The sequence below is a fragment of the Caloenas nicobarica genome, chromosome 12 (assembly GCF_036013445.1).
Source record: "Caloenas nicobarica isolate bCalNic1 chromosome 12, bCalNic1.hap1, whole genome shotgun sequence".
NCBI lineage: Eukaryota > Metazoa > Chordata > Aves > Columbiformes > Columbidae > Caloenas > Caloenas nicobarica.
In genome coordinates, this window is record NC_088256.1 from 7501517 (window position 1) to 7568971 (window position 67455).

The 67455-nt window shown below is 39.7% G+C and overlaps 1 protein-coding gene and 1 long non-coding RNA gene across 4 annotated transcripts; one reads left to right on the forward strand and one right to left on the reverse strand.

Moving 5' to 3' along the window:
* Window positions 1-5135: 5135 nt before the first annotated feature.
* RPS6KA6 (ribosomal protein S6 kinase A6) lies at window positions 5136-45612 on the reverse strand. 3 transcript variants are annotated; one of them, XM_065643617.1, is made up of 22 exons: window positions 45448-45612; window positions 36096-36155; window positions 32349-32465; window positions 29314-29395; window positions 28367-28447; window positions 27762-27841; window positions 24781-24887; window positions 24469-24506; window positions 22848-22990; window positions 22044-22114; window positions 20612-20700; window positions 20464-20528; window positions 18336-18438; window positions 16884-17008; window positions 16467-16592; window positions 15802-15891; window positions 14934-15092; window positions 14337-14498; window positions 13866-13942; window positions 12687-12804; window positions 11601-11741; window positions 5136-10707 (listed from the first exon to the last, which is right to left on the reverse strand). In XM_065643617.1, the coding sequence occupies exons 1-22, from the start codon at window positions 45526-45528 to the stop codon at window positions 10582-10584; spliced, it is 2241 nt and encodes a 746-aa protein (XP_065499689.1). In that variant the 5' UTR covers window positions 45529-45612; the 3' UTR covers window positions 5136-10581. The 3 variants fall into 3 exon arrangements, with proteins under 3 accessions (XP_065499689.1, XP_065499690.1, XP_065499691.1); XM_065643618.1 differs by lacking the exon at window positions 36096-36155; XM_065643619.1 differs by lacking the exon at window positions 5136-10707 and having other exon boundaries at window positions 11614-11741; window positions 12685-12804.
* Window positions 45613-47753: 2141 nt separating this feature from the next.
* On the forward strand, window positions 47754-59086 carry LOC135993626 (uncharacterized). Its single transcript, XR_010606899.1, has 3 exons — window positions 47754-48594; window positions 55548-55768; window positions 58787-59086. It is a non-coding gene; the product is annotated as an uncharacterized LOC135993626 (long non-coding RNA).
* The last annotated feature ends 8369 nt before the right edge of the window (window positions 59087-67455 follow it).

The following is a 67455-nucleotide window of genomic DNA, read 5'->3' on the forward strand; positions in this document are numbered from 1 at the left end:
AGAATTCTGAAATATTAATTTGGCCTGTAGCATTTCAAATGTTTATTCTCAATAATTAATTTGAAACCAAGTTTACATTGGCCTTCTTCAGTAGTTTGCTGGGAACTTTCAGTTACGTTACTAATTTCCTCAAATTTGCCCTTCTGGTGGCATATTCTATCACTAACAACCATTGCCATTGCATTTAAATCAATTCTTTCAGCTGTTTTTGAGTTTGATCATTTTCCACGAGGAACACAAAATTAGCAAGAGTGCTAAAGGACCCATTCCTGGTTTGGTGCGGGGGAATTCGTTACCTGAAGCTGATTATTAACACCAGGTACATTTTCTGCTCCCCCACCTGCGTCCGAGCTGCACGATGGAAACGCTTATTTTCAGACTGGCACAAGTGATGACATATTTAGTGTCAGAAGTAAACGCATGCGCCCCACACTGAGGCAGCCTCTGATAGAAATAAGTATAAATTGATTAAAAAAAAATCCCATACACCCAGGAGAAGTCTCAACTAACGGGTTGTTACAGTTCCCCCCCCAGCCCTTACAGGACACGGCGACACGGGGCAGCGCTGCCTCTTCATCGCCCTGCAGCAAACCAGATAATATGGTTTTTTTGGTGGTTTTGTTTTGGTTTTTTAACTTGGCAAGGCAAGCTCTGAAATAATTTTTATTCCTAAAGCGTTGTCTCAGTAGCGTGATTTAACAAGAACTTTCCTGTTGTCGAATTTGTCCTGGATGCTGAACCCTGGAGTATCATAGCGTATTAAATTAGAATAAATTCCCTAATTGAAACAGCAAACATGTACAAAGTTGTATTTACAAACACACAGGTGTTTACGTTGCTTTTGCTAGAGTTCAATAGCTTTGAAAGATCGCTAAAAATACACACCTGCTCTATTTTGATCTCAAAATATCTATCTCAGAGATCTGTATTCTGTGGCTGTCGGAGAGCAGGAGCGCGGCCTTCCAAGCCCTTATTTCTGAGGCACGAACACCAAAGCGATCGCACGACGGGAACAGCAAATTAAAAATGACATTAAAATACAACGGAAGTCCAGTACCGTGCTCCTTGCCGCGCACCCTTCGGCCGTGACGGCTCTCTGGAGGCTTCGCACCGGACACAAACGCCGCGGAGCCCCCGGGGCCGCCCCGGCCGCGGCCTGGGCCGCGCGCCGCTGCCGCCATCTGCTGGAGGGCCCGGGGCGCCCGCTGTGGGATCCTGCTGTAGGAGGGTTTGGGCTTGAAAAGACCCTGAAGAACGTTAAAATCATAGAATCATAGAACCATTTCAGTTGGAAGAGACCCTCAGGATCATCTAGTCCAGCCATAACCTAACTCTAGCAATAAACCACGTCCCTAAGAACCTCGTCTAAACGCCTTTTAAACCCCTCCAGGGATGGTGACTCCACCACTGACCTGGGCAGCCTGTTCCAATGCCCGACAACCCTTTCCGTGAAGAATTTTTTCCTAATATCCAATCTAAACCTCTCCTGGCACAACTTGAGGCTGTTTCCTCTTGTCCTGTCACTTGCTACTTGGGAGAAGAGACCAACCCCCTCCATGCTCCAACCTCCTTTCAGGCAGTTGCAGACAGCGATCAGGTCTCCCCTCAGCCTCCTGCTCTCCAGGCTGAACAGCCCCAGCTCCTTCAGCTGCTCCTCATCAGACTTGTGCTCCAGGCCCCTCACCAGCTTCGTCACCTCCTCCACACTCTTTCTAGTACCTCAATGTCCTTCTTAGAATGAAGGGCCCAAAACTGAACACAGGATTTGAGGCGCAGCCTCACCAGTGCCCAGTACAGTGGCACAATCACTTCCCTAGTCCAGCTGGTCACACTATTCCTGATACAAGCCAGGAGGCTGGTGGCCTTTTTGGCCACCTAGGCACACTGCTGGCTCATATTAGGCTGTAAATTATTTTAAAGTAATCTTTTTTTGGTCCAATTTGGTTGTTCTTTTCTGCCTACCTTCAACAAAATTGAGGAAATCAGCACCAGCTTGGAAACTTTTTTAACATATTGCCTCCTATATAGCTTCAGTCACTGCTTTCTTCCCAGCTCAAGGCTCTCCCACTGCAGGAGGCATCACCAGGACCATGATCACCACCACTTGCACCCCAGAGCCCTGGGACTCTGTCTCTGGGCCCCCCCCAGCACAGAAGCCCTGGGCAGGGGCAAGGGAACAACCCGCTGCCACAAAGAGCTTGGTCCTCATTTAGCTCCTTTTTCTTTCTTATTTCAGTTATCAATTTATTAATGAAAACATTTAAAGAAAAATAATCCCCCCCTCCAACCCCAAAAAACCCCAAACGCAACCCAACTGAAGCACTCAAGCCTTGCCCCGGTCGCTGGGTTTTGCCCGCGGGCGGCTCCCTCCTCTGCACGCGCTGCCTGTGCCAGCCCACTCCTGGCGGCCTCAGCACCAGCCGGGCCTGGAAGTGCTTTATTGTGCTCTATGGTGCGAGCAAACATGGTCTGGGAGATGGACTTACTTCAGGCAGCTGTGGAAAAATCCTCACTGTGTATTTGGGCTGCGAGGGTAACTGAAAAACATGGTATCTGTAACAGATTTTGAACACAAACAGCAACATAAATTACCAAATAACTTAAGAGTCCAGATATTGCAATTAAGTTCAACACTATTGTGGAATCATGGAGTAATTTGGGTTGGAATGGACCTTCACAGCCCATCCAGTCCGACCCCTGCCATGAGCAGGGACATCTGCACCAGCTCAGGTTGCTCAGAGCCCCGTCCAGCCTGGCCTGGGATGTCTCCAGGGATGGGGCATCCACCACCCCTCTGGGCAACCTGGGCCAGGCTCTCACCACCCTCATAATCACTAATTTCTTCCTCATGTCCAGCCTGAATCTCCCCTCTTTTAGTTTATACTGAAGTGTCAAGGACAACAGAAAGAGCTTTTTCAAATACAAGGCAGATAAAACCAACGCCAGAGGCAATGTAGGCCCACTGATGAATGGGATGGGTGCCCTGGTGACAGAAGATACAGAGAAGGCAGAATTACTGAATGCCTTCTTTGTCTCTGTCTACTCTGCCGGAGGCTGTCCTGAGGAGCCCCGTACCCCTGAGGCCCCAGAGGAAGGCAGGACAATGGAGGAGTTTGCCCTTGGTTGATTGGGTTAGGGAACAATTAAGCAATCTGGACATCCATAAATCCATGGGTCCAGATGGGATGCACCCATGGGTGCTGAGGGAGCTGGCTGAAGTCATTGCTAGGCCACTCTCCATCATCTTTGCCAAGTCTTGGGAAATGGGAGAGGTGCCTGAAGGCCTGGAGGAAAGCAAATGTCACTCCAGTCTTCAAATAGGGCAAGAAGGAGGACCTGGGTAACTATAGACCGGCCAGCTTCAGCTCCATCCCTGGGAAAGTGATGGAACACCTTATCCTTGGTGCCATCTCAAGGCATATCAAGGATAAGAGGGGCAGTCAACATGGCTTCACCAAGGGGAAGTCGTGCTTGACCAACCTCATAGCCTTTTATGAGGACATAACGAGGTGGACAGATGGTGGCAGAGCAGTGGATGCGGCCTACCTTGACTTCAGTAAAGCATTTGACACTGTCTCCCATAGCATCCTCACAGCTAAACTGAGGAACTGTGGTCTGGACGATCGGGTAGTGAGGTGGACTGCGAACTGGCTGAAAGAAAGAAGCCAGAGACTTGTGGTGAATGGGGCAGAGTCTAGTTGGAGGCCTGTATCTAGTGGAGTGCCTCAAGGGTCAGTAATGGGGCCAGTATTGTTCAATATATTCATCAATGACTTGGATGAAGGAATTGAGTGTACCATCAGCAAGTTTGCTGATGACACCAGGCTGGGAGGAGTGGCTGACACGCCAGAAGGCTGTGCCGCCATCCAGCAAGACGTGGACAGGCTGGAGAGTTGGGCGGGGAAAAATTTAATGAAATATAATAAGGGAAAGTGTGGAGTCTTGCATCTGGGCAGAAACAACCCCAGGTTCCAGTATAGGTTGGGGAATGACCTATTAGAGAGCAGTGTAGGGGAAAGGGACCTGGGGGTCCTGGTGGACAGCAGGATGACCATGAGCCAGCACTGTGCCCTTGTGGCCAAGAAGGCCAATGGGACCTGGGGTGTATTAGAAGGGGGGTGGTTAGTAGGTCCAGAGAGGTTCTCCTTCCCCTCTACTCTGCCCTGGTGAGACCTCATCTGGAATATTGTGTCCAGTTCTGGGCCCCTCAGTTCAAGAAGGACAGGGAACTGCTGGAGAGAGTCCAGCGCAGGGCCACAAAGATGATTAAGGGAGTGGAGCATCTCCCTTATGAGGAAAGGCTGAGGGAGCTGGGTCTCTTTAGCTTGGAGAAGAGGAGACTGAGGGGTGACCTCATCAATGTTTATGAATATATAAAGGGCGAGTGTCACGAGGATGGAGCCAGGCTCTTCTCGGTGACAACCAGTGACAGAACAAGGGGTAATGGGTTCAAACTGGAACAAAAGAGGTTCCACTTAAATTTGAGAAGAAACTCCTTCTCAGGGTAACAGAACACTGGAACAGGCTGCCCAGGGAGGTTCGGAAGTCTCCTCCTCTGCAGACATTCAAAACTCACATGGATGCCTTCCTGTGTAACCTCATCTGGGTGTTCCTGCTCCGGCAGGGGGATTGGACTAGATGATCTTGAGGTCCCTTCCAATCCCTAACATTCTGTGATTCTGTGATCTCCCATTCTTGTCCAGGAACGGGGATCATTACCTGCACACTGAACTGTGTCACTTACCAGTCAGGAGATCAGCCCCACTTGGCTTCACAGTTACAGTTCACATAGAAGACAAAGAGTTCAATAATCTGCAGCAATTTATCAGCTTAAATCCAAAAATGAAGCAGTGTCAGGACACAGAGCTCTGCTACAGCTCCTGAGACCTCACGGGGCAAATTCTGACACACGTACGCAGCTCTGAGCAGGTTTGCATGTCACCGTTTTTAACCTGATTACTCTCATTCATTACCTAAGTGCCTCTGTTTTCAAAGGACCAGACCTTCGCAGGAAAACTATTTCTTCAGTCAAAGCTGAACAGATACCTAAAAACATATAGAAGGCAGATCATCCCACCCTGAAGTAATACATCAATCCTAGCAGTGAATGTATGTTTTATTGAAAGTGTGGCATGAAACACTTGACTGTGAGTATAAATTTGTGAACAGCTCTTGCCTGTGAGATTTTTTGGCAAGGTTTACCAAATAATGCAATTGACAGTACATTTAATTTAGGAATGTTTGCTCATTGGTTTTTATATCTATTTTTTAAAAAAAGGAGTTGATGAACTTCCAAATCATAAATGGATTTTTTTTGGTCAATTATAAAATATTATGAATTTGCAACCTTTTTATTCTAGTACTCAAGGAACTGCCAGCTATTTAAAACTGTACCTTTATCATTATTCACAAAGTTTAACAAAAATAAATACAATTTTGAGGTTGTCTTTGGCATGTCGCAATTCAAGGCAATAGTATCTTTCAGCAGCACAGTGCAAAGAAAAAACAACATACCATACAATGCACTACTAGATTCAGCCTTACAAGGAGAAGAGAACGTAGTACAATGCAAACTTTAATGTCAATATATACAGAGCTTTAAAGAAAACATTTTCTTTTAAAATTAAATGAAATAAATACAATATGATACAAAAATCCACAATATGCTTAGAGAAAGAAATGACAGTTACAATATCTGATAACGGGGACCTTTTGTATAGTTCCATCTTTGAAGTACCTCAGAGAGCATGTAATTCATTGCACACTTGTTTTCAATTAATGCCCGTTCGTATATTGAGATTTATAGCCAGTCACGTGCCAGAAGAGTTTTAGCTCTAATCAGAGTATCAGTGCAAGATGCCAAAGTGCTTGGGATATCATGACAATGCAATTAGCAAATGCTGCTCATAAGCCTAATGCAAAACTCACAAAATAGGAACGCTTTGTCCTGCAAAGGAGATCTACCTCAAGCATCTTTTCAGTTTTCACATTAAAAACCCCCAAAACAGGATTCAATGTCATTCAAACTCACTATTGGTAATAATTAAGATTTGGGCAATAGCTTATTAAGAGATAGAATCAAATATCTTTTAAAGCTTTCAAAAAAAGTTCGCTTTTGTTACATAGGAAAAATCTCAAGAGAATCAGTCACTGATTATTTTGGGGGGAGACTTCTACATAAGTTAGTATAATACTCGTCAGCTTTAGCTACGCATTAAGGGTGTTGTTTTTAAAAAAATTGTATTCATTCTTCTGTTCCTCAAGGAAAATGTAGGCTTATCGACAACAAAATTTGAGAGAGTTTATGTTTAAAAAAAATACACTGAAGTAGAGACAAAGTATTCAGAATGTACTGAACTAAAGGGGTGTTAATGCAGAAAGATGCTATGGTATAAACGACAGCGTAGGCGTGTTACCAACACATATCAACATGTATCAAGAAAGTTTTTGAATAAAGTTTTGAGGAGATTTTTTCTTTTAATCATATAGAGCTCCCATAGGATTACATAAGGACTCTATTATTGCAGCTTCAGAAGACTTCTGAAAACTTGGAGAAAGAAAAACCTGCTCCTCCCTTTCCTCCCACAAGTATTTGCAAACTGGACAGGACTGAAAATTTAAGTGCTACAGAAATACATAAAACCCCATGTTTGCATTGATGCTTTAACCTAATTTCACTAATAAAAATCAGAATAATTACTGTAATATTGTGTAATTAATTTAACTCAATTCTTACAAGCTATCACAAACGTAGCATTTGAGGGCAGAGAGCTGAGTACTGGATGCAGCAATCTGTCACTGGAAATGACCGGTTTATAAGCATATTGCAAGTAACTGCCTATTAAGTTTGCTAGAGGTAATTTTAACTATTGGATAGACGAAGATTAGCTTTGGACAATGAATTAAAACATGGAAGAATTCAAGCTCGATGTGACTGACTTGGGTGAGGTTTTGGATGCAAGGAGAACATTTGAACTGTAGTACAACATAGGCCTAAGCTGGACAGTACGCTTAGACCACCTACACCTTAGGCCCTTTGCGTCGTCAAAGAGAATTTGCTAGTTTTTGGCATAATGGGAAGAACCACACAACATGTTAAAACAGCACGTGAGGCCACACAAGCCACAAACCAGCAGCTTAACTGGATGCACCCCAGTGACGCTCTGGTGTGCGGACACCCTTCATACGCACCACTGGCTGATACCGATGCCGCAGCACAGTTTTTGGATACATAACAGGAATACAATAGAATTCCTCGTTTTTTTAATCAAAAGGATAACTGAAGATGGAAACTGCAATATCCACCAGGTGAAAAACAATAATGAGCTGGCTCCAGCTGCAGCTGATATCTGTGGGCATCTACTCCTTACTAGCACTTAGTTGTAAATGCCACTACCAAATATCCCAGTAGAAGATATTTTGCTGGCAGGAATGGAAGCCTTATCCAAAATATTGTATTATTTAAGATATTAATTAGTTCTCTGGAAATTCCTTCGTAAATATTTCACTTTCTTTTTTTTAAAGTAAATCAGTGAGATAGTAAGATCCTAACTAATTTGTAATCTTGAACTGTGCAGAGATGATATGAAACAATTGACACTAACCTTTCACTCCAGCCAAAAGCATGTTGAAATTAACTGTTCTTCCATTTCAAATATGTAACTGGTTACTCATGAGCAGACCGTGCTACTTTTATATAATTGCTTAACTGAACAAAACCTAAGTTGGAAAAAAAAGGATGATAAATAAGCAAGAAATTCCAAAAGTATCACAAAGATAATAATGAAATACTATATAGTAAGACTGAATGGCAAGTGAACTCTTTTGTATCCCTGCATATCCAAAAAGTTTCAAAGACTGATATGATGAAATAGTCATATTTTTCCCCCAATTAAGGATTAAAATTGGCATACCAGGGTACACTGGCCTGTCAGATATAATCAAAGTGTTTGTCCATATGTTTTCCTTGTGGTAAGACAACTTTGTAAGGTTGCAGTCACTGAAACCTTGCTTTTACCCCAGGAGTACCACTTGTGCTAAGGGCTAGTCATGATATAAAAACAGCCAGGATAACTTTGTTTTAAATTCTTTGCTAAGAATTAGAACATCCATCTTGTTTGTGTACTTCTCCTCTTACCGCCTTTGTGTTGCACACCAAGAACTTAAGTACCTTCAGCTGCTTTTGTGCAAAATGCTTTTAAGGTGCTTATAATGTGGTGCTTCTAAGCAAGCTAAAAGAAAATACCAATCTAAATACTGTTAAATGATTCATGAATAAAACCATTAAAGACCAGCTGCTACCTTATGGGAAAGCTGAAGACAATTCAAGTTCGACATTTTCATTGCATTCCATGCCTTGCATTTTCCTCTATTCCCAACACAGTTTTCTCTACTACATTTCAACCCATGTTATACCTTGACCTTGGCTAAGGGGGCTTTATTTCAACCACTTAATTTTTTTTCTTAGACCGAATTCAAATTCTTCTGGCAGTCATTTGTAAGTTTACAAGAAAAATTATACTGAGAGATTGTAGACAAGAGGTTTACAGGCATTCTTGCTGGCGAAGGTCTTCACTAATGAAAAGAAGGATGAACCAGCTGCATAAGGGGCAGATTTTGTACTGAACAATAAGCTTTACAGGAAGCAGTTGTGTTCTTTGATAAGCTTTCAAGCATTTCAAAGAGGCACCTCGAAACTAGGCACAAATGGCCCCTACAGCTTCCAATATCTACCAAACACTCGAGAAATTTAGTATGGGGTATGTTCTGCGTGATACAAATAGCACACTTATGTTTGCTATATTCATTAAGTCTCAAATCTACCTATATCCATACCTAACTATTTGGCCAGATAATTTCCATCTTCCCCCACCACAACAAAATAAAGCGGCTTATCTAATAGTCCTTCCAATGCCACCAAGTTCTTCACTGGTATAAGCAAAAACCAGCTGGCACCCTTCACCTTTTAAGGTCTGAGTTACTACCACCACTCTTGGCAGCTGGGACAGAATTCTCCTGAGAGTGTTTTCCCTGTCTCAAAATGCCAAGTTCTGCCATCACAGGTGTCTTGTCTGAAACAGGAAATTCTACAACACCAAATCAGTCTCAAATACATTTGATTTTTGGTCATTTGGATTCTCTAACTGCTCACTGTCTAACAGTTAGTCACTAATATACTTAATATTTAAAATGCATGTCATCCTACTATGATAGCACAATTGCATGGTATGTCTAAGACCTTGAAAATACTTTTAAGCTCATCATCGCTGAATGCATTAGTTCCCAGTCTACTAGCAGTTAGCACTGGTTTTGAGTCAGAAAACCTCAAGATAATTCTGGCCCTGAAATGAATTTCCTCTCCATCACAGCATTCAGAAATAGCTGAAGTCCCAACACCACAGGAGAGAGAGTGAGTGAGCACTGGAGACAGGACATTGTCAGTAACTTGTCCATAACTGTGAAATTTCTTGGTCAGAATTCCCTTATCTGGGCACACTGCAAGGCTTATTTATTTTCCCAAGCTACCCCTACACTTAGGCAAATAGAATTTTGCATTTATGTTCTGTAATATTTGTACATGCGGCAAGAGATTCAGATAGAAGCAACGTTCTATAAAAAGCAAATAAATATAAAATAAAATCCACGTACCAAGTTTGTTATTATAAAGTGTCAGTTTTTCTCATATGCCAAACAAACAATATTTGGTATATTCAGTGGAAATGACTGCTGAGAAAACAGCAACATAGCCATTGTACAAATAGATAGATGATAAAAATAACAATTTTTGGATTACCTGATGTTCAAGTCTTAAAGTGGTACCAATGTTACTTAGATCCCTAATTTTGGCATTTTATACACACACTTTCTCCAGCTCAGTGCAGGGCACAATACCATTTGTGATAACAACTAGAAATGCTCGTTTTCCTGTAAAGGCCATTCGTTAACTAGAATTTCTTTTGGGGCACAAGTGATCAAATTAAGTTTCTTGGTAAAGCGCAAAATTGTACATATCTCTTTTGTTTGTATTTTCACATAAACTTATCAGTTACTGGCACCATGCAAACACAGCTCTTCCAAATGAACACTAATTCATTTCACACTGGCACATTAGTCAGCTTTTCATATTAGTAATGAACAAGTTAAATGAATTGAGTGAATTAAGTGCCCAATTACAAAATTAAGAATTTGTCCTTCACAACAGGATCTAAAGGTGTGAAGAAAACTTACACTGACACTTTATATACAACTTGGTCATTGGCAATGGTCCCCTAAACCATTTTTTAAATGAACCCAGCAAAACTATACAGAACGTGAAATAATATTTGCAACAGATCTCTTAAAGGACAGTGTGGAGAAATTCATTATGGTGTACCTGATGTTTAAATTAATTTAACAGATACGGCCTGTAAAACAACACAGTATGAACCTGTGGATTTTTTTTTCTTTTTTAAAAAACGACTTTTACAGAATTCAAGTAGTGTAGCAGGAAACCATAGATGCCTTTTGATCACAGGTCAGGCAAAATAGAGCCACTTATTGGATTTTCCCCTTGCTTCTGTTTGCTAAGGTGTCCCAGTGGATCTATAAGTCTGTTGACGTTAGTTTTTTCATGCTCCGTCGCTGAGCTAAACTTGAGGCTGCAACAGGCTCCAACACTGGCTGAAATGTCTTGTGATTCAGTGCAGAATATGTAGCAGCCATGGCTCCCTAGAGAACAATGAAATACAGAAAAGGCTGTTAAGGTCATTTTTATCAGAAAATAAAGCAATTGAATAGTAAATTCTTAATTAACTCTACGAAAACAAACCCACGACTTGTGGCAGGTCATGCACATTCTCTAAAGTCTGTTCTGAAAAAAACACCCAACATATTTATTGCTCCATCCTTCAGGTTTCTAAGCACGGGTATCTGACATTTCTTTTTCTTTCCTATGTATTTCTTTTACATACCTTAGGCGTAGGAGTAACCTTTAAATGTGAGTCAGAACTAGTATCTTCCAAGCAACACTAGCATCAATTTACCAACTGCAGCCGCTTACATGGATTTTCAGGTCCTGACTTATGAACACAAGGTAATTAAGACCAGCTATCACAGGTCCTTGGTTTTGAATCCAGCAAAACTAATGAAGTCAATTTAAAAGCTGTCTGCATACAGTAGAATGTTTTTGTAGGTCAGAATTACAGAACAAACAGATAAAATACTGGTAGAAAAACTGTAAGGTAGCTTATTAATTTGTGTTAGGAAAGCACAATGTGAGCCAGTCAGAAACAAATCCCAAAAAATTTCTTGAACAAGAATACCTGTGGAAGGCTGAGTCTCAGAAAAGAGTCTTATCAGGTTGCTGTATGGCCAAAGCTACCTTAATCTTTGAAAACAAAACATCAAGAAAAATCTCTTCCTTTACAAATAGGTTAAAAAAAAAATGAGTTTACCAATAATTTGTCAGCTTATGTAACATCAACATGTATATACTAGTGATAACAAAAGAAAGCTGACTTCTTTTCTAGAGAAAAATAATTAGTTCTCCCTGTGACTCTAAAAGTGACCCGATTCATTGCACATCCACCAGCTCAAGCAACATTGTCTTCAGGTGGTTTTACCTTTACTAGATGTGGTGCATCTTGCCTGTTGAGTTGATAATGCGGCAGCTGGTCCCTGCAGGCTATCCACGAATGCTTCAACACTTGCTCTGCTGTGTACCGCTGATGGGGATCTACATGAAGCATATGTGATAACAAGTCCTAGATAAAAATGAAAAATATGCATATGATTCAGTTAAAATAATCTTATGCAGACTTTAAAGCATTAATTATGGCAGCAATGAGAAAAGGAGCCTATTTGGCAGGGATTAACACAATACAAACACACAGATATCAGCAGATAAATTGGATCACTCTGTGCCTTGACACCACAGAAGTCTGAAAACAATGTGTTGCACTATTTAATCAGTATAACAGAGCAAGCCTTCATTGTAAAGAAACTTACTGTTGTTCGTGTGTTTAATGTTTCAGTTTGTTTATTATTAATATAATCTTTAAAAGACTAGAAATCCTATTAAAATTTAGCAGACTGATTTTACGTAAGGAAGCGATTTGCAAACTTCTTTCCTCATTCATACTATACACTTGGGGTCTGCTGACTACATATCACAATTGAATTTGTATATAGTGGTATACTATCAAAGATTTCTCCTTCAAGGAACTATGTAAAGAGCAAAGCCAAGAGAAATGGGCACTTGTTTCTGCCTGTGCAGAAGTATTAGCAATAATCTACTCATTACAAAGTTGGTCAAAAGAAGAGCTGGGTGGGACAGGCACATAACAGAGACAGGAATAGCTTGAAATAAAACAAAATATGAACAAGCTGACAGAATGTTCCCTTTAAGTACAAAACGTTAAGCATTCCTACATATACAGAAGTGAATGACTTGTGCTAAGACAGCATCAGCCAACAAGTATTCTGAATTATTCCTACTAAAATGAACAATTAGTGCAGTTCAGGAAAAGATTTAATATTAATGCCAAGCTTTATAAAAGGTAACACTGGTGACTAAGATGCCTTTATTGCAATAACTTTACAGGTAATAATAGCAAACCACTGTGTTAAAATTGTCTATTTTATGAAGTCCAGTAGATGTTCATTTGAGTACTAGAAAAATACAAGAGGAAAACAAAACACATTTACACCTTTGCTGCATCTGAAACAGTGTCCCAGTTGCCTCCACTTAAAGAGAATTTTCCACTGCCTATCCGTACCAGGATCTCCTCTGGAGTATCGTTAGGACCATTGGCAAATGGAGTATAGCTGTTGGAAGGAAAAAAAAAAAAACAACCCAAACTACTAAATGCCTCGTTATAGGTAAGAAGTTGCAAGAAATTGGTAAAGTCTCATGAATCACTCTGATATCCCACTGCTGACAGAAACACACGATATGCTATTAAATACTTCTTAGATTAGCATTTCATCTTCTAAACTATATTATTTTATTTTCCCCATAACCGTGGTTAATCAAGTAGAATAAATGGGAAATGCAGACTAAAAAGATGTCTTAAGTTAGTATCTTAATAATGCATTCTAATTAGCACAGACTTTCAAGTTAAAGAGAAGTGATTCATAAACACAAATTACACTGGATTACCAGAGCTTGTAGAAGAATCCAAACCTGGAACCCAACAGAATGGCCCAATAAAGCTGGAGTAATATCATGTTTAGGGTATGTACATTTAATCAGAGAATGAGCACAATGTACACACATTTATTATTTGGGGAAAAGCTACAAGTAGTTTTTTTACTTAAATGAGTTTGGGAGGCTTAAACCACAAGATCATTAGTTTTGGAGGCTTGTAACAGTTTAGAGGTTTCCCTGTAAACTGGGTTTACTTTCTACAAATCCTACTGTGATGAGCTAGAAAGAACTAAATTGGCAAATCTGAAAACTGATCTGAATCACTTAAATGCACCTTTTAGTAATGTCAAGAGTATCAGTATATTCTGGCATCTCCTAGAGAAAATAATCTGATATTTTTCTGTTAGAGTAGAATTCAGAAAACCTTTTATCATTCAGCCACTGAGCGCTTCATAGCGCTTAATGAAAGCTTAGAGGCTTAGGAAAGTTAAGAGGTTACAGGCCAGTGTGTTCTACAGCCCCCAGTCAGGCACTATAGATGAGAGAAGCCTTGAACCTACCTGTAAGCTAAGCCTAGTTTGTGTGAGCATTCACTTACAGCTTCCTGTTCCACTTCAGTGTCTTTGTCATTCCGCATTCAAACCAATGAGGTAATATCTTACCTTTTTAAGGAAAGCACGGATTCATGCAGCATGCTGGAATTTGAGGTAAACAAAAAAAGCTAAGAAATATTTCTCACCCCGCCAGCATTGTGTAGAGAAGAACACCCAAGCTCCATATGTCACAGGCAGCATCATATCCCTGTCTCATGAGAACCTATAAAACAGAGTGTTAAAGACTTGTCATATATTAAAAAAACACCCCAAACCAAAACCACTGCACACAGCCTAAGGAAGGGTAAGTCAACCCCAGGACAATTTCAGAGGCTTGATTATTTATTTTTCAATATACAGGTTACAGTAACTATCCACAACACTACTTGTTCCCAGAATATCTTTTCTCAACATTCTCAGACTTACATCTTATTTTTTGAGGGTGGTTTCTGCTATTTTTAAAGCAGGTTTGTTATAAACATATGCATCAGTGTTTAGAAAGTATGCATAAATATATTTAAGGAAAACTAGCAGAATTTTTTAAAGCACTGCTAAAAAGTGTAAGTATTTGATGCATCAAAAACAGTATAGAGAAAGCTCATGACAGTTTAAGATACCTCTGGTGCCACAAAGTTTGCTGTGTAGCATGGAGTTAGAAGCAGTCCATTTTCTCCTCGAAGTTGTTTTGCAAATCCAAAATCACAAATCCTGATAGAATCCGCATTATTTGAATCATCCGTATATAAAATATTACTAGGTTTAAGGTCTCGATGCACTACCTTTAAACAAAGAAATTTTTAAATCTATCATTTAGAAGTTGTGTGTACATTTTTTGTAGGTAACTAGAGAATAGTTTTTATGAATCACAATTTTAATAGACCTGTTAACAGTTCTACATAATTTTCAAATAACAAAAAATTCTAGTTCATGTAATAAAAACGCCTACTGGCTCATAACGCAACCGGAGCTAACATAACCACGTGTCAACAAGCACAAGAGAACAAATATCTGCTGTTTCATAAACTGTAAAAGTAGAGTTGAAAAGGTTTGCCAGAATAACAGGACGAGTTATTTACATTATTCACCTTTGTCATAAAACACTCAGAGATCATCTTCCCTTCTGCCACAAAAACAAGCCAATCAAAGCATGTAACGAGGCATTTGTTATTTTTAAGAAGTGTGAACGAAGCTACGTCACAGAAGAAATTACTCACTCCTTGGCAGTGCAGGTAGTCCACAGTCTTCGCTATCGTGTACAGCACAGCGCTCGCCTCCCGCTCCGAGAAGAACTTCTGTCGGAGAATCCGATCGAGCAGCTCTCCTCCCTTCATCAGCTCCGTGACCAGGTATATGAATCTACCATCATCATATACCTGATGAGAAGTTTAACAAGTGTATACGTGTGTAAATACACATTTATATATAAATATCATCTATAATAAATATAAATATATATAAAATATAAATATAAATAATAAAAATACATCCTGATATATGTGAAAATTACAGACTAAATTGTTCACATAGAAACATAAAGCACAAACAGCAGGGACTAAAAAAAATCCTGCAATTCAGGACCCTTAAAGCATGAAGTATAAGAAAGCTTATGTGTCATTCTGTGAGGTGTTGAGGTAATTGATGGTTAATTTATGACTAGGAATTAAAGTTTTCAGTCTAGGAACTTCTGTTGTAAGAAGGGAGTAGTGCTACCGCTCCCTATCACTCTTCCCCTCCATGGGCAATTTTTAGCTGCCGACACTTTGCATATACAGGACAACACGTAACTACTTTTTCAGATTCAGATTACCAACACATTAGCTACTCAGTTGAAATAAAAGGAAATAGGACATTTCCAGCCTTTACATAATTTGTCACTTCAAGTTCACTAAACAGCATTTAAAAAAAAGTAATATCAGGGCAATGTCATAATTGGAAATACTCACCACTTTGCTATGTGTACTGCTCTCCCAATAAATTTGAAAATGTAAAAGAAATTTAATAAAGCCCAATAAACCCCCCACATCTACATCTATCTACTGACTAGTGTGCAATAAGAGGTAGCAGAGAAAAAGTAGTACATACATCCTTTAAAGTAATAATATTTGGATGTTGTCCGTAACGCATGAGGATCTCAATTTCTTCTGAGGGATCTCTCTTACTTTTATCAATTATCTGCAAAAGATAGCAAGGAAAAACTTGGCTAAACAAAGTCTATTTAAATACAAAAATTCTTTATTATATTTTAACTTCAACAGAATAAAAAAAATGCTAGAGTTCGTTACTACATGAATTAATCATGATTAATTCATCTTCCAGCTTCACACCTTACTGTTTACTCATTTCTTTCACTATTTATGCAACCGGTTAAAACTGTATCATGAATGCAGTCTGTTCTGCTCCAATGGCCAAGGAAAGGCAATGGACTGTCTGAAGCATCGCTTCTTCCCTGCGGCCCAGCTCCAGCCTCATGGATCTTATTTTCTTTTGGGTGTGCTCATCATCACACAATATTTCCACGCCTCAAGATTGTAATTGCAAAGCCAGTTTTTCAAGGTCATAACTTTACCCACAAAAAAAAAAAAAAGGGCTAAAGAAGGCAATACTCAATGTAAAGAAATGAAGAAAACACTTTTTCATTGCTCACAGCATATAAGGAGCTACAGTAACTAGAAAACTGATGCATTTAAATTTACAAACCTACTACACAATAATTTCCAAACTGCCACAGTGAAATTTATTCGAAGTACCTTTACAGCAAACTCCATATTTGTAGCTACGTGTATACATCGCTTGCAAACAGAGTAGGAACCAACACCAATATCTTCCTTCAGTTCATAGACATCAGTAAACTGTGCGCTGCTTCCATGAAGTTGCTTTAAAAACAAACACATACAAGCCGTCATCTAAAGCAACAAGATGCTCTTTGCTATAATACTGTTTCCAACAGCAAAAGTTTCTTCTGCCTGCCCATGCCGTCTTGTTTGAATTCTGCCTCCAGAAAAACAGCAACTCACTTTCTAAATTTTAAAAATATCCCATGCAAGGCATTTTAGTTATGTACATTTTATAACAGTCTCCCCAGACGAAAAAGAACAGACTGTAAACTCTAAATGTTGGTCAACCTCTGAGATGCCGAAAAAGTTTCCCAAAAAAGAAAACGTTACCTGTACTATTGGCAGTATGTTGGTGAGTGGTGATATTTTATGGTCTTCTACAGCAGTAGTTGCAACAAAACTAAATCCTTTGAAGAGCTGATGTGCGTTCGCACTAGGTGGGACTCCTGGAGAATCTAGTGGCACAGACATTTGATTAGTGTGGTGAAATCCTAGCAAGGCTATTTCTTAGAATTCAGGAGACATACGTTGGAAAAAATATTTTGAGGGAAGGGAAGCAAACACAGGCAACACTAGATATCAGATAAGACTTCTAATCGGTTATCTGCCTTATTTCAATAACACACACAAAAATATTCCCGAGGTTTATCTAAAACTGCAAAACACTGCAGAACTAATGTTTGCACACATATTTTTAGGAAGCAGGTTATTGAAGCACAACACTACTTATGAGACAGAAATAAAGATCATAGCCTCATGTTCAAGGACTGCATCACGAAGAAGAGTGCCTGCAGATTTTGTGTTTCAGTGGTGTATGTGCTGCTGGCAAGGCAGAAGTGAAGCAATACAAGAATATTCAATTAGTAATACTACTGAATAATTAGAACCAATTTTTCCTTATATTATATTATGTGCATCTCTGAATTAACTGTGTGAGATTTCCCAGTAAGCACAGCTTGATAATTCTATGTAGAACCATAGACATTCTCCAAACAAACATGACAAATGGCCTTAAAAACAATTGGATGCAGCAATAAAGAAAAAAATTCACAAAAGAAAACCTGAAGTGTAACTTGACGAATACTAAGCAATAAGTGTTTGCACTTACTGTCTTTGTTTCCAAGTTCAGTCACTTGGAAATTTTCATAGTGCAATAATCTAAGGGATATTTTTAAGACAATTTTTCATAAGCTGCTTAAAACCTTTTGAGATGTCTTGGGAACAAACCTAGTACAGGCCCCAGTCCCGTGCACATTTTCTCCACCCTTTTCTACCATTGAAACACCGTTTTCTCAAGAGTAAAGTCAAACCCAGCATGGGTAAGTGAGAGGAACAGCTCACTGAAAAAACAACTGCAATGCTGCTTTTAAGATTTAAGTAGTGATAGTAATGAACAGGTTCAAGAAAGTTACTTAAAGCAGGTCATTGTTAGTAGAATACTGATCCTAAAAATAATCACTGCTGCAATCAAGTGTAGTTTACTTTTAGTATTAAATACTTCCTCTCCAAATACTGCATGTCTGACTTTAAACCATGACTACAAGCCATAATTCAGTTATTAATATTCTGGGTTTTTTTGTTGGTGAATCGAAGTTTAGTAAGTATTTCAAAGAATAGGAACCCACACAGGAGAACATACTCCTCCCAGGTACTGGAACCCTGTTGCACCCTTTCCTTTTAATTCTGTGACTGGGTTTTTCTCTTGGTAAGCTTGTTACTGTAACGTGAATTTGACCCCTCTTGTCCCACAAACCTCACTCATTTATAACCATGCACAATTACCTTTTGGCGTTTTTGCTGTGAATTCTGGATCAAAACAAAAGGTATCTTCCGGCTTTCCAGAAGCAGGTTTAAATGGGGGTTGAATTTCTCTTCTGAACAGTTTCTAAAGTAGAAGGATAAAGTCAGACAATTAAGAGTTAATTAAATTTGGGTGCTATAATTTTTCCAAGCTGAAGGGTAAGCAACTCAAGTGTTACTGTTGCATTAAAATAGTTTTCTGAAAGAATGAATAATGTACAGCAAGTAGAAAACCACAAATATATATCTGGAAAGATTGAGTTACTTTCATGTACCTTTGACTTGAAATGTTATCAAGAGAGTCAAAACACACAGAGGTCTTTTTCTTTATTCCTCTGAATCTACCGTATCAGTACTTTTAAAACTACAACAGCAGGCTGCTGTTATACTTATCACTAGTTCATCTTTGGGTTATTCAGAAGAACATGGAGCAGCCATAGTGCATGTTACCTTCTATCATCAGACCTGGGTCATTGCTGTTTCGTCAGAATCCTGAAAAACCCACCCCAAAGAGAAGATACGGAATAAAGTCTTTACATTTCTAATCTGGGTCTCAGACAAAGTGCTCTCTCAAGTGACAGGCACGTCCCTATTGGCAAGGAACTGCCAATTCTCAAAGCTCTACTCCAGGTTTTTCCTAATCTACCGAACTAAGTTAGGGGAGGGAAGGGAAAGCAGAATGATGGTTCCTCCTTTTTTTCTCTCCTTTCCTGAACATGCTTTAGAAAGTGCATTGCCCAAGTGATCTCAAATCAGTAACAAGTCCCATTTACAATTAAGGAAGAGAAAATTTAATGTCAAATGCTGTCGCAGCCCCATGTAAAGTTCAGGAAGTTCTGAGAACATTTTCTTGGCATTTCTCTCATCCTTTCAGACTTTTTTTTTGGTGGTTTGTTTAATTTCATCTTCCTGCACACAATGTGTTTCAATTAAAAAAAACAAACAAACACAACTCCCAAAAACCCAAAACCAACTACCACCACCAGGGAAGAGAGACCTGAATTATCCCAAAGAAATAATGAGATTAAATACAGAAGTGGTCATCAACACCACCATAGTGAAATAACTACAAAGTACTGCCAAATATATAAATTAAAAAAAAAAAAAAAAAAGAAGAGTTAGAACTGCAGATATTTCAAAATTCCTTGCCGGTATTTATTTCAATATCAGTCCCTTACAAAAAAAAATAAATAAAAGCAGATAATCAAGCAACAACAACATAGCCTTCTCTTATGAAAAGTACTCACATAAAACAGTGAAGTTCTGCTGTTACTGAAAACTCTACTTGCTAATCAGGACTCTATGGCAGATGCTGCACCAATGCAGCTAGAAAACCACCTTCTCAGCAGTAAACAGATAAACAGAAGGATAATGACAAGAGGCTTTAAAGAAGCAGCTGAGCCCGGCCTTGGCTGGCATTGCAGGTAGTCCCATCAGCACAGCAACATCTTTTTAATCATGTCTATCCCTTTGTAGGCATTATAGCAAAGGAGTGTTTTCAGAGTGAATTTATTCAATATAGAGCATCTTGGTTTTATGAATGTTACAGAGAAAAACATCTCAAAAGCTTAGAGAACCGCAGAGGAAAAGCACCAAGGTGCTTGTTAAAAATTGAAGCAAGCAATCATGAACTCATACAGACTTCTGATCATCTCGGAGCACCAGAGTCAATACTTTGACTGTGAAGGGAATATGACTGATAAAATAGGAATGTGTTGTGGTTAACTAGAGAGAAATCAAAGAGAATTACAGTCAAAGGGAGTTGCTGCACCCTGCATGGACACACCAGACGGGCACTGACTGAAGAGCAGGATTCTGGCACACAGGGAACACCAGCATCCTCCTCCGACTACAAATACTCTAAGAGGCAATTTAAGCTTTAGAATGCCACAACTCTTAATTATTTAAAAAGTAAATGCTCAATTTATAATTAATACTCTCTATACCATAAATACTACAGCTCTGAATGCCAAGTAAGATTACAGTAGAAGGCGGAATGTAACAGTCAGCAGTACTGCAGCGTTTATTGTGCCTTATTCAGATGCAAATACTTATAATGCTACAACAAAAATTAAACACAGCTTTGTCATTCAGATAATTTGTTACTTACATTCCAGTCAACAGTAGAAAAAAAAGGATGTCTCTTGATTTCTTCAACTCCATCTGAACCAGCTCCTGAACAAAGAAAATACCATATTTAACACACTTTGGGGTAAAGTCTTTGAAGAAGATTACATTAAAAATAAGAGTGAACCAACCTAATCTATTTGATGGGTTCCTTTTAAACAACATCCTCAGAAGACTCTGTGCTTCAGGGCTGAGGAACTGAGGCATTCCAAGTTTTGCTCTAAAGGAAAACAGAAAACAAGTAAAAGGAAGAAATGGATCTTACTAAAAATTGTCTACATCAACTTCATCACACAACTTGACATATCAAGGATCTACTTCAAAGTCTTGTAGAGTGTGCACATTTAACTCACCAGCTTTCAAGTTTCACATTATGAGTGGTTAAAAGAAAAAAACCAACCAACCAAAAAATAAAAACCACAAACAAAAACCCAAAAAACCCCAAATGACAACAGAAAACCCAAAACAAAACAAAAAAAAGAAACAAACAAAAACCCAGAAAACCCCCACGAACTAAAACCACACCAGACCAAAACCCTCAAGCCCCTCAAACAAGCTTTATGCTAAAATAGAGTAAAACAATTCTCAGGAATACATATTTTCAAAGATATCTTCATGTCACCAGTAGGTCATCACCAAAATACCTCTACCAGAATCAACACCAGAAGAGACTCACCCAATCCCAAATCACTTGCCCCTGAAGTGATTGCGATTAAGTAATAATATTCCTCTTGAAGTGAAAGCCTCAAGCTGTAGCCCATTAAGCCATTATGTAAAAGCTTACTGACTTTCCTAAGCTGATTTTATGAAAACAATTACACTAAGGCAGGAAATTCTTCTACGGAAGTGTAGCATCCCGTAGAGCTCCAGGTGAGGCCAGTGATCTAATCCACCCGCTTTTACAGGTAATATCACTATAAATTCCAATTGGGGTAAGTTCAAACCATCGTACATTGGTAAGAACAGAGTTTCTCTCTCACCCCCTTCCCTGACCATCACCCCTCAAAAGGCCCAAGGCTCTTGCACATGGTCTAAAGGAAATTCTTTGCTAGCTAAGCACAAATAAAGATGAGAACATGTTTGCCCAACAACTTCACCTACTAATCACCAGTTTACCCAGTTTGTCTTGTTAGACAGCTTCTGTTGCAACTAAGGCAATTGAATATGGAAAATGCGAGCATGTAAGGGCACTCTCCATATACATGTACACAAATAACACCAGATTAACTATTGCTTACAAAATAAGCTGTGCTGGAACAGCAGCAAGAGATTGTAACAACAACATGAGTGGTAAATCATGCTGGTCTAATTCACTGTACTGGTTTTATCTTAATTATACATCTACAATAAATACACAATTTCATCCCTAAGATTTTAATTCCTGCAGATACTTAACAGTAGTTCCCTGTTCTGGGATCTGAACATTATCAGGATGATGGAGGCTTAGCTGTTTTGTTTCTCTTAGCTTAATGCTCTTCAAGTACAAGGAGTTATAACAAGTTGCTAAAACATCTTTAAAAAGTACATTTTCTGACTTTCCAAAAAGTAAGAAGATATACTTACTTCAGTATCATATTCATAGTTTCATTTCGATCTTTACCTTGAAATGGTAGTGTACCAGTAAGCATTTCAAACTGAAAAGAACAAATGTTAATTTAAATCAACACTTCTTGCCCAAATTGCTCAAACACAGTGTTAAGTGTTGTACTCTGAGCTTGTCTAAATTATCAAAAAACTTCACAAATGTAAAATTTTGCTTTCATTGGCAGTTTACATGATAACAGCAGCAAGTGCAATGTAACAATGATGTAGGAATATTTTACATCCATAAGTGACTTCAATTAAAGTAACAAAAATCCCCTCCATAACCTACTTTTACATGGTGCTGTACTATGAAAACAGCAAGAAGAATAAATTCTCAAACAGTATTTTAATTTTAATGTCAATATGCAGTCTGATACTCTGACACATCATGAAAAAGCATAAGTGCTAGTGGTGAATGGCTTATTTCACTCATTAATGGGCTTACTCTTACAAAAATGCAATTAATATTCCATCAAATCAAGTATTCAGTTTTAACTATAAAGTACCATGTGAAATCAATATACAAACTGACTACAACCATTCTAAACTACTAATGGACTACATGTATGATCTTTGTGGTTCCCGATCTGTAATACAGAGCTAAGCAAGTGAAAAATAAAATTTAATCCAATTACTTGCTGTTTCAGTAGTGATTCAGTTATTGATTTCTCTCTTACCCAACCATTCATAATTAGATCTGGCCAAGCTTATTCTAAACACATTAATTGACAGTCCCGTTAGGCAAACGCGGTGTATTTGTGCCGTTAAGTGAGGTGACAGTACCATGAGAACCCCAAAGGACCACCAGTCCGCACTCTGGTTGTGCCCGCGCCTGTTTACCACTTCGGGTGCCATGTACTCTACAGTACCACAGAAAGAATACGCCTTCTTCTCTTGATCTACTGATTCTTTGCTGAGTCCAAAGTCTACAACAACAGCATTACAAGAATATAGCCAGTAAAGAACTTCAGGAATAACACAAACAAACCACAACACACACACCAATATTGCATATGGTATTTTAAAAAAAAAAAAAAAAAATCAAAGCGTTGACAGCTTTTGTTTTCTTTCTTTCAGGAATACTGTGCTATCCTGGATCTTTGTGAAACAAGAAGCTGGAGATATCTAGATACCTCGGATGTTTATTTTACTATATATCACCAAAACCATTCTATAAGTCATATTAAATCAATGGTTAGTCATCAATATGACTACTCAAAATAATAACTCAGTATTTGAAATATTACATATTTAGAGCCTTAGGATAACCAAAAGTTCTTGTTTTCTCTGTTTACTGCCTGCTTTATTCATGCAAAAAACTGGATAAAAGTAAATATGAGTTTCAAAGAGAACCCAGTCTGCATGGTCTAGCATTACTGAATGATTAATAAATAAAATCAGACTAAAAATAATGTTGTTATATAAGACAACATAGTTCTGCATCCTGACTCAAGTTCAGTAGAGTTTGGCATATCTGCTCACTTTACTCCCAGAATACTTTTTTTCTTGTTCGAACGATGCCATTGAAGACACAAATCCTTGTCATCAGCCCGACTCGCAAGAAAAGGCTCTCAAGGTTCCTTTTTTCAAAGGGGAAAAGATCGCTAATCAACAGCGCCATCGATTATTCTTTCCACTTCCAGAAGGAAGCGAGAATTTTAGAATTGACTTGGATTTAAATGTATCATGCAGAATTTTAAGAGTGACACATTTTATGAACATGATTTCCATCACCATTATTCTATTAATTCTTTGAGAATTAAAAAAAAAACCCCACTCTTCTTTTTCCCTTGGAATCTAGTAGCAATATCTATCGATCAAAATATATAATTAAATTTATGTTCCAAAAGTATCACCTGAACTGTAATCTAAAGCTTTCAGAAATTCATCGTAATTTGTATTCTGAATAGTCAGTCTTTGATATATATCATTTCCTAGAATATACGTATTTCAGTTGTTCCTCATAGAACATTTTTCTGCAATTTTACATGCATTTAAAAATGATAATCCAGAAATGCAAAAAAAAAAAAAAAAGTAATGTTTCACAGGTCTTATTGTGCACTGAAATCTCTTTACACCAAAAGCACTTCTGCTTTTAAAAGTCTCACGGTCAGCAGCTTCCAGCCTGGCTCTATAACCTCTTGATCGTCAGCTGGTAAATGGCCAAAACCATCAGATACAGTCTCTGACTACCTGAAATACTTCAACAAAAGTACTTAATGCTATATAAAGAATCAGGAAGGGATACAGATTTATTATTAAAAGTCTGTCCAATAAAAAAATTTCTAAACAGCTAACTACTGGCTCACACATATTCCAGCCATCACTACATATCTTAGGCTTATAACTCAAATCTTATACAGAAATTTGTTCATAAAATACTGTAACAGTAAGTGTTACCTACCTGTTAACTTGATATGTCCTGCTTCATCAAGCAAAATGCTGAAAATTAAAATTCACATTCACCAATACGCATAAAAAGGAATGTTTACATATAACATTTAAAATATAACAGTTTACAATTTTCACCTCAAACTTGTTATTAATTTAACAAGCCAATATTATTTCAATTAAATTACAGTTTTTTTTTTTTTTTACATTTTGTTTGTTTACATAGTCTAACAAAAGTATTTTTAATTTTTTACATCACTATAGTAGAAAATGCAAAGCAACAAGCAAAATACATGTAATAGTGGTAAAATACATTTTACTTTACTTTTCTGGCTTCAGGTCCCTGTATACAATTCCCAAGCTGTGCAGGTGATCCAAAGCAAGGGCCAGTTCTGCGAGGTAGAATTTCACATCTTCCTCTGTAAACATAACCTAATAAGAACTGTATAGATTTACCTTCTGATCTTGTCTTCAGTTTTTAAAACTGCAATCTAAACAAAACAGTCCTGTCTGCCTACATTTCACATTAAGTTTCAGAAGTACCTTATGAACTCATAATTCATGAATTCACCTAACAGAAATTAAATACTAATAAAGGCTCATCATCATATTTACAAAAGCACTACCTGCAATACTTAAAGAAAAACATCAGCAGTTACTGCAAAACATTAGCTAACTTTTAAGGTAATAAATTTAATTGTTATATTTGGTGTTACTGACCACCAGCACTCCTCCTACCACAATCCTATACAGACTGTTTTCCACTGCATCATAAAATTTAGTATACGACTGCTGTATCGGGTGACCGTCTCTGTGAATTTGCATTATTTAGAAGGAAAAAAATAAAAGAAATAATTTCGAAAAAAGCATGCAAAGTAAAACACTTTGGTGAAAATAACAATGACGTGAAAATCTGCAGTGGAAGTTGAAGAACCTCCTCTGCTCTTCTTAGGAAAAGAAATTTGAAGAACCCAGATGAGATACTGAAAAACTGACTGATGTTGCATATAGAGCATTTGAGAGATGCATTTCTAACCTAAACGCTCAACAGATTGCGTCTAATTTCAGATATAAGAACCTGCTTTGGCTCTTGTCATGTTCGACAAATTACTGCAGCAGCTAGTAATCTTTAAATTACTGGAACTGAATTTGCGGTTTAAGTGAACTATTCCTTTGTTTGTTGAAAATACCAGGAACAAGGAGAACAGCCATCTCAACTGCAGATTACAGACTCCTAACAAGACTTAAATTAAAGTAACTGGGCTTATTGCTTTAGTAGTACACTGATCTGTACTTCAAATTGCACATATGCAATCTGTTCCACCGGCAACAGAAATATTCCTAATTTCTGTAATGATGGGTTTTAACGTTGTATGAACAGTAACGCTGTTACATTACACAAAGTTTCACCTTGATTTTCTACAGATCAAGGTTGGTAGTGTTTTTCATCTATACCCAGATGAGCAAGGGGAAACCTGGGATATCACATGGAGCAGCCAAAATGCAAATCTCAGAATGATGGTTTTGGTTTTTCATGACATTGTTGTATCCCCAGTATGTAAGGCCATGAGCTAGTTTTTCAGGTTTCCAATGGTAATCTACGTTCTCTCAATAACAATTTCATCTAAAACTGCTTTCTGTGTCAAATTAAACACGATGCAAGTCAACTTCATTAAATGTTATCAATGAAAACTTCATTACATACTCATCTCACCACTACAGCTGAAACTCTCATACCTGCGTCGGAATTTAAAGACCTCATATTAAACCCAATTAATGTAAAATAATCCTTGTGTGGAAAGTATGAAATGCCATGAGGAGTTTACCCTCATGTGGATTGTCCACTGTCCTTGTTTTACCAGGTACCTTTGAAAATACCTTCTCTTCCTACCAGAAAATAAAAAAGCCTGTTTTGTTGGGGTTTTTTCCTCATCTATAGACAAAATAAGTGTTTAAAAGCCATTACAGAAGGTAACCGAAGTCTTCAAAAAAAACATGTAGAAACTTAACAGTGAGAAAACCTGACAATTATTGCTTCTTCATTCCCAAAGAAATTGTATTATAGTATTATTATGGATAGGCTTGCATCCCTTATTTAAGAATGTTGGACACTTGGTAATTCCAGCTGTGTTAGTGCAAAGAATCGTTCTTCCTGCTATACCAGAATTTCCTCTATAATTAGACATCCTATATCAAAGCAGAGATTGACCTCTTTCCTGCCTACTGCTCCAATAACCCTTTACAAGTCAGTTTGTTTAAGCTTTCAACCTCCATTCTAGCCTCAAGGTTAATTAATTTTGAGCTCAGTTCTTACACGTGATAGCTGTTTTACCAAGATCAGCTTTTTATAAAGAGGAAAACAAAGATCCCTTTAAGTTCCTCCTTCTCTTTCGCCCGTTCCTAAAGTAAAGCTTTATTTTTTACAAAAAGTATATGGGGAAAAAAAAACTAGCTCATGGCCTTACATACTGGGGATACAACAATGTCATGAAAAATCAAAACCAAAACCAAACCAGTCAGATATCCAGTTCTCTCACTGCTTTTCCTATGCATTAGCAATATAAATGTATTTACGCTGATGAAAACACTGAAAAACTCTTACTGTGAAGTTGTTGAGAAATTGCCATTAAAAATTTACATCTTTTATAAAAGGTTTGCAGAATGAAAATAAAAGTCTTATAAATGTGTTCATAATACTTAAGGTAACATATAATAAATATTTGATGATGAATGTTTTAAAAAAAAATGACTGGCTGAATCATATTCCCTCCTCTGAAGCGCTCATTCCAGAAAACAAAAATAGAAATGAAAAATTAAAGTTCCAGTAGTATGCCAGTGTTAGATGAAGGGAAGTGGTCTCAAAAATACTCAATGTTCATATTTTGTGAGATTAATCATTAGGATTTGTGTTACAGCACCATCAAATTTTACAATGCAGCAGAAATCCCATAGGGATGTGGAATTCTAGGAGCACCTAAGCTGACTATGAGCATGAGAACTATACATCCCCTTCCTTTATTGCTAAATCTTCATTTACTTCAATCAGGTTTCCAAGCAACAAAACATTTTTAGACAAAAGAGCTGTACTTTGCAGACACCAAATTAAAACTTAGGCTACTAAACAATACACACTTATGGTTCTTAACATTACAGAATATATTCTAGAATACGTAAAGGAAGTCCAACTAAGTTAAAGACTTGACTATGACAAGGCATATGGGGGAAACAGCTACAGAAGACAATCCTATACTGACAAAAAACCCCAACTGTCTAAAACTGAGTGGAAATAAAATTTTAGGTACTTACCTCTTTGGATAATCGCGTGAATACATCTCCTCCCCTGAGAAAATCCAATATTAAATATAGCTTCCCTTCAGTCTGAAAGGCTTAAAAAAAAATTAAAAAAAAAAGTCAAGAGTTATATCACAAAGATGATCTACAAAACAGATCTGAATGCTTTTACAAGCTGGAAATTTCGGTGAAAGGCAATACTTTTGTTATGGAACTGAAAAAATTCCAAAGCACATGAGGTAATTTATTGAATGATTACTTGCTTCTTCACAGAAGACAATCTTAGTCATAGGAGATCATTAAAATACTGTTCTTTTACTTCTCCTTTGCTAAACAGGGAAACACCGAGTATGTGAATTACTGTCTTTTGGGTTTACTCAATGAAAAGTAAGAAAAAAAATATCTTCAGAGCTTGCAAGAATTTTCCAAATCTTTTATTCCAAGAGAACTTAAAACTTTTATACACGTGTGTATGTACATTCCTTTTTAGCCCTGCGATTTGAAGTTGCTAGAACCTAATTTGGATACTAAAATCGACACTATAAAACTGAGAAATAACAAGATCAGCTACACCTTCAAGTAATGAAAGAAACTGTACCAAAAAAAAAAAAAATACCAACCATAGTGCAGTTTGACGATAAATGGATGATTTACTTCTACTAATATATCTCTCTCCATTTTTGTACGAACTCTATCCCGAACTGAGGGGAAAAAAAAAAAGACTAGTATGAAACAAATGTATTTCGTATAATACAAATGGAGCAGAAATTAGCATATAGAAAGTCTTTGCTGTCTAAAGAAATACTTTTCCTTGTTACCTTATTTGTTTTTAACTTTTAGGTGTCCCACAAAGCACGTGCTTTCAAACAGCAAAACCATTTTGTTTCTTCGTTTCTTATTTTTGTTACCTGCCCCGGCTTCCTTGTTGTCTTCATTTTTTTCCAACACATTCCAATATTTTGTGAAAATCTATATTACCTTCCAGAAGAATGCTCATATCTCCCATCTCTCGGGCAGCTAACTTCAACCTCTGAATTAACTATCTGTATGGAATATATATTTTCTGTCTTTTAAGATTACTTTTTCCTCTTCCACTAGTAGAGTCCTTATTTACACACAGTGGATTTGCACCCATTAAAGTGTCTTCTGAAAGCCAAACCAGCACGTTAGCTTGCTATGGCACCTACAACTAAAGGGAATGACTTCACATTTTTAACCACAGTAGAATTCTAACTTAATGAAAGGAAAAAGGAAAATTGTTTGTGAAATTGATGTGTTTTAATAGAATAAAAAGACTAAACAGAACTAAACAATGCAGTTTGAAACTCTGAAAGAGTACTTTTCACCACATAATTAAAGTTATTTGGCCAGATTTAAAATAATTCTTAAACATGAATTTACAAGTTACTCTTGAAAAATCTACTGTCAGAGAAGACTTATGAACTCACTGAAAAATATTTAAGATTAAAAAAAGCTTTTAAAATTAAGTATTTACAAGACTCAATTGAAGAGATACAGGTGCACTGAAAACCATTTTCTAAAGTTCCAATTCAAAAGGTGCACATACCTTTTAAAGAAGCTTTTTTCAATACTTTCATTGCATAAAGTTGCCCAGCATCAGGACCAATTATTTTCCGTACGAGGAAGACCTGGTAATACAAACCCCATTTTGAAAATTACTGCTAAAACAACCTAAAAAAAAGCATTACTACAACTTTACTTTTAGCTTCATTAACACAGACAAGGAGATAGCACATCCCTGGTCCCATCCCATTCCTCAAAAACTCTGAGGAATAAAATATACCAAATATTCATAGCAAGTCTTTTTGCATGAGCAAGCTTAGCAACCAAACACGCAACTATCACAAAGCATTTGCAAACCTCCTATTAATTTCAGACAGCTTTCAGTGTTATTTCCTAAGAACACACCTTGAAAGGAAGAGCAAAATTGCATTTCCTTAATCAGATTAGGTTACACGCACCACATTACACTAAAGCATTCACATTGCTCATAAACTATATGTTCTTTCCTATAGCGAACCATTTAAGTATGTATTATCAATTAAGCTATTATATAAATGTGGGATATTTCTATATTACTTTCTTGGAGAATGACAAATCTGCCTGCTCTGCCACCTCCTAAGAGATTTTTGAGGTTTAAGACCCAAGTCTGAAATACATAACAGGCTATATTAATGAATTCTGTGAGAATGGCAAGACGAAAGCAAGAAAACCTCATCGTTTAAGATCAAAGCACCTTTCCCTCTGGAATAGCGACTCCAACAGGTTTTTCTACTCTTTCCTTTCCAGAGGAGTTTTAAAGATAGATGATATACAACTTGACATTAAGAAAAGTATAATATTAGAGTAATGCATCACAGACACATGTACCTCTGCTGACTAATATTCTAATTACTAGGCCTTTCAATTTACAAAATTGTTTGGAATATACTCCAGTTTCCAAGGGGTTGTTCTTATAATAGCAATTATTAGTTTTGTATTGTAAAACAAACAAACCAACCAACACCAAAAACAAGTCACAAAAGAATGGCAAGAGCTACCCAAAATTGCCACTCTGATCTTACCTTAGGATTTTCATTAACACTAGATTTACATATGTACTTTGTTAGAAATTATTAAATACTTAGAAATTATTTTAGAAAATATAATCAAGTAAGGTCATCAAATTTTCCATTCTAGAATCAGAAATTCATACACTGTCACTGACTAAATCGTACAGGGTTGGCAGAGGAGTTGTTTTTATTTAAGCTCCGGTTAGAAGAAAAACATGTTTTCAGATTCAGGCTTTGTTTTGCTTAAGTTTTGCCCAGTGACTGACCTACCGCACTACTCTCCTGTGATACGATGTTTATGCTCAAATAATAAAGGGAGTAATTCAAACACCAGCAAATAAGAAAACATCTGTAGATGAATACCCTCACAATTACAAAAGTAAAATATTAATAAGCATGTACAAATACTGCCTAATAACTAGTAGCTTGCGGGAATGTATGGAAGTCATGTACAATTTACAAACTTTAACTAATAAGGACTAAAATAGCTGCCACTGAAAATTAATCAAGCACCATTTATTTAATTTACAGACCAAGTCTCCATAATCCCACATCTTGCGGAGGTGCAATGCTATTTTTTAAACTATCACTTACTCACAGAATGCCTTCCTAATGTCTATTTCCCCCTCTCTCTGATCATACAACTCTATGCAGGTTTGTTCCTGCCATGAGATAGAAAAAAAACCCCAAACCAGCAGAAGAACAGGAACATGGAAACATGTAAAGCTGACTGTCTACTTTCTAGGTGTTTCAAAAGATTCAGTTTAAAAGTCTGGGTTTAAAAAATAAATTAGCTTCTTATACACTAGGATTAATATTTTAACTAATGTGTTTCAAACTAGTGACTAAGCATCTGATTTTTAATTTCACTTCTGCAAAGTGACACCAAGTGGCACATTACAAAAAGAAATTTCTGTAACAAAAAATTGCCGTATTTCTTCTGCATGGTATTTGAATAATTGTTCACTTTGTCTTTTCAGCTGTAGGCCACTTGGCAAATAGAGCAAAATAAAAAACCTGAAATACATTTCCCAGGTTATTTACTTCATTGTTACTTTGGTTCCAGTTCCAAACTACCACAATTGTTCTTCTGTATCTATGTCAATACAGATTTTATATATTGAAAAAAGTCAAATATTCACGGCATGTCAAGTACCATCATTAAAAGACAAATGGCCATCTCCTCCAGAAGTGTCTGTTGACACCACCCCAGTGCCTCCCAAGCATCGATCTCAGCTACAGAAGATGTGAGGTAACCTCTATGCAACAGGTATATTGTCCATTCTGATTCCTCACTAGATGCTGAAAAAACGTCTTGAGGCAGCTGAAAACTCTATTATTTTATTTCAAACAGCCATAGCATTAGGCAAACAGAGCTTGTCAACACTAGAGCTGCTGCATAAATATCTCTTCTAATTCAGCAACAGGTGAGATCCCTGGCTGTTGGTGCTGCTGGTCCCACAGAGCTGCAGATGCCACTCCAGAGGAACCACAAATGTGTCTCTTCAGTTCAAACAAACCATAACTCTCCATGGCAGACCTCTGAAAATGTGCTGCTGACTCACCCCTCTGTCTCTGACACACGCTGGTGTCCTGCTATAAACAGTGCTCTTGGCACCAGAGCAAGACTGGAAAAAAGATTAAATTTGTCAATAACTTCTCAAACGTTCCCAGGGGCTTGGCTACAGCACTGTCTTCCTTATCCAAAAATGTTCTTGAGCTAACCCCTCCCTCCCAGGCTGTCTGGAAAGGTCTATGGCTAAAGACATTGCTTTTCCTCTAAAAAATGCAAAGTCAGAAATGCTGTCATAGTAAAAACCAAACAACAAAAACCCCACATCAGCCAATTGCAAAACAGGATAGATAACTTCCTCCAAAACAACGCAAGTTCCACAAACACACCTACCTGTACCCAGATTTGTTAGGTTTACACCTAATCTTGTATTACAGAAATAAGGGAAGCAAGACATTAATAAGACGAAGCAGGTTCCAAGTGGACATCAGATAAAACCAGAGTTAATTATCTTACCTTTCCAAATGATCCCTGTCCGAGAACTTTAAGTAGTTCAAACTGTGCTGGATCTGCTTTCTCACATCCTTCTTTCACATGGTGTGTAATAGGAATTTCTTTCACACTTCCTTCATCCTATTGTTTCAAGGCAAACAAAAATACAACAAAGAACAGGCATGAATTAAGCAGCTCTTGTTAGAAGTGCATGTAAATTCCCGCTCTTTTCTTTTTGTTTAGTTGTGGTTTGTTTGTTTGTTTTTTTTTTTTTTTTACATAAAATAGTTTAAATTCTAATACAGCACAAAAGAAAGCTGTTTAAATTAAGAGTTTTCTCATCCATCCTCTCTTAAATAACTGCATCTAAAATTTCTAAACTTAACATAAAATTCTCAAAGAATGCTCATTTCCTTTTGTCACAAATATTACTACAAAGACTGATTTTCTTACATGAAAGGAATAAATACACAGATTTTTAAACCAAGTCTAAAATGAATCTTCTGTGCTTCACCTCTGTTTTAGCAGCCTTTAGTTTTCCCAGTTATTACTTTTCTCATCTTTCCCTTCCCTGAAATAGTCTTAATGAAAGCTAAATTGGATTTCATCATTTTAGGTAATTGTTGCTTTTCACAGCAGCAAATAACAAATATGGTCACCCAGTTGCAGCTAAAGGAATATGCCTTATTTGAAGAGCATAAATAAGATATGAATCATCTTAAGAACTCTGCAAATTCTTGCACCCAAGAGAAGCAACACAGCTCTGGGGTGCAGAGCTCACGGAAAGACTCTCCTGTGTGAAGACCTTCAGAAAGCCGAGGGTAATTCTGAGGCAGGTAAAATATTTAGTGTCCTGTTGACATTTTCCTGTTAATCTCATCTTTATCAAAGCTGGGCACAGCAGCTGCAGTTGTGAAAAGACAAACATCCACGGTGAAAATGAATCAGATGACGTATTGCAGCTTTTGTGGTGCAAGAGGAGTTTCTGCGAGCCAAAACAAATGAGGTGTCAAAATAAGCACCCTTGAAACTAAAAACGATGTGCCAAGGCCTACACCAGCAACCTTGGCTGGCATGTAAAAACAGAGTGGCATCCCTCAGCCTGACCACGAATACCAATGAATTTCTTGTACACAGCAAACCACCCAATCACAACAGAAAATCCCATCTGATTTGTGGTACTTGCTTTTAGGGTATCCAAACGATTATTAACTGTCCTATCCTCTCTTTATATCTTCATCTTGAAAGCCTCCCTTAGTAGAGACCAGAAAAAACAGCCTCCCAACCTACCATGCCTTGCTCTCGCTCAATGGCAAGTACAAACACAAGCAGAAAAGGACCTGGCCGCCTGATACACAGTTGGCTTGAGGGAAGAACATCAGTCTATAGTCAGGTTAACTACACAGAGTCTTGCTGTCCACAACCACACATTAAAACTTCTAATCAGCGTTATCAGACTTGATACAGAAGTATCTAGATGAAATTCTCTAGGTGGGTTTATAGAGCAAATAAGGGTAGAAATCTGGTCATCTAGATGTGTACATACTTAATGCAATAATCTTTAAAAAGGAGGCAAACATAAGGCATAGACAGCTAATGCACTGTTAATTTCTTTGTTTGTCCTAAGGGGGAAAGGAAGACTTCAAACTAACATTGTAATATACTCACAAACTGTAGTATACTCACAAACTGTAGTATACTCACAAACTGTAGTATACTCACAAACTGTAGTCCAGCTGTTATTGCACAAGTCCTTTCCCCTCCCCTACATCTCTTATTTCATACTCTTTCTGGAAAAAGTCCCATTTGTTCCGCCTGTTTCCCATGCAAAGGTAGGTATTAATGGATGACATTGTTGAATAACAAAGTTAATTCTTTAATTCACAGTCTAAGCTACTTTATTTCCCTATTTGTTCACAAAAAAACAGCTGACATACACTGATGATACAGTTTATACAGCCCAACTGCATCTCATCCATTTATCTTGTTGACTCTGCACATATGTATTCACAGGAAAGATGCACATATTTTCATTTCAAAAATTTTTTAAAAAATATACCTGGAATTTAAGGGAGGTAAGAACACTAGAATTTCAAGTCATCTGACAACAGATGAAAGCAGCAAGTCGTCTAGTTTTACACGAAGTTGTACAACTGAATTAATGGTTGGTTCTTTCTATGAAGTATGTAAATACTCCACTTAAAAGCCTTTTTACTTCATCATCCTAATTTGTTTTCCTTAACACTGTGAACCTTTGCCTGAGAAAAGACCTTTAAGAGTTCACCTGCTCCTCTTCTTTATCACCCAGCTCAAGTCATTAGCCTCTGACATCACACGTGGTTGCTGCGGAGACTGACACAGGATTTCTAAATGTGAACTGAGGAGAAAAAATGTTTTCCATGCAAATAAAGAGTAATTTGAGATGTACTAAATGAGCTATTTTTTATAAAGTGTTTTACTTTCACAAAAGATGTCTATATAATTTCACCTACTTAACTATCATTAAAGTACTAAAAATTGGCATGACTGAAGTATAAAAAGACCTCTGCATCATCAACAAGAAATGAGCAGGTAAAGAGCTGAACAGATGTATAAGCCAGTTTAATTCTTGTTTCTCGTTTGGCCTTCATGGGCTGCAGATTTGGTTATCTGATTTTCTGCTCTGCTGCTTGAGCAGCAAATCCATTGGAGGGCTCAGGTACCAGCTCCCACCGAGTCACCTTGCATGAGAGGTAACAATTCCCAGCACGTTCGGCAGAAGACAAAGCTCTGCAAGAAATCGGTGACGGCTTCGTGCCACCCATCTTGGTGACAGCTGGACTGGTTGGCAGCTCCGAGCACCAAACAAACACGCTCAGCAACATCCTCTGGTTCAAGCACCGAGACAACCCATCGCTCATCTTTGCTACGTGGAAGATGACTTTGACATTGACTGTTTATTTACTTATGCCACACCAGGAAACGTCCAAGAAACATATTTCTACCCCCAGGAGTTTATTCTCCAAATCGCTTACTTAAAAAGTTATTATTGCAGTACAAAGCAGTGGTTACAGCTGGCAATAAGATCTACTTGATACCTTCTTCCATGATCCTGTTCAAAAATATACGGATATATGTGTGTGGGAAAACAATGGCCAATTCTTCCATGCCAAGTCAGGCATTTCACTGCAAGTAGAATTAGCCTGGAGTTTAGACCAAGATTTACCTGGCATACAGAATACTGATCTTCAGCATCTCCTACATATGCACATCACCAAGGCACTGGGCAAAAATCACACTCAGCAGGGTTTATCTGGGATATTTCTATACAAAAGTCAAATTAAAATACTGGTGTAAAAATTAATTCTGTTCTAAAATAGCAGGAATTTAGTACTTCTAGGTGAATGTACAGCAACTACCTTAAAAAATACAAAGGAGGAACAGACAACAGTGTAATAAAAGCAGCATTAAGCACTCTGTGTATAAAAGGTTCAAGGTTGGACTGAACATTTTCAGAGGGCGAGGGATGTGCAAACGCTTTCTGCAGCACGCAGGATCTGTTTTCCATGAAGCATCGCCTCATGCGGCCAAACCTTCCCAAACAAGGCACTTACAGCCTCTCAACAGCTACTAATTTTCAGAATCAACTCTGAGACTTGGAGCCTTTTAAGATCTGGTCAAGTAAAATCATCGGTTGAAAAGTTATTAAAGAGCAGGGAATGCATAAATTTTGCTTCAAAAGGAAGTCACGCTAGTGAGTGTCTAAAACGAATATTCATCAAATCTACTTACATGGTAGGAATATGGTTCACCTTCCTCCATGGGCTCATCTGCCATTTTAAGGCCATTTAGCTGGAGACGGGGAGGAAGAGGAATTCGGGAGAAGAAAAAGAAAATAAAACATTAAGACCAACAATTTCAAATAAGTAGAGATTGTAATTTGACCAATTTACATTTCAGAGCACACGAATGAAAACTGGTGTTCTTGCTGCTCTAATTTAAAACTGTAGTTTCAGACAAATACTTCTGCTTAGTAGTTACATTTACCATCTCCCTTGTGTATCATTCAACATATCGCTTTGCAAATGCCATTCCATAGTGTTACTTAATTGGAATGAATTAAAAATTCCTTCTTTAAAAGTTACAGATACCATCCATACAAGATGACGCTAATGTAAAATCCTTCCGTTATGCACAAAACCTAAACCAGAAACCTAAAATCTGCTGCTGAAAATTAATTTGCAATTTAAGGATAAAACATTCAAAAGTGATTTCAACTATTTTTGGGCAAGAGGGAGTAGTGCAAGGGCAGGTAGAATGGAGAATACCTACCACAGAACTCTTATGCACAAATATAATTACCCATTTCTTTAAATAATTAGATTCCTCTAAAAATTTGCTTGCATCAGAAGTTATTTCAATATCCAACAAATGGAACCCTCAAACTTTAATGAAGTACTTTAGAAACTGTAGGTCTGTATGCTAAAATATTTGTGGATCAATTAAAAAATTACACTTTTCAGAGGCAAAAAAGTAGGATATGCATCTGGCCAGAAACTACTCAGTGATTTGCTCTTCAACAAGTACAATACTTGCCAGCATTTGCCTACCCTCCTTCACACACTTCAAACAAAGAAGATGTCAAGCCCACGGTCACAGTAAAAATAGCTAAATTTCTAGATAAAGTTATTTAGTTTAAGCTCTCCTTAAGCAACAAACAGTTCAATGCTTTTTAACAACTGAAACGGGAAAAAAATACAGAAATATAAAGGACGTGCTCTTTTTCAACAGGTAAAGCAATGATTAAAAACTGGAAATGCCTGACAAAATGGGTGAAGACAATAATGGATTTTGCTAGCGATAATTGCTAATTTATTTGTATGTTAATTGTTTGCTATCACTACCTTCACGTGGCACTGATCTCGCACAAAAAATACCAACTAGAAAAAACATAAGGAAACTGAAACTACTTTTTTCCTGAAAGCGGAAGTTGAAGCAATTAAGTTCTTAGGCTGGGTAATGACTTTTTTTTCCTTGTACTTCTGAATTTATCTAAAATACACATCTGTGTGTATTTATACATACTGCAATGTGGTATGATTATCAGTATGTGAACTGGTAAGACACAGGACCACAAAGAATCTTAAAATGCCACACAGACCATGCCCCTCTTTAAAAACAAAACCAAAAACTTGATGAACGAGTCAGGCTGAAGGGACAGGTTTGTACAACCCCTACTGTGTCTTCTAAACAAATCCAACCACTTCCAAGTAGAGCTTTTAAGAGCTAAGTCCTAAATTAGTGATTTTGATAAAATTAAATCTTCAGTTCTTAAATTCTCCAATTTTTTATTAAAATACTGGCACTTATTTTTGGACTATCTCCTCACTGAAAAAAAAAATATATATACACATACATACATATATCTCTATACCAAGAAAAGTATCATGAGGCTTTGGTCACTTTCACTCTAAGTTTTTGTTTATTTTAGCCTCAGTTAACACACATACTCTTCACATTAACTATAACCCATCAGTCCAACCCAGTGTTGGCATATTAGGCACGTGTTCATCAGGAATATATATCACACATTGCCACCCTCATTTCTCAAGGCCAAAAATTACTAACCTATTACCTTGGATTCAGAAAACTCAACATACTTATGGAATTCAATGCTACTAATTTGCTACATAACACTTCTTTTTAAGTATTTTTTTTTTTCCAAATTAGATCCTGGGAGGGACAGGACACCCACTACACTTGTTATTGGATGAATTAATTGAATAATACCAAGGTCTGGATCAGAGATGAGCTCCAACCTCATTTCAGACACTCCACTGCCATGCGATTTCTTTTCACATACCACTAGATTACCTTCAAGTGTAAATCAACGTGAGACAAACCAAAGTTGTCCAAAAAACTTGTTTGGACCTAGTAAGAAAATGGGTTTCTACTCCAGGTGCTCAGAAATATGATCCAATTCTTTACTCATGGCCTTGAATTTGAATTTGGTGTGCATTTCACCTTTTCTTTCTTCAAATACGGTCATTTTCCAAGTTGTGGTTTTTTTTTTTTTTTTACTTAAATTTAAGCTCTGGAACCAATACTACCATCCAGAAGAACTGCAGATACACTCAAAACAGTAGTTAAAGTCCAGGCAATCAGTCACAGAAAACTGTCACTGCTGGACTGGGGGGTTTTGAACCCCAAATCATTGTGTTATTTGATGTACGTAGTTCCTGAGCACGCCATGTAGGCGTATATTTAGCTTTCTGGCAAATCAAATATAGTAAGTTATTGAATTTTTATGGCAGGTAATCAAATGTCATCTTAATTAACAATTTCCTATCGTACACTTTTCCCCTTCATTGTTGCTCATGGTTTTTTTTTTCCTCTCTCTCCTGTCCAGTCTCCCTGTAACTACAGAGACTGGGATGTCTGCCAGTTTTTAGTCCAAATAATTTTATGTTCAAGTGCATGAATCTACTTTTATTGCCTGATATACACAACTACACTTTTGCCTTGTTCGTGGAGCCTGGTCACTGTCCATTTAAAAAAAACCCCAAAAAACAAAAAACAAAACTGGACAACAATGAACCTATTGGATTTCAACCCGAAGTCTAGTAGTTTTAAAGAACTAGTAGTTTGTTAGTCATTCGGTACTAAAATTTAATGACAAAAACCAAATTATTACTGTTCTGTACAGTTACTTATACTGGCCAAGTTTCAGCAACTAGAAGTTTCCACTATCTCTTGGATTAGGCAAAAAATAAAAATCACAATTAATGCTTAATTCCCACCTTTATGGAAACCAAATACAAAATTCTGCTTCCACAGCCAACTGGGACCCTTTTTCATAATTTCATCACGAATATTTATGCACAAACATATATAGAACAGAACAATTTTGATGTCTAAGTCACTACTAAATATCTATGAAGGCACAAGTTCAATTCATTATTGAGAATTAGAAAGCATGTCTATTTATAAAGAGAACAGGTGGAAGGGAGAAAGTATCATTATTCTGAAGGAGATTCTTTCATCCTTGAATCATTTTGCTGTTCAGTAATGCTAAACTACCATTAACTGAACATCTTAAATATTAACATTAATTAAGACACAAACTAAACTCAGACATTTAGGCAAACGGTATCAATACTTTCCAAATTAAAAAAAAAATGAAGTTAGAGAAAGTATTCTGCATTATTGATCAGTATAAAAACAACTAAACCCACTATATATATTAAAAAAAGAGAACAAAGTTAAGGCCAGACAACCTGGCAGGTAAGAAACTTAACTCTTCCAGAAGTGGGGGCTGAGCCCCGATCCTCCAATGCCAAACTGTCCCAAGGTAACGCGGCACAATCTGCTTTCTGATTTAAATATAATCGCTGTGATGGATCCCAGACTGTACCCATCACCTTGGGAGAACATCCAAAGGCTTCTGTGGGCTGGTAAAAGGCTTAACTACTCTTGCACATGTTTTCCTGCTGACAACTACAGCAGAACAGAGTAATCCCAGCATTACCAAAGATTAGAACCATCTTCCCCCCTATTAAGGATGTTTTAAGAGTTTCCATGGTACGTGTGTTATGGTTTGGTGGATCTACAGGGTTTGGCCGAAAGCAGCTAGACAAACAGTCAGTAAAAATGTTTAACTACATGGAAAAACAGAAGAAGATGTAAAGCTGGTTCATTCTGCCCTGTTTTCACGCATCTTCATTTAGGCATTCAAGCAGAAATAAAAATTTTACAGAAAAAAACCAGAACTGGCAATTTTACTATCATAGTATTACTAGAAGCAGAAAGAGTCATCACCACTCACGTATAATCTTGCTTGGCTTCAAACATGTAGAATTCTACATATAGATCAACAAAAGCTCCTGCACCCTCTGTGGTTTCTCCTTCACTGCGCTTAATTTGCAAAGTTACTGCAGGCCCAGTCGCCAGACCTACACCTCTCAATTCTTCCAAATGAACACCAGACAAACCAGTTTGCTTCCCCACATACAAAAGCATTACTTTAAATACTTATTTCAAAATGTTGGAGTGGAAGCTTACATTAGAAACCCCAACTATTTCAAAAAGACTTCATAAAAAATAAAAAAATCCTTTAAAAAAAGAAATCAAACCCTGTTAAGACCACATTTGTTCCTCATTTAATTTTGAACTACATCTGCAGAGATTTTGCATCACTAATTTAATTAGCAACACAGTGGCCTATTGAATCTTTTTTCCTGAGATAGGTTTGAGAAATCTGCGGGTTCCGTGCACAGCTAAACAGGTGAGGGGGCTAATTTATATTTTTTTAACGTCTGGAAGTCCCAGCAGGTGGCCAGAGGAAGGATGTCCTGCTGATGGCAGCACCCATGTCAGACTCTGCAGGTCTACGCTGAATTTTCTGCTCACCACCCACACAAATCTCCGTCCCTCAGCTCCTCATACAAAAGGAACAGTCTGGGTAACTCACGCTCTTTTTAAACATACCAAGTGAAAGAAGATAAAGCCATCTACCTTAAAAAACCAAAAAACCAAAAAAAACCCCAAACAAACAAAAAAACCTTAAACCCATAATCAATCACTAGGGAAAGTTATAAAGTCCTTTTCCTGTGGCAAATAAATCACACATTCAGACAGGATAGCAAACCTCCAGCAACATATAATTACTGATTTTAAGAGAACATTTTGATCCTTCCCATTATCAGAGATCAGGGAGAATTACGTGTGTCTCAGACTAGTCATAGCTATGACAAGCCCCAAACCTGGCCACAAGCACAGGGATCATTCAGCTAGTGAAGAACTTGAGATCTTTCTACTACCACCTGTCTAGGAGATGATTTCAACTCCAAAATTAAAGTGCATAAAGCAGCCACTCGTGTTTATTGGCAGATTAGAGAACACTGGAAAAGAGTCAGATTTAAAAACGATGAAAACAACATATTTCAAGTTTTATTCTTAATGTAGTATAAATATTAAAATTCTACATATTGAGTTAACAAATCATACCATTCTTCTGATTTCGGGTTATCGCAAAGTCTCCCCCAAGCTATCCTGCAGGAACCAAGGTGAGCAACCTCGACCAGACCCCCCGCTCCTTTTAGAGACTCAGAATACCAGAGCAGATTTCCAAAACGATCTTCAAAAGCGGTATACCAAACCAGAATTATTACTATTATTGTAATGCAGCACTTTTCAATGCATAAAGACACTCATTGTTTTCCATTTAAGAGTATTAATGTGCTTACTTTTTTTTTTTTTTCTTTTAAAGGCACTTTGTTCTCCTAAATCTTTATAAAAACTGTACATTGCTGCAATGGCTGAGGGCACTCAGTATTGTGTGTAACTTGAACATTTTTTTTCTTAGCATAACACCACCTAATTGTGGAGATTTTCGGAGATGCACAAAACTAGGTAGCTGAGTCATCCACGTCACTGCCAGTAATTACTCAGAGGAGTTATGCAACTCCTAACGCTGACAAAACGCAGTGGCCTTTGATAGACCGGGCTCAGAACACACTTAAGAAGACGGACTAATGGCCCAAATCAAAGATGTATTTATTTAAATTGGCATGCGCTACTGATTAGGTACAACAGCAGCAAAGCTCAACTGATGTACATGCCCTCTGAAGGCTGCAACTTCCAGTGCAGCCCACTTTCCCAGCAGAATACTTGAATTTCTAGTCACTTGGTTGTTATAGCCTTGTCTTCCTCATCACTGTCAGCCAATTAAGCAATGGGTTTCTGAAGTATTCATTTCATAAATAAATATTTGCGTATGAGGTTGGGTTTACGCAACTCACAATATTCATGTACTGCAAACAGCAGGCACTTCAGTCAACTACACTTCTTTTAAATGCAGGAAAGACTACTTCTATCAAACAGGCAGAAAAATCCAAAATTACTGTAATTCTGCCCAGTTCCAAGGATTTTTGAATTTCATTCAGCTTGGTCAATAAAATGTTAATGTTTACTTTCACATTTCTTTGTAGACTGCAATGATATTTTAATAACCTATAACAGTTGATTATAATCAACATTCTTGTACCTACTTTTATTACAATGAAAATACTTCTTAATCCTATATTTAGGAGGAAAGAAGCTCACTCAATATTTGAAGCTTAATCTGCATGACACCAACCCTTCCTACCTGTTCTTAAGGAATTCCCACAGTCACAAAATTGCTTCCCAAGTGGCATTGCCATAGGAACATAAGACCAGACAGGAACAGCATAGCATACAGTCCCAAATGTAATTCTGGGCACTTCAGAGACAACCAATGTGGAAAAAGGGCAAAATAATTAACTCCTGAATTTCTTCCAGCAGTTCACTTTGGTCTTATGCCTTAAAGCATGAAAGTTTGTTTCCTGTCTTCAAGATTGCATTTGTTCTTCACTGGAAACAAAGTTATTTCTAACAACATAATGCTAAACTTAGTCAACAAGCAGATTCCTCAGAGAACTGTTTCTCTGTTTTTTCCCTCCTATGCTGCAATTGATGGACAAATAAGCACTGTAAGTTGGTCTTCAAACTATAGGACAGTTTAACGGGAATACTGTTGACTGTATTTCCAGCAAGTCCAAGGTCACCAACACCTATCAGATTGCCAACGTAAGGTTGTAGTAAGTACTATAGGCTATAATTAATTCTATAAAATTAAAGTGAAGAATCCAAACCAAATTTAATTTCAACACAAAATAAACCTTTGTTAAATCCCCAAACAACGCGAATGTAGAATTCCAACAAGTGAAAAGTACTACACACCCCTGCCACGCACTTAATATAAAGCATTATGGCAACAACAAATATTTGTTAATATAATTTGGGAACTTCATACACAACTTGAAGAAAATGGTTTTGGTATAAATGAAGCCTCAAAACGCCGTGAGCCAAACGTAACACGGACGTAACAAACGTGATGTCTCATTTTAACAAGCACACAACCGCAATAGTTTCATGCAGACCCTATTAAGCAAGTAGTTCGTGTATGGGCTTGAGGAAAATACAATTTAAAGGACTGTTGCAAACAGTTGCCTTCAGATGTTACAAACGCTGTTTCACTGGGAGATCCATCATCCTCTGCTCTGTTGGTTTCAGGAGCGTGACTTCAGAACCAGTCTCCTACAACAAGCTCACGTCTCTTTATCGGCCCAAGATCAGTCAAGTTTTCAAAAAAAAAAAAATCACTGAAACGTAACCACCATCAGCAGAACTACCTGGCTCAGCTGGTTCCCCAGCCTCCTTCTAACTGCCAAGCCAATATTTATGGCAAAATCTGTACACAAAAGCAGCCCTGAACACAACACTCTGAAAGCAGCATCGGCCTCGGTGGAGGGGTATCTGTCCAGTCAAAAAGTACTGACAGATGCACAATAACCACTAATGTTTACACTTCAACTGCAATACTCTTAAGTTTTATTATTTTAACATTGATGTATCACAATATTCTTCAAGAACCGATCAACGGGGCCAAGAAAGTTCTCAGACCTTCAATAAGCTTCATACCTTAACTATTTTTGTATTCATACCTATATTATTTTTACAAACCACTAGATTAACAAACAAGCCTTAATACTTCCGCTGACTTTTTAATCCTTACATGTAGCTTCACTAGCTTAATTAGGATTTCTCTACTATTAAGGTACAGAGACTGCATCAAATATTATTAGATCATTAGAATATTTCAAAGTGTTAAAAAGTCTAGCAGCCACAGTGTAGAAATGCATGTCCAGTAATTACAGTACTTGGAAGTGGAACTCTGTAGACACAGCTATAGAAAATAAATTTTTTGAAAAACCATAAGAAATGTAAAACCTCAACGTTGTATTCCTATCACAAATTACTGGGGTTTTCCTTTATATGTATAATTTTTTTATCAGAGAATAATATGTCAACAAGATTCTTTCCAGGATATCCTTTCACTCTTCCTAAAACTTTAACCTATGCCTGTTTTGTGTACTCTGTACTTAGAGATGAATTTGCTACAGCCTTTTTTACTTATGATAAGAAAGTCCTACAGCATCCTGGAAAGCAAGTCGGACCAGTTTTAAGAAACTTTATTTAGATAACATCTTTTGTGTGTCAAATACACCTAGTCGTAATCTTTTATTTGTCACACTCGACGATACCTGACACGCAATCCTGTGCTTCTGATTTAAAAGTGCAAAACTTTTAACACTCGAGCGTCACGTTCTGCTGATACATGCATTACTACAGCATGGCCAGTTTTACCAATTTTTACTTGCTTATGGGTGCACCTTGAGTGCTAAGCAATACCTCGAAGACACTTGAAGTCTTTCCTTGTTCTTTACAATGCTTAAGCATCCAAACCTCTGCCACACACTCCTGATTCTTTATTTTAGTTGTGTGTAGGAGAGTTATGATATGGTTATTCGAAGAAAAAGCAAAGAGACCTCTCCTAGTGACAAGCTACCTGGATGCCCATCCAGATCAGTACAATCAAATCTGCAGAAGTTTAAGTAACTTTCCACAGGAGCTACAGCCATAAAACCGAGTTTACAAAGAAAACTCCAGAGCTGTATATTAACCGGGAACCGACAACTGTGACACTGACACGGTCAAGAAGGCGACGCGAAGCTCGCCGGCCTTTGACGCTCCGTCCCCACACACCGCCTCGGCTCCCCCCGAAACTCCACACGTGTTCCCGCCGCCTCGCAGCCCGCACCGGGCGGGGACCGCGCTGTGCCGCCGCCTGTCCAGCCCCGGAGCCGCGGCCGGGCTGCGAGGCGGCGGCGGCGGGGGAGGCCCGCGGGGACAGGCCCTCCCGCGGCGGCGGAGGCGGGGACGGGCCGCCCCGGGCCGAGCTCGCAGGAAGGCCGGTGCCGGCGCGGCTGCCCCGGAGGCGTGAGCAGGCCAGGTGCCGGGGCGGGCGGGCACCCCGAGGGAGGCGGGGAAGCGGTGGCGGCGCCGGGATCCGGCGCCGTGGGGGGGGCGGGTGGCGGACACAGCGGGGGCAGCGAGCCGTGGCGGCGGGGCGGGGGGACCCGCGGAGCCGGGGAGGGGCGGGGGCCGGCGCGGAGAGGCCGGAGCCGGGGGCGTTACGGTCCGGCCGCTCCCAGGCGGCGGCGGGGCCCGCGGAGCGGGAGGCAGGTGCCCGGAGCCCCGCCCGGCCCGGCCGCACACTGACCTCGCCGCCGCTCACGTACAGCTCCATTTTGTGGCAGGGCTCCGGCTCCTCCGCGTCCTCCAGCGGAGCGAACGGCACCATGTCCCGGCTCTCCTCCCAGCCGGGCAGCCGCTGCACATCCCCCGGCCCGCGGGCCGGCTCAGAGGCGGCGGGCGGCCGCGGCGGGCCCCGTCCTGCTGCCCATGGAGCGCGGCGGCGGAGCTCCGGCTACTGCTGCTGCCGGCCGGCGGGGGCGGCGCCGCTCTGCGCTCCCCCGCGCACACCCCCCAACATGGCGGCCGGCGGGGGCGGGGCCTGCGCGGCATGGGGATGACGTCAGGGCGGGCCGGAGAATCCCCTGCATGGCGGGGGGGCGGTGACGCACGGAGCCGTTAACGGTCTCTGGGCCGCGCTGAGGGGTCAGGGCTGGCGGAGCGGGGGACACGCCGGTCTGCGCCACGGGGAGGGCTGCGGTTACCGGGCGCTGCCCCCCCCGCTGGAGGGACGGCGGTGAGGAGCCGTGAGGGTGGGGGCGGGCGGCGCGGAGCTGCCGGGGGCAGCTGGGCGTTCCGCCTGAGCCTGAGGGGAGACTGAGGGAGCGTCTCGGAGAGCGGCGCGGGGGCGCTGAAAACCAAGCAAAAGAGGGCAAAAAGAGCGAGCGCGTGACGTCAGTGAGGTGCCTCCCGGCTGAGAGATCGCTGTCCCACAGAGAAGGGCCCGGAATTCCCCTCCCGAGCTCCGTCCAGGGCTGGCGGCGCCCGGGCAGCCCGGCCCTGAGGAGAGAGGTTCTCCTTCCCCGTGAAGGGGCAGAGCGGGGAGGAGGAACAAAAAGTTTAGTTTAGCTCTTCCAAATTCAGTGGTGGCGGGAGATGAAACACAGGCTGGGAAGTGGAAAACCACAGCGTGGGTCCCCCCGGGTTCTCGGTGAGGTGGAAAGCAGGGGGAGCCGTGCAGCGCGGGTCTGCGGGGAGCGGAGCGGAGCAGCCGTTACCAACGCGCGGACGGGCGCCTTTGTTTCCAAGCATGTGTGCGGAGAGAAACACCACAGGATTTCCAAACCTGAGGGGGTAGGAAAAAAAAAACACGGATGAAAAAACAATATTTCTCCATCACTGTTTGATCGTAGGAGATGGGAAACACTAGATGATATCTTTTTAAGGCTGGAAGTCAGTCGTCACACAAGTGTGTACTGCAAGATGCTGTGCGGCTGTAGTCCTTGATCAAATGAGAATGACCTGTTTCGCCAAGCCAGCCATTCCCTGTTCCCTGCTGAAGAGTCGCCCATTGTGAATGCGCCATCGCAGCACCCGCCAGCGGGCACCTCAGCTTTGCCATCGCAAACCTGGGCTTAAAACTCTGCAACGCAACCATGGAAGACAAACGTTTTGACCTGAAAGGGGGAGTGTGCACCAGGAATGTTCATCCTTCAGAAAATAAAAAATTATGCAAGAAAATGTATTAATAGGACCAAAGTAAGCAATACTTAATATCGAGAGAGGATTTATGCCCTAAATATAGAACTATTTAGGCTGGGTCACTTGTAAACATTATTTTTGCGAATATGGAGCTTTTAGAGCAAGTAACTGAGGGAAGATGAAGGGTCAAGGCTCAGCTCCGTGGGTCTTTGGTTCACCCACAGCTCTTTTCGTTTAACCGGTGAGTGTCCACAGGGAGCCCAGAGGTCAAATCTTTTCTGTGAGATGAAATATGTATGTGCTTGAGCAGCGCCATGAGGCAGATCTTAATTTACATATAAAGGAAATCAAGTGAGAAGTGACTTTTTGAATGTGCTTGAGTGCTCAGCAAGAACTTGTGTCGACAACTGGTGTTGCAGATGGCATTTCCCTGCGTCTGGCTTTTCCCATTGCCTCAAACAGTAAGAGATTGCAAACTAGTTTTCTGCATGCCCAGAGTTCAGAGAAAAGCAATAATCAAATTAGGATTGTTATTCACGTCAAAGACTATAAAAAGGGAAATTAGGATATGTGTAGATATAATAAAGACTGAAGAAGAAAAAGTAAATTCAGAATTTCTTTAGGTCTCACAGCCAAAAAAGCGAAAGGTATTCAATAAAAAGGCAACCGAAATTTTAAACTTAGCAAGATCCTACTCCCAAATGGTCTTTTATAGAGAAATAAAACATCAACAATATAATAGCAAGTCATTAATTTAGGAAGACTAAGGCCTTGAGTCTTGGGTTTCAAATGAATATTTAAATATTTAGATATTTAGATATTTTTTGTGTCTTTTTCTAGAGCATCTAATCTAGCCCAGGCCCATGGCTGTATCAGATTTTTTGATGCTTACCTAATTTTTTTTCATTTAAAACTTTCTAGTTTTTCTTCATTTCAAAATGCATTTTGAATTCAAATGTTCTGCAGTTTAATTTCCTCCTCCCCCTCAAACTGAGTGAAACAAACCACCCACTGACACATCTCAGAAGTTGTGTATGGTCAAACGAAAATCAGATCTCATTTGGTGTGCAGTTTTCAGATGAGGATGTCTGATCTCATTTGGTGTACAGCTTTCAGCTGAATATTTTTTATATTCCACTACCTTAGTTTGTTCAGCAGGTTCTGCCCATTATGTTCCTCAGCAGGTCATTGTATGATCAGTGTGACATTATAACCACTTTTTCCTCTGTCAGGTGCTTTTATTAGATGAAGGTTTCAAAGTAACCAGTTTCTAAATATTTATTCACTTTAATTCTATGACATGGCAAAGTTGCTGAGAATGGTCTTTTACTGAGCTTCATAGGGAAGGAATAATAATAATAAACAGGATCTGCAGCTTGTTCAGTGTCAGTAACACAGACTCCGACTGTCGACTTTGTCCCAAACCAAGATTTCTTCAGAAGAATCCTGCACACTTTGTGTTCATTCACCCAGAACATTTTTCAAGAAAGGAAAAATAAATATCATCATCCTCCCCCCAGCTAATGATACTGGAATCCGAACCACGCTCCCCACAGCCAGGACAGTGCAGCTCCACCCTGGAAAGCAAAGCAGAAAAACCAGCGTGAAGCGGGGGATATGTGAACAGTATCTGGTTCAGTGAGATCTCAGGAAAGAAACTACACAAAAAGCAAAGTTTGAGGAAACTGCCCAAGCCAAGACTGAAGTTTTTATTCTGTTTTACTACAATGGAAAAGCTCCTGAAAGAGAACAGGTACAAATTTAGCTTTTGTAGATTCTGTTCAAGGCAGACTATTAACTCCGGTATTTATTGTGAAGGTGGTTTGGGGGGGATACAGTTAATTTCTCAGGGCAAGTTTGTTCCAGTTCACCACCATTTCACCTTTAATCTTTTGTACGGCGCAATTTAACAACACTTGCACAGCTCGAGCAATACAACTCTTTCCTATTGTGTGGATGAATTTACGTGGGTACAAAGCACACTTCTGTTAGCATGACTTCTTCCCAGACGAGAAGGAAAAAGAACTGTCCTGATGCATCAAAAATGTATAGTTGTGTGCTTGTGTCTGCGCCACAATTGTTCCAGAGGAGGAGCTGGTCTGTATTTGGATTAAGTTTACTGTGGCAAAATCTCTAGTCAATACTGAGTTAGTCTGAATACAAAATAGAAACGTTAGAGTCCATATCCCATCCTGTAGATATTGATATTTAAAGAATGCAAATAGAGCTAAGTTTGTTTGTATTTACAGAAATGTGATGTAAAATATAATATAAACAGTGTGATGTTAAACAGTTTATTGTGTGCTTTGGCCCACCCTACAGGGGCAAGAGAAGTCAGTTATGTGAAGAAAAAAGAGGAATCACTTTTGTGCTCAGTTATGGTTCTTCTAAATGTATAAAGTGCAAGTGAAGAGGCCCTTAGTGAATCCCCACTTTGACTTCATGTTTGTATTTCTCCATCTACATATTTTGTCCTTTTGTAGCAAGTTTTTAAAAGCTCACTTACGGATAAAAAAGGAAGCCCATTTGAGATGATGCTCCTAGATTAACACCTTAAGAAAGATCCTTGGTACTTGCTATTTCATTCTCACCATCAAAGCAACACTCTTCTCTCAGGCTATTTTAGGACCACAGGACAAATGTACCAGGAAATTTTGCCACATTTGCCCAAAATGAGCTAAAGAAAGATCTCAGCCATATGGAAAATACAATTCATTTATCTCTGCTGATCATATGCATTAAGTAGGGAGTGAAAACTGCTGATAGGCACTAGATTTTTTGATGCTTACCTAATTTTTTTTCATTTAAAACTTTCTAGTTTTTCTTCATTTCAAAATGCATTTTGAATTCAAATGTTCTGCAGTTTAATTTCCTCCTCCCCCTCAAACTGAGTGAAACAAACCACCCACTGACACATCTCAGAAGTTGTGTATGGTCAAACGAAAAGCTACATCCAGTCAAATTAAAGATCCAGTATCTCGTCTCCAGCCCTGAAAGAAAGAAAGCAGGTACCAGACAGAAAATCCAAACAGGGTACGCGGTAGCTGAGGATACTTCTCCAAAATTTGTTTTCAGCCTCCAGCAGTTCAGGTTTCCTGAGCCAGAGGTGGTATCTTGTACAGAATAGTCTTGATGGATATTTCTTCCATCAATTTGCCCAAACCTTCTTGAATGTTTAAATTTTCAGCAACCATAACATCTCAAAACAAGTTCCACAACTAAACCTTATTGTAAAAATACCTCATTCTGAGCCTACTGCTTAGTTTCATCTGATGTTCACAAGCCTTATATTGTAAGGGAGAGTGATTAATCGCCTTCTTCACGTCATTGGCAATTTTATGCATGGTGTATATCCCACGTCCACATCCTACCGTGCTCTGCTCTGCTTCCCAGGCTGAAGATTCCTGGGCTGTTTAGTCACTTGTAAACGAAGGGTGGGGAGATTCTGGTTTCTCTGCACACATTTTCACTAGTGATTTGGAAGTAAATATAAAATCACTATCAATAATGTGCACAAATGACATAGAGAAAGGAATGAGTAGTCATTAGCTATCAATGTCCTTTGGGGAATGGCAAGTGACTTGAAGTAAATTACAGGCCTCCCGTGAGGATTGGGTGCACAAGCAGCGATCGAGTAAGGAGGAGTTTGATTTACATCCATGAGCAACACCGTGGAGATGGATACTCAGGCTTTGCGTACAGTTTTTAGAAAAGCCACCACAGCTGTGCTCCAACCTCTACGTGATGACTTACCATGAAAAACCCAAAGGCCCAGCTTTACCAAACCTCATTCTAAGTATTCATCAGAAAGAATTTCTTTGGTATTGCAGCTCTTTCCCAAAGACTACCAAAGAGAACTTCAGCAACTGTATTTCTCATTTAAACTCTTAAGGCTAACTGGGCCCAATACAGGTTAGAAAAAGTAATTAAATACTGAAAGAAGTTACTGCAGCAGTGTGCATACACCAACAGATGGCAAATCTACCACGAACAATGGATTATTTATTCATTCATTTTTTTAAACCAAATCTCACATACTTCTGTATTTTTCAAAACTTGCTTCATTATTTATCTTCAAACCTGTTTAATCCTTGAAACTGAAACCAAGCCTGAAAATTTCAACTGAAATTCACAGTGAATTTTGCCTCAGAGCACAGAATAAACCTTCATGATGTTCCAATATGCAAATGTATCAACAATAATGAACACTTTAAGGAATCAATTGCACCCCAGATCATCGTGATCTCAACTTCAGGGAAGTTTTTGTGACAGTAGAGGGTGTCGCTTCTGAAATGATACAGAGACAAAGATGCTGCCAGTTCCTAACTTTAGCTAGGAGCCCACGTATCATGCCTCAAAACAGTATCCTAATCATCTCAGGTGAAAACTCTTCCCATTTTTGGACGATAATAATTAAATTCCTACTGAGCCATGCTTAGAAAAATGTCTCAGCCTGGAAAATTATATAGGGACTTAGTATGTGTCAGAAATAATTCAGTGGTAGCTGTTTGTGTCTTGCAGCATAAAGGTACTGATTTAAACTAATATATTTAGATATTGTTTACTCCTTATTGTGGAACGAAAGGACTTGACTGCATGACTAATAGGTACATTAGTGGGAATAGCGAGTTGGCCGCTGAATACCGCTTCAGTGATATTAGTTTAGGTCTTCAGATAATTGCTGCAGCAGTCGTACTTAAAGAATCCCCGCTCGGGAGGAAGAGAAATCAGCCTGCCTGCCCAATGCACCGCTGTTCTGCCTTCTGGGGTCACCACAACTCAGATTGATTGCTGTTTCTTCTCCACTATGAGCAAGGTTATTTTCAAGCTATCTTGACTTTGCTTCTGTTCCAATTGGGGCACAACTTGACTCATCAGTTCTTTATTTGGAATGCACATCACTTTTCTGCACTTCATCACTTCTCCTCCCAGTGAGGTCACTTGTTTGTGGCCATTCGATACTGCCTGTGAGGGCCCGTTTCTCAGCCAAACTCATTTTCATACTGTCCTGTGCAAAGAGTCTTGCTTAAAGCCACTGTTCAGCCACGTGTGCGTTTTCTGGCAGTGTGACTTTGAGTTCAGCAGGATATAAGCACATGGTGAAAGCTGAGGACGTTCTGAAATACATGTCAGAAGCAGTAACTGAAGCCCAACTTCTTTTTTCCATTAAAAATGGTGAAAATATTCATAATAATTTCAATGGGAGCATGATCATTCTGTAAGTAATTGCTATCAGGAATTTAATTTAAACCTCATTTGACTGACATTTCTTGTTTGCAAGGTATCTATTTTAGGAACAATGTCTTGCTAGTGTATCTCTCTTCGTCTTAGTCATGACTGATAACAGAATAATCATCTCAACTACTTTCCTTTTCTTTTCCTGCATAATGGCTTTACTGCATTTTTACCTACCAAACATACAAGAATAGAAACAATTAGACAAATAACAGTATTACATGCAGATGAGCAGGTAAGTGGCTAGAAGTTATTGGAAACTTTGTGCTAGGCTAAATGTCGGGCTGAGAAGCCTTTACAGTCACGTTCTGCTCTGTTTAAAAGACTAAGGAAAGATGCAATTTTGTCTCTGAACTGTCCCTCTACCTCATGTTAATACACATGTATTGAATACAGAATCTCTATGTACTGTAACTCCAAACCGCTTGTTACTTATTTTTCTAATTAACTGCTGCTCCCAGCTCAGTCCTGACCGTTCAATCTGATACCACAGCACCAGCAACGGCAGAACTATTTCTCCCAGTCACATTGTGTTTTCTCTGGACAAATCTGAAGCAGCAATTACAATGGCAATTTATCTTAAACCATATCTTTTATACGGGGAAATGCCACAAAATGCTTTTCAGTCGTTTTGTTATCTTATTTTTTCTACTGCTTTAATGCAAGACAGCGGTCATGGGGCAGCCGAATGCAAAGTTAAGAAAGGACATTACTTGCGACTGTTCCCAGTTCTTTGTAATATTTTCTCATTTGCTGTAAATCTATGAGGACAAGCGATTATGAGGAGTTTTCAACAAGCTACTTTGACACTGAAAGAGCTGCTTCTCCTTTTAATGATGAGCTGTCACAGGCATCGATCAGTAGCCGTGGCAGAACAGATGAAAGCAGTAAAAAATGACAGATGAACAGACTTATTACTGATAAGGAGAAAATACAGTCCAGCCATCTGAGAGGCAGATTCTCACAGCTTTAATGGGAGGGCTTTTTTAGTAAATGTTGTGTATCGGCTTCAGTGAGAAATGGGAGCACTCAACGGAGGAAGCATCTAATAGAATGAGGTCAGACTTTTAAAGAACGGCTATTACCCAGCAAACCAGACCACTAGGGAGTAAACAAGTAATCTGTTAACAGCAAGAATAATGCTTGGAGGGGATACCTTGAAAACCCTAATGAAGCTATGAAAGCTCAGCTCCAGCCTGGTGTAAGTTTACAACATTTCATCGGTTAGTGGGGTTTCACCAAGTTCAGAAATATCAGAACTGAGCCCTACGGCTGCCATAAGAAGGTGTCAAAGATGACAGCAGCAAGGAGCCAGGTCTGGATCCTCCTGCTGAAACGCTGTGGTCACCCAGAAAGGGGAAAAGGCAGAGGATGCATCAAAATGAAATTCTACAGCAATGACCTGGCCGTGCTGTTTCTCTTTAAAGCCCGGAGAACTTCGTGAACAGACTTGCTCCTGCTTGAGCAGTGTGAAATGACTTTTTTACCCCAATAATGCCTTGGTCCAAGACTCTGTGCTGCACCCCTGGACCATGCTCTAGGGCTGGTTTTGCATCTTACCTCTTTTGAGCTACAACCGTAGCTCAGCTGATCCCGACCCCGTCACGTACACGAATGGATGCTGAATACCCAAGAGTTTAGAGCCATCAGTGTATCTTATTGCTGGGCAATAAAGTGCTACTTTTATTAAATGCTGGGGTTTTTTAAAAAAACCTTGTAATTCTGAGCATCAACCTTTATCTAATAAAAGGAGGAGGAGGAGCCCTTGATATTTTTTCCTGCAGCCAACACAATCTAGTACCATCTTGGGAAGGACAGCGAAAAGTAAGACTCTTAAAAAAAAGAGGAAGATCTGATTTCTTGATATGAAAGAATAATAAGACTCACTTTTAAAATATGTTAACAGTAATATAAAGAAAAAAAGAAATAACACTGGGTTTGTGTGGGAAGGAAGCATATTTAAACTTAAAATGAATGACGTACCTTGTAATTATAGGAACCATTGAAAGAGATAGTCAGAATTAAAATACTTTAAATAATCACATTGAAATATTAATTTAAAAATTTTAAAGTAACTATAAATGCACATAAACAGAGGCAGATGATAAAAGGCTGAAGTTCAAATTGACTCAAAGAAGGAAGTTAAACGAAAGCTGAAGTAGCCGCTGAGCTCAGCCGCGAGGGCTTTAGCCAGCACGTGGCTGGGTGAGCAGCTCTGCAACTTCGCATTTAGTGCTAAATTGTGTATTTTAGAGCACCACAACTGCCTTCCAGTCATGCTTTTCTAAAGAACATGAACTCTGAGAACTCTTAAAAATTTAAATCAAAACACCCTTCTACATTTTGAATCACCAAACAATGGGTGATTCAGCATAATTATTAAGCTTGCAGCAACAGAAGTAACATATTTCTTGTGTTATGACAAAGTCCTTGTTGATTTATGTGTTTTTATTAGACAGTTATAAAGTATTTTATGGTTTTACAGATATTTTACATCCAGCTATTAATGTTGCTTATTTAGCTTAGTATATGCAAGATGTTTTACTCAGAGATTATTCTATCCATATTAACAGCTACATATAAAACTGTGGACCCATTAATAGTAAGAAATGGCATTTTTTTGAGCAAGGTTGATGTTTATCTGAGCCCAGCCCCCTGCAGTGCCCAAGTCCTGTTACCAAGTTAGACGGGATTTCAATGGGGTAAACATGTTGTATTGTTTTTCTATACAGGAGAATATTTTGCCATAAATATTTTCTTCATAAAAGATTTTTCCTCCATAAAATGTCGCATTGAGCGCTCAGCATTTCCTTCTGACTCCCCTTGTGTCACACTGATAGATTGGTGGAAAGCTCAGGGGAAATGAAAATTGTCGTTCCTGGTTTGTCTGCTTATTTGTTTAACTTCAACCCCGCAGTTCTGGCTTCTCCCAAAGTTGTTTTGAGGCTCCAAGGGTGCTTTTTTAATGCTGTTGCTATATCAAAGTGACACCTACATTTCATTATTGGAAAAAAAAGTTGGAAAAAAGAGAGCTTACCTACAAACCACCTTGGCTGCTGAGTGTGACCAGGCGGGTCCTCGCCCAGGTGCGGCTCCAACGCGGGCGATTAATCTGCACAGGCTGGTGGTTCCTTTTAAAAAGCACCTGCCAAAACAATGGCTAATGCTTTTTCATTTCAGCATATTGAAGTATTCACATGGACTGAGTTATTTTCTATTGACACACACCCCAAGGACCTTAGTCCCTCCTACCTCAAAATGTTTCTGGGCAGGAAATTGTGGTTTGAGCTTTTACGGGGGTCGTTAACCCCCCAAGGGACAAGGAGGTTGATCAGCCCTAATGCAGCCCTAATGCAGCCCTTCTTTGTTTCTATTCGCATCCCACTCTCTATGTAAAAACATCTTCCTTCCTTTTGTTTTATCTCCATAAGAGTGCAGTGCTTCTCAGTTTGTGTATTAATTTCTTCTCAGGTCTGCTGAAAATTACTAAGCACGTCGAGTTCTACAGAAGCGGCTGTTTTGCCTCCAGACTGCCCGTCTTTCAGCTGGCAGCCCTTTCTTAGAGCTGCAAAACCCTTTTTGCGTCGTCCTTCAGATTTCCAGAGAGATTGAGACTCCTTGGGGAGCTCCATTCGTACACGTATCGTAATCCTGGTGCAGCACGAGCAGAAACCTCTCAGCAGCCGAGGAAGGTCAGTGTCAGCCAGAATGTGAGCTGGAAATGCTCAGCTTTGCTTCCCACCCACGCGATACAACATCTACTCCGCCAATGCTGGATGGTTCTTGCAAGACCCCCTGAAGGATACAATCCTTCCTTTTATTACAAACAAGAAATACACATTTATAAGCCTTTGGTTATATTTTAGATGACTAACCAGTTGAAGGAGTCGGCAAAAAAAAAAAGAATTAAAGTTATCAAGTCAGATCTTGGCTAGAAAATGCTGGAGTGACTCACATTATTTCAGGGCATGAGCTGAACCAGTTCAATGTCTCTGTCCTTGAACTAAGAAATACCTTTAGAAAAAGTACTAATCAGTGTAACGTTTGTCGCATATGGAATATAATATATAACCCAACATTATTAATAGATAAAGGTAAAAACAGCCTTTAGAGCTCTCGAGATTTTCTAATGGATTGTATTTGAATTTTTGCTTATAAAAGTCAAATCCAAATCATGGTGGTCACAAACCTTTGTTTTATCTCCATTCTTAATGTATTTTACACCTTGTCTTGGCCTCAAAACAAGGCGAAACTCTGCATTGCCTCAGTGCGGCTCATGCCTCAGGATTTAACTGAATGGTGCTCTTGCTCCAGACGTCCAGCGCAGGGAGTTTGGGAGCCCTGCCTCTCTGACCGCTTCCCCTCGTGCCTGCAGGGCCAGGCCAAGATGAGGTGGCCCGTGTGTCCCTGTCCCCATCCGCTTGCCAGGGTGTCCCCTCCCCTCCTGCCTGCTGCCTGCTTCAGAGCTTTCCCTCTTCCTCTACAAAAACAGCTCACAAAGATGTATGTGCAGCTCTGGGGGCTCATCATACTCAACCAAATCAACCAATATTTAAACATTTTTTTTTTTCCTAGCATGCCAGATGGAGATCATGGCAATTTCCTCTCTTTTCTTGAGACATTTCCTTTATTTAGGAAGCCAAGTGTTAACTGCTGAAAGGCAGTGATCCCCACGTAGAACGTGGCAGCCGCTCAGTAACGCGGGGTCAGGAGGAGATGGCGAGGAACCGCAAAACCAGCAAAAGACATGGACCTTGCTGAGCTGGAATCTGGTCACTGCCTTTTTTTTTTTTTTTTTTTAAGAAAAATCTGAAGTTGTTCTTTAATAACTTGGCGTGGTCGGGGTGTTAATTAGAGCTGTGGTGCAAAGCCCAGGGCAGCAGAGCCACCGGGAGCCTCTGAGGCCGGGCTGAGACGTGGAGCACGCGGTGACTCAGCGAGGGGCCACCCACGGAACCAGCCGCCGCTTCGGCTGCGATGCAGCAGCCACACATGCTTCCCTGCCCATCTATCCCTTTTCAGTTCACACAGAGACCTATGAGTGTGTGTATATAAATACACACACATCATCCATCGACATTCAAATATAATATACTGCCAGGGTTCTGATTTTTTTAAATATCTGAAGGATGTGGTATCTTGGAAACCGAATGCCTTGTGTTGCCCAAATCAATTACAGAGTGAATCAACACATCGCTGCAGCATGGGAGCAGCGAGCAGTCGGCGATGCCGGCTGTCCCTGTCCCTGTCCCCAACCCTGTCCCTGTCTCCAGGCTGGGACCTCGTCAGGGAACAGCTCTGTCACCTCCCCACTATGGCAGGACGCCCAAGCCAGTGGCTACAGCAAATGATTGAATATCCATTATCTTAAATGGCTTCTTCAACTGAAAGTTGATTCAAAGAGGGGGAAAGAATTGAAACATAATATACAAAGGCGATAAGACACTTCATTGTGAATGTTTGCATGAAACCAGGGGGGTTTATTAGCTGATTGTTGAGCCAGGCTTATTTTCTCACCGTTTTTTCTATGTGTCAGACAATAAGCAGCACATACTCTGAAAATTGTCATGTGCGTTCATTCTGTTTCTTGATGAAGAGACAGATCATAGCAGGTGTCAGGTGAGCTCATAGCAGCAATGGCAGCAATAAATGACTTTTCTAAGCAAGCACTCAGGGATTTCTGAGAAGAAATTTTAGATAAATTAGCGTTTTAAAGAAACAAAACTCAGAAAACCATATATTTGAAATGCGACGGTAGGGCATGGAAAAATGTACCCATCCAGTTCTTGCGGCCCTGAGCTCGTGGGAGGCAAAAGGCAAACTCACCCACAAAGGGTTAAAATTAAGGACCCCACCCTGTGCCAGGGGCCCGTGGCAGCCAGGGCACGGAGCTCACCCGGCTTTACTTGGTGAGACCCAAATCCTGCTGCTTGGCAGCCCAGACTTCGTGTGAGCCGCGAATAACACAAACGAGAGCTGAACACGTTCATTTGTTTTAGTTCTCTCAGATCAGTTTTGCTTGTTTGGCCAGCTCTGGGAAAATGCCAAAATTCGAAAAAATGGTCCAAAAATGGGATTATGTAGCTAGGAGTGTGGGTTGCTGAGAGAAGAGGTTGCTGAGCTAAATATTTGGCAGAATTAAGAAAACCAGGAAAGACATGTGGGCATAAAGAAATAATTCAATATTAAATTTCTGGCAGAATTCGTGAAATCTGTTTATAGTTCAGATCACAGTGAGCCATTCACTTCCTATTATTGGAAATAAGGTCTAAGGGATTTTGATTGCAATGGTTTTGCAAGTATTACAGAGTGAAAGCATTAACAGAATATCAAACAGAGGCGGATTTCCCTGCGGTCCCCGTGGGGCGAAGCTGCGAGGCGTGGTGCCGCAGCCGCCGTGCACAGTGCAGGACGGTGAATTTCTGCTCTCAGGTACCATGTCAAGGGCTTGGCTTCCCCAGGTGTGGCCTCCTGGGGCAGTTGTGACTCTCCCACTATAGGCTCCGTTCATCTGTGATGAGGGTGTTTGTGCTCATTGTCTTTTTTTAATTCACTTTCAATTCCTCTCTGTTCCAAGAGCTTCCACGGGGTTTTTGTTCTTCTCCGCCACCCTTGATCTCCACCTCCTCTCACCAGCTTTCTCATCTTTCACACTTTGTTCCGTGCTGCCTTTCTTTCCCTCATTCAATCTATATTCTCTTTGCTTTTAGCCTTCACTCCCCTTTTCCCCGCTGGCCTTGCTCTGAACCTCACACCAGCATCGCTTGTTCAGCAACGAGGGGAAAGAAGCGCCCGTGACACAACCGTGGCCTTGATTTCCCGAACCAAATGTCACCTGGGAAAACGAGACAAGTCCACAGGAGACAGTTCCCACCACCTGCTCCCATCTAGACTGCTCCAATGCATAAGCCTCAAACTGGTAAAAAAGTTCTCAAATAGGGTTTTATTCAGAAGCCAACTTAAGGAGAAAAGAAAACATCCTCTGATTTGAAATTAAGCAGCTGTTTTGGGAGGGCATCCCCCCGGACCCATCCCTGACCCGCGGAGCAGCTCAGCCCTGGCACAAATAGCGACATGACCACGCATCCCTGCTGCAGGATTTTTGTTTGCGGTTTTGGAGAGCGTGGGATGGCTCTGCCCTTGGATCGCTTCCTGCCTTAGAGCTGGAAAACATCTCCTAATGCAACTGGGGAGGGGTGCTGGGGATGGCAAAGCCTGGCTGCTACGGGGACAGCACGGAAACACGGGGACACCCGATAAATAGCAAACACATGCGCTCTGCACGGCGCATATAGTGTGTCACACGGTTTTGCTGGCAATTTATTGATACGGGAGAAACAAAGAACTAGCAGACATGGAGAGACAGATCACCTTGTTTTTGATTTGCGTGGACACGATAGATGGAATCTGGTGCATCCCTCCAGAAAACAGGCGATGCTGCTGCCGGAGATGGGGCTTTTCGCCTGGCTCCTCCGTGCCCCCGCGCGCCGGTTCCCCTCGGAGCGGGCAGATGATGCAGCTGGGCTCCTGCCCAAGTAATAACACTGTGCTCTTGTTTTTCAGGCCTTCCAGACCAAAAGGCAGTGCTGACTCAAGCAAGTGTCAGTGCATGATCCCTTCCCCTCGCCCATCACCGCAGCGTGAGGTCAGCTGTACCCAAAACCCTGCTGAAGGAGGAGGTAACAGACCGTTAGTTGAAAATTCACATTAAACAGGAAAGAGGAGGAGGCTGTTGTGAGACTGGGGTTACTGAGAATTTTTGTTTTTTAAAAAATGTCAAATGACCTTTTTTCAGTGAAAAATTTTACATGGTCCAAGATTATTCCAGATTTCCAGTGGAAAATGACCAAAACCCCAGCTAAAATAATGGATAAAGCCTGATTTTTTTTCAAATCTCCCTGGCAGGCAAACAGAGCCTCCCCTTTCCTCCTCCTTTCTTCCCTGCTGAAATAACACAAACAACTGCAAGTAAATAACCAGAAAACCCCCTCTTTCCTGGTGAGAAAACCTCCTTCTGGCTGAAGCCAACAGTTATGGAATTTTTCAGACCTTCACACACAACAGCAGGACTCCTCAGATGACTTCAGACAATATTTTATCATCTTTTTGACAGCATTTCTTTAACAGGCATTTCTTGCAGAAACATGATGTTCAGAGATGGAAGAAAGCAAAAGGGCCGGAAGGCTCCGCATCGGACTGCAGGTCCCCGGGTGCTTCACTTGAATTTCTGCAAAAAGTTTCCTTTGGGTTTGAACCAATCCAGGAAATTCCGTGTTCCTGAAATGTACTTGTATGTTCTTCATTGGCTTAGCAAAAGTACCAGATAGTGTCTTGAGAAATCCTATTTAGTCATGACTCCTGCCCAGGGCCGAACTAACAAAACAAAACCAAAACCCAACTTTACAACTGATCTGGTTACTTGAATGCTCTGGTCCAACTTCTGCAGATGATCTTGTTAAAACCAAAGTCAAATCTGAAGGCGTCGTTAAGGACAGAGAACTCCACATCGAACCTTTCTAGTTTTATTCCTTTCCATGCACGTTAGTGGAATTTTCATAACTAAAAGTGCAGAGTTAAGGCTGCATTTTCAGTCTGATCTGTCTCCTGATTTCTGAGTTCCAGGTTCTTTCTTTTAAATATTAGACTTATTTTTCATTTAAATGTAATCATTGCTTATTTTCAATTATGAAGCGTAGGGTCAGTTTAAGGCACTTTTTCCCCCTTTACTGCGGTTTTTCGCCACCAGATGGCAATACAGCTCCAGTCACCGTCCCCACTCGGGGTGGGTTTTTACTCAAGTTCAATGTCACCTATAAATTTGTCACTAAATCTTCATTGTCAGGCATATTTATTTGTCTGCTTCCTGCTTTTTTTTTTTTTTTGTCTCCCACCATCTCCTCTGCAGCCACCATTGCAGAAATTGGATGTGGCCTCAGCTTCAAGTTTTGGGTGAATTCAGTTGACTTCAGAACACTGAGGATTTTATTAAGTGTATTTATCCATCTCTGCAGCTGAAGAGCCAGGTGAGCGCAGGTGTGTCTGCACGATCCCTACAGATGAGGCCACAGTGCCACCTGGCAGTGCCTGCAAACAAAAGCAGCCTTGACTAAAGTCAGGATTAGGCTAAACCTCGTTTATCTATCCTTGTTCCAGGGAACCTGTCCTGGACACGTGGCTGGTCTCAGGCCCAGCCTGGCAGGGCAGCACCCACCCACCAATGCCGTTTCACCTGGGATTCCTTACAGTGATTTTTTTCTGGCTGGTCCTGCTCTTGAAATCATGTTAAATTCTTTCCCGTAGTCATGGTACCACGCTGTGAGCTCTTTGGACAGCTCTGGTTTGATTTTCATCACCTACACGTGCTCAAAAAGCAAATCGCCATCGGCACTAATGATTTTCGCCAGATTTCCATCAGCGTGTCAAACCAATGGTGTGGATTGTTGGCTGAGGTCAGAGGCGACAGGATTTAGCTCTGGAGATTTTCAAGGTAGTAAGTGCTCAGAAATGGTATTGTGATTAACAGGAACTGAGAGCACACATTTCTCTTTAAAATAACTAAGAAAACCCAACAGGAAACGCTTAGGCATTGATGGTTCGTCTGAATTAGTCAAAGCTGTTATTGTTGTATGTTAATTGTTTTCATTAGACATAAATTCATGTTCGGGAAAGGGAGAACACTTCAGAAGTATTTCCAGGGACAGAAGGTTACAAGTCATAGAAAACTCTGAAAAGCCTCTCCGTAAACTCCTAAGAAATCAGTTTAAGACATTCCTAAACTCCTCGCAATGACCAGTCGATCCCTCACAGCATCTGTGTCCCCCCAAAGATCCCCCGACGGCCTCAGCGCCCGCATCCCTCCCAGCACGGCCCGAACCAACAAAACCTCCGTACAAGGGCCGGCTGAAGTCAGTACAGGGTCTCTCTTACAGGTTTGCTGCAAAACTCCACTGGGATGTTTTGTCTCGATTTCTGTTTTTACAAACACAGAAAACTCTGTGGGCTGCTGAGAACTGTATGTTGGTTAAAATGCAGTATTTTCTTCTTGGTAAGTCCGTGTGCTGGATGGCAAATGACTCTGCGGCCCAGCACAAGGACAGTCCCACACCTGTGTTCAACCTGTGCGTAAATACAAACTGTCTCGAAGTTCTACCTGGAGAATGATTTTATTTGCATTTGCTGGAGATTCTGATTGCCCAGCGACAGAGTGAAAAGTGACGACCCAGGGATGCAGAAGGTGAAGGTGCCGGCTCTGACGCTGAGCCCTAACAGGAACCGAATTATTGACACTTGGACCAGGACTGAAATTTTACAAGACAATAATAAATACAGAAACTGAGAACTTTGTATAGGAAAAGGAATTAGTTAACCTTTATTTCATTTCTCCATAGTCCCAAACTTGACAGACGTAGAAAAATATCCTTGAGTCTAGTAGACAAATTTACCAATGCTAAATAGCCCTTTACTCTGACCGTTTGGGCCATTCTAGATACATTTGTACAAGCATTACTTCATTTTTTTCCTTCAATTAAAGGTTTTTCTAAACTAGAAACAATAAACTACAGAGGAAAAACCTGATCTAGCAAAGCATGCATATGAAGGTATCTTCCAAAACGTAAAAAAAAAAAAAAATTAGGAAAGCAAAACAACCTTGAGACGCATTTGGAAAACAATTTTGAACAATTTGAGGAAAAATTAATTAACTAAATCCAAGTCAAAGCAAATTCTATAAACTATCTGCAGATAAGTTAAAATATCTATGGCACGACTTTTCACAAAAAAAAATTAAGGCGAAGACCAACATTTTATATAAAAATAGCTGAGCAGGCTTCTAAAGAAGGAAATAAGCATTTCTCATGATGACTCTGTTAATACAAGGTTATAAATATCCTTATATATACAGAAAAAAACCCCAATAGAAACATATGGAATATTTCACTAGGCATTCATCTTTCAAATAAGCCAAGATCATATGTCCTGGAGCATAGTGGAGGTACTTCAGGTTAAGATTTATATTAAGTTCTTTGCAACACATACTGACACAAATAATAAAAATGTAATTTAAATCCTGATTTTCACAGAGAAACTCAGTAATACACTCAGGTTACAGAGCTTAATGAATTGGTCCAGAAATGATACAGGTTTTAAGATAATGAATTATCTTCCATTTTGCAGGCTAAGGAAAACATCCAAGTGATACAATAACGTTTAAACTTTCACAACTTCTTTTTTTTAAAAAAAACCCCAAACTGATAATTTTAGTGAAACTAAAGCAGAAATTATCATGGCAGAAGATTCATTGTCTCTTCATAAATACAGCAGTTTATTTGCCAAGGTCAGTTAGAAATCCCCTCATTATGGGCATTCTAATAAATTTCCAAGTCTAAAAGTTACCAGTTTTGCAAGGAGTTAAACTATAAACAGTATTTGTATGAATGTATTTGACTAAATTTGAAAACTATGTAATCAATATATAGTAAAACATAAAACTGAGAGCCAATAAAATATATTTTAGAAGAATTACATTAATATTCTACATGAAAATACCTTTTAGATGCTAATCTGATGATCGAGTTCAGTGTATCTGTGCACATTATAAATATGCATTTGTGTAGCCATATACACTCAGTAATTGTAGGAATAATCATAAAAATGATAATTTCCCTTGGAGAACAGGATTTTTCCCCAACGCAATCCAGCGGATTTGCCAATGACTTTTTGAACCGTATTTCACACCATCTGAAGCCAAAGCAGAAGCTCTTGTCTTCCAAGGCGTTGACATTTTTTAGTTTATTGTCATTTTCTTGACTAAAACCCCAGCATCTTCATTTCTGCTACTCAAGGGAGATGCCCCCTGTGTCCCCCTCCCTTCCTCCACATTTCAGAGCGAGAAGTGGGGGGGAAATTACAGGGACTCTGTTCAGACCAACCTTGACTACAAAGTGCGGTCTGCATTTCCATTAAACCTTACCTTGCTGCCGATTCATTTTCATTTAACGCTTGCTCACAAGCAAATCACAATTGCTTCTACAAGGTCTTTCTACATATTGTTATGCAAAAAAAAAAAAAAAGCTGAAATAAAATTATAAGGACATATTTCTGAACTGCAATAGCTCAGGAAATGTTAAATACTATTTCTTCTCATTACATTGCTGAGACTCATTATCTGACTCTCTGATAAATTAATTTATGATGTATTATAACAATCATTTAGTACCAGAATAAAGGATAACATCCATTCCTTACAGTACCTGTACCAAAAATCGCACAGCTAACCCATTTACTCCAGCATCCCTCAGCTTTAACAGAAATATTTACTACCATTACTAAGCTTTTCTCCCCAATATCACATCTTTATTATGTCCTTGTCCATAGACAGTGTTTAAGACAAATACGCATAGTACTAAAACAAAAATCCAAGTGAATGTCTCACACTCAACTAAAAAACAAGCACAAAATTGAAGGATGTGTGTTGGAAATAATTTATTGCCTATAAAACATTAAAAATATGTTTTAAGTTCACATTTTCCGTGTGGTTTTAAAGGTGGTGTCATGTTCAGAGGTAGTGTGTGTAAAATGTAATACAGAATTTAAAAGAATTCTTTCCTTAGTTCAGTAATACAGTAAAATGTTCACCAGAACCAAAGCGCTGACCTGAAACCATTTTCTGTACAGGAACGTTCTGAAGCATCTCTGTTACAGAAGAGGATTGTTCATTTGTTTAAAAACAACCACCACCACAAGCCCAAGGTTCTGCCCCGTTTGTGTCTGTCGTCTTTTGACCAAAACGTCAGCTGCTGCCTTTCCGAGACTAATAAATACTCTGTAGTCAGAAGAAAACCCTATTCTGTCACGGAAAAAACCCCTATTTTGTAGTACCGCTTCTTTTTTTTGCTCTAAGATTTCACATTTGGCCAATGTGAAGGAGCTGGGCAGTGGAACTGGAGGTAGGAAATCAAGCATTTGCTTGTAAAATTACAAGCTACAAATTCTTCAGATTTCAGTTATTCTGTGCTGTTCTGTTTACACCTATTATTGTCTTTCCTTATTCTGTCCGTATCCTGAGCCCAGCGGTCTGTACCCCAGGACAGGCCAGTGCTGCGCACCGGCTGCTTCGTACCGTCCTGACTACGGGAGTGCAACAGAGATCCCAGATCGGACGGCTGACCGATTCGAACCAGTAATTTCCACTTCCACAATAAAGGTTTTCATGATACTGTTGGTTTCTCCTATCGTTTCAGCTGTACACTCACAACAGCAGATACGGACTCAATAAGCTGCTTCCCAGTTGAAGACAAAGATACACCCAGTACGTTCCTTTTTGCACCCACAGGACTGCAAAGCCCAGGAGGTGCTTGTCATTTTCAGACTTTTTATTGCATTAGCGAAAAAGAAATACTTTGAAAGATTAAAGTGCAACGCTGCTTCAAGAACCAAGCACTCAAGAAAACTGACAGTTGTATGGTACCTCTGTTCGTGTACTTCTAAATCTGCCAAAAATGCACCTATTAGAATATTTACCATTACTCGCTCCTGTTAGACTTGATAGAAGCATCATCTGCAGGGAAACGAAAAGCGTCACAGCTCCAGGAAAAGGCTTTTGTAGCCATGGGCGAGCTCGCTGCCATCAAAGCCTTTCATTGCTCCCCCAGGAGAACCAGCGCCCTGTCTTGGGTTTAAAGTGTCTCCTCCAAACTACCTTTTCCCACTCTGGTTTCCTCAGAAAGACACAAGTCATCATTCACGTTCTGACAGATGCATTAGGAATAAACACCACCAGGGAAACCATCTTCCACGGACAGAGCAAGTGAGGGCCATTGCAGAAAAATGATAAAAATATCAATATGTGGCACTTCTGCTGCAGCAGTTATTCGAACTACAGAGCCAAACCACTGAAATAGCTTATTTCTGTCATCGTAGCACAACACAATTTAGCTCTGTCATGGAAAGTCTATGCAAATGATGAACTAGCACTTAATGTGGGCTTTCGTTAGTATCCTACAAACAGAGAAAATGCCCATAATCCTAATGCCCCGGGCGCAGAGAGCCACCCCCAGTATGTTCCTTCATCTGAAGAACTCTCAGAATTTCATCTGGAAATGAGCATCCTGGTGCCTGCGCATCAGAACGCGATGCCTCGCTCGTCAGTTACCAGGACGAAGCTGGAAAGGAATCCGCCAAGTTCTCTCCTACTGTTCCAAGGTCCAGCTGATGGGACCCAAGTGACCGGGACTGGGATGTCACCTGCAAAGCTGATGAGCACGTTACGGTGCCCTGACAGGGACAGAAACAACCAAGCCCTAAATGACAAAGCACGTGCATGTGCTAGTCTGAAGTGCGACACTTGGATATGTATTTTCCTGCCTCTCAAGGATGGTTAAGTGTTGTTACATGACCTCACGAGCAAGCGTGCGGCTTTTCAGCCACTGTTGCTGCAACAATTTAAATAACCAGCAATGGTAAGCATTAAGATTTTTGTTTTACACATGGCAGGAAATATATACTAATATACACTAATAAATAAAACACGGAACAGCTGTACAGTGTTATTCTATACAGGACTTTGTTATGTAATTTATACTCTTCCTGAATATCCTGTAATATTGTCAAGTGTTTCAGGGTATGAAAACACAACCACTTAGCTGTTTTTTGTCTTGTCACCTAGAAGACAAAAGGACCAGAGGACACCATGTCCCCAGGGATGAGGAGGGTGCCGGCTGCAGCTGGAGTTTCAGCTGCACATCCTAGAGAAGGGTCCGGCCTCCTGGAGAAAAGGGATCTACAGAATTGCTTCAACTTGGTAGTAGTTCATTCAAAACTAATGCCTTCCATTTGTTCAGCATATAAAATAGAAGCAAGACATAGCAAAATATGAATCATCAATGAAAGTTTTTCTGTAGAAGGGTAGATAACTCAGTTTACCAGAAAATCAAGAACTCTCATGAAGAGTATCTTGCCTTTTGTCATGGGAATTTAAGTGGAAGCAGCAGGAAAATAGGGCCCAAAGAGTGGCAAACAGGTCCAAATAGTGACAAACCATAGTACTATTTTTTTTTTTTATTTCAGAAAAGCTCTGAGGAAACAAGAGATTTCATTGTCAGTGGCATAAATTTCCTATCTAGAGAGAGCAGAAACAGAAAGCGTTGTTAGCCCAGTACAGAAAACCCTTTATAAATGATGTTTTCAGAGCGAGCAGAATTACGGTTGAGCCCTATCTCACATTTGAAGGATAGTACTGGGATCTTTGCTCACAAACCTGAATTAATTTGGCATTGGTGGTCATTTCAACAGGCATATAAAATACTGCTCCTCCTTTAGGCAGGCTCTAAGGACACGTCTGCCAGCCTGGACGTGACATTTTGGCTCTGGCAGTGAAAGGATG

Excerpts from the sequence above, each read along its gene's own strand:
- RPS6KA6 (XM_065643617.1), bottom strand. The coding sequence starts at position 45,528 with ATGGTGCCGTTCGCTCCGCTGGAGGACGCGGAGGAGCCGGAGCCCTGC. Across the intron at positions 24,507-24,780 it reads AGGGACCTGAAGCCAGAAAA|CATTTTGCTTGATGAAGCAG; the intron begins GTAAAGTAAAAT and ends TTTAATTTTCAG. Across the intron at positions 15,892-16,466 it reads ATATGGAGTTTGCTGTAAAG|ATAATTGATAAAAGTAAGAG; the intron begins GTACTTCGAATA and ends TATCTTTTGCAG.